Source organism: Phyllobates terribilis, unplaced genomic scaffold (assembly GCF_046119375.1).
Source record: "Phyllobates terribilis strain yellow unplaced genomic scaffold, ASM4611937v1 Scaffold_11__3_contigs__length_659146591, whole genome shotgun sequence".
In the NCBI taxonomy this organism is placed as follows: Eukaryota; Metazoa; Chordata; class Amphibia; order Anura; family Dendrobatidae; genus Phyllobates; species Phyllobates terribilis.
Window position 1 is genome coordinate 395,688,629 of NW_027362771.1, and position 72,089 is coordinate 395,760,717.

The 72,089-nt window shown below is 45.4% G+C and overlaps 1 long non-coding RNA gene across 1 annotated transcript; it reads left to right on the plus strand.

The window, feature by feature from the left end:
- Window positions 1-23,145: 23,145 nt before the first annotated feature.
- LOC141165198 (uncharacterized) lies at window positions 23,146-51,617 on the plus strand. Its single transcript, XR_012251088.1, has 3 exons — window positions 23,146-23,226; window positions 26,995-27,090; window positions 50,867-51,617. It is a non-coding gene; the product is annotated as an uncharacterized lncRNA (long non-coding RNA).
- Window positions 51,618-72,089: the final 20,472 nt, after the last annotated feature.

Sequence of the window (72,089 nt, forward strand, 5' to 3'; positions counted from 1 at the left end):
CATGGACCTCATGGGCCCCTTAGTTAAATCAGCTCGGGGCCACCAATATATCCTGGTCATCATGGACTATGCGACTCGGTATCCGGAAGCGGTTCCCTTAAGGAACATGTCCAGTAAAAGTATAGCCCGAGAGCTGGTCCATATTTTTGCTCGGACAGGTCTACCAAAAGAGATTCTGACAGACCAAGGAACCCCCTTCATGAGCAAGGTGGAGGAGGTCACTATTGCAGAGACTCTATCATCGGCCCAGAAGCAACAGTGTCGAGAATTACTACAGCGGAATCGGGAGCTGTTCTCAGAGTTGCCGGGGCATACTCAAGTGGTAGAGCATGATGTGCTGACAGAGCCGCACGTACGAGTGAATCTGAAGCCGTATCGGATTCCGGAAGCACGCTGGGAGGTGATCTCGGCCGAGGTGAAGAGGATGTTAGACCTCGGAGTAATAGAGGAGTCAAAGAGTGGGTGGTCGAGCCCAATCGTCCTCGTGCCGAAACCCAATGGAGAGTGGAGGTTTTGTAATGACTACCGCCGGCTGAATGAGGTATCCAAGTGTGACGCGTACCCGATGCCCCGCGTCGACGAACTCGAGAGGCTTGGACCGGCGAGGTACATCACCACTCTCGATCTGACAAAGGGCTACTGGCAGATCCCCATGTCCCAGATGGCTAAGGAGAAGACGGCTTTCTCAACACCTGATGGGTGTTTTCAATACACGCTTATGCCGTTCGGACTACAGGGGGCCCCAGCCACTTTCCAGAGGGCTATGGATCGGATCCTAGCCCCACATAAGAAGTATGCCGCAGCCTACCTCGACGACATTGTGGTCTTTAGCCCAGACTGGGCTAGTCACCTACCTAAACTACAGGCCGTTCTGGACGCGCTAAGGAAGGCAGGATTTACCATAAATCCAAGAAAGTGTGCCATCGGGAAGGAGGAGGCCAAGTACCTGGGCTATGTTGTTGGGAGAGGCGAAATAAAGACCCAAATCAAGAAAGTGGAGGCAATTCAAACCTGGCCACAACCACTCTCGAAGAAGCAGGTGAGAGCATTCCTAGGAATGGTAGGATACTACCGGCGGTTTATCCCGAATTTCGCCATGATTGCCGCGCCACTAACGGATCTTCTAAAAGGCACCAAATCAACTATGGTGAAATAGACAGAAGAAACGGAGACCGCGTTTCAACAGTTGAAGCTAACATTGTGCAAGCAGCCGGTCCTGGTCGCGCCCGACTTCAAGAAAGAATTTGTGGTCCAGACGGACGCTTCAGAGGTTGGTCTAGGGGCTGTACTCTCCCAAGAGATAAATGGGGAAGAACATCCCATTCTCTATCTAAGCCGAAAGCTGTCCTCCTGCGAGAAGAACTACGCCATAGTAGAGAAAGAGTGTTTAGCCATAAAATGGGCCGTGGATACACTGAAATATTACCTACTAGGCCGAAAGTTTAGATTAGTATCAGACCATGCCCCGTTGAGATGGTTGAGGGAGAAGAGGGGTAAAAATGCCAGGGTAACTAGATGGTTCCTAGGACTTCAAGAGTTTAACTTTCACGTGGAGCATAGGCCCGGGAAGTTACATGGGAATGCAGATGCCCTCTCTAGGATTCCCTGCCTGGTGTCAGAAGGTGCCCAAACCCCCGGCTTTGGGCAGAGGGGGGGAATATGTGACAGTGTCACTGGTTTTATATGTGAGGGGAGGTATGTGTCACTCAGGATGCTCTCCTGTGTGAACTAAGACCTACTTTTTTTTTCTGCCAGCGTGTTATATGCTGGTAGGCTTACTCTGTTAAAGGGTGTGCGGTTTTATGGGAATGGCAAAGAGGGCGGGACGCCATTCCCCCTACCTCCCCTCAGGGTGTGGCTGAGCAATGTGTAAAAGCTCCGTCCCTTTTTTTTTCTCTGGAGTGTGGTCTGGAGAGGGAAGTCTCCAGACAGTATTGTGGAAGCTGCAGAGCTTTTCACATGGACTTTAGCAGTGCAGTTTATGCTACCGAGAGCGGGCGGAACCCGCTCATCTATGGACTGAGTTATACTTTGTTTTGTTTTTTTGCCATTTAACCCAGAGGGGTCATGTTTGCTTTCCTGTGAAACCTGCATGAGTTTATGGCTGATAATAAACCAGCAGAAAGGAAACCTGAGAATGTGTGTCCTGAGTCTGCCTCCAGGAGAGCCGAGTGAGTCGTCTTGCCACAATATATATGTGTATATATATATATATATATATATATATATATATATATATATATATATATGTACAGTACAGACCAAAAGTTTGGACACACCTTCTCATTTAAAGATTTTTCTGTATTTTCATAACTATGAAAATTGTACATTCACACTGAAGGCATCAAAACTATGAATTAACACATGTGGAATTATATACTTAACAAAAAAGTGTGAAACAACTGAAAATATGTCTTATATTCTAGGTTCTTCAAAGTAGCCACCTTTTGCTTTGATGACTGCTTTGCACACTCTTGGCATTCTCTTGATGAGCTTCAAGAGGTAGTCACCGGAAATGGTTTTCACTTCACACGTGTGCCCTGTCAGGTTTAATAAGTGGGATTTCTTGCCTTATAAATGGGGTTGGGATCATCAGTTGTGTTGTGCAGAAGTCTTGTGGATACACAGCTGATAGTCCTACTGAATAGACTGTTAGAATTTGTATTATGGCAAGAAAAAAGCAGCTAAGTAAAGAAAAACAAGTGGACATTATTACTTTAATAAATGAAGGTCAGTCAGTTCGAAAAATTGGGAAAACTTTGAAAGTGTCCCCAAGTGCAGTTGCAAAAACCATCAAGCGCTACAAAGAAACTGGCTCACATGAGGACCGCCCCAGGAAAGGAAGACCAAGAGTCACCTCTGCTTCTGACGATAAGTTTATCCGAGTCACCAGCCTCAGAAATCGCAGGTTAACAGCAGCTCAGATTAGAGACCAGGTCAATGCCACACAGAGTTCTAGCAGCAGACACATCTCTACAACAACTGTTAAGAGGAGACTTTGTGTAGCAGGCCTTCATGGTAAAATAGCTGCTAGGAAACCACTGCTAAGGACTGGCAACAAGCAGAAAAGACTTGTTTGGGCTAAAGAACACAAGGAATGGACATTAGACCAGTGGAACTCTGTGCTTTGGTCTGATGAGTCCAAATTTGAGATCTTTGGTTCCAACCACCGTGTCTTTGTGTGACGCAGAAAAGGTGAACGGATGGACTCTACATGTCTGGTTCCCACCGTGAAGCATGGAGGAGGAGGTGTGATGGTGTGGGGGTGCTTTGCTGGTGACACTGTTGGGGATTTATTCTAATTTAAAGGCATACTGAACCAGCATGGCTACCACAGCATCTTGCAACGGCATGCTATTCCATCCAGTTTGCGTTTAGTTGGACTATCATGAGGGCACTCCGGGCTAGCGCCCGGGGCCCCGAGCCTGCAGGGAGCCCGTGGCTCCGGGCGGGGTGTCTACTGCCGGATTGTCCTCATTATATGTGCGGGCCGCCGCGGCACATACCGGTAGCAGTGGCGGGAGGGGGGGTCCCGGACCGCTCCCCCAGCAGCGGCCGCTGCTACTTCTTCATTGGCCGGGCCAGCACCGCAGCAGTTAACTTCCCTGTGCTGGCCCGGCCGCGTCACTGCTAGGAGACACGGCCCTGTGCGCGGCCGTGTCTCCTAGCTGTGACATCATGCAGTGCGCGCCCGGCCTGCACTGCTGCAATGGAGAAGTCAGAGCAGGCAGGAGGAATGGAGCCGGGGGATGGTGAGTCTGTGTGTGTGTGTATGTGTATGTGTGTGTGTGTGTGTGTGTGTGCAGGCAGATATCATTGTGTGATGTCTGTTTATATGTATTTTTGTGTTTATGCGTGTATGTATATGTCTGTATATGTTTGTGTGTGTGCGTGACAGCATGCGTGACTGCGTGCGGCCTCCTGCTGAGTATAGTTGGCGCCGTGCGGCCTCCTGCTGTCTCTGGGGGGGCGCCATGCTGCCTCCCACTATGTATAGTGGCCCCCTGCTGTGTATAGATGGCGCCGTGCGGCCTCCCACTATGTATAGATGGCGCCGTGCAGCCCCCTGCTGTGTATAGATGGCGCCGTGCGGCCCCCTGCTGTGTATAGATGGCGCCGTGCGGCCCCCTGCTGTGTATAGATGGCGCCGTGCGGCCCCCTGCTGTGTATAAATGGCGCCGTGCGGCCCCCTGCTGTGTATAGATGGCGCCGTGTGGCCCCCTGCTATGTATAGATGGCATCGTGCGGCCCCCTGCTGTGTATAGATGGCGCCGTGTGGCCTCCTGCTGTGTATAGATGGTGCCGTGCGGCCCCTTGCTGTGTATAAATGGCGCCGTGCGGCCTCCTGCTGTGTATAGATGGCGCCATGTGGCCTCCTGCTGTGTATAGATGGCGCCGTGCGGCCTCCTGCTGTGTATAGATGGTGCCGTGCGGCCTCCTGCTGAGTATAGATGGCGCCATGCGGCCTCCTGCTGTCTCTGGGGGTGGCGCCGTGTGGCCTCCTGCTGTGTATAGATGGCGCTGTGCGGCCTCCTGCTGTGTATAGATGGCTACATGCGGCCTCTTGCTGAGTATAGATGGCGCCGTGCGGCCTCCTGCTGTCTCTGGGTGGGCGCCGTGCGGCCTCCCGCTGTGTATAGATGGTACCGTGCGGCCTCCTGCTGTGTATAGATGGCGCCGTGCGGCCTGCTGAGTATAGATGGCGCCATGCGGCCTCCTGCTGCCTCTGGGGGGGGCGCCGTGCGGCCTCCTGCTGAGTATAGATAGCGCCATGCGGCCTCCTGCTGTCTCTGGGGGAGCGCCGTGCGGCCTCCTGCTGTGTATAGATGGCGCCGTGCGGCCTCCTGCTGTGTATAGATGGCTACGTGTGGCCTCCTGCTGAGTATAGATGGCGCCGTGCGGCCTCCTGTTGTCTCGGGGGGGCGCCGTGCGGACTCCCGCTGTGTGTAGATGGCGCCGTGCGGCCTCCTGCTGTGTATAGATGGCGCCGTGCGGCCTACCGTTGTGTATAGATGGCTACGTGCGGCCTCCCGCTGTGTATAGATGGCTACGTGCGGCCTCCCGCTGTGTATAGATGGCACCGTGCAGCCTCCCGCTGTGTATAGATGGCTACATGTGCTCAATATTGAGTCATACAATTAATGTAAGGCTATGTGCTCACGATACAGAAATGTTCCGGATTTTTTTTGAGCGTTTCTGCATCTCTCTGGCAGAAAAAACGCATGCGGATTGTACATGCGGATTGTACATGCGTTTTCCTGCCAGGGACATGCGGATGTGAAGCTTTCTTCACTTGCATTTCGCATGCGGGTTGACAAGCGCTTTCCAAGAGTTTTAGCATCACTTGGAAAGTGCTTGACAACTTGGTTACACTATATAAATCCATGCAACCAGCATGGATTTATATAGTGTGACCGTAAAAGAATGGTAAAAAATAAAAAATATATACTTACCTTCTGATGGCCTGCCGACGTCAGCGGTCGCGTGACCCGTCACATGACTAAATGACATCACGGCAGGTCCTTTTCAGACCATCGCGAGCTGCTGGCAAGCCAGGACGCATCGGATAAAGACACGGGGGGTCATCAGAAGGTAAGTATAATGTTTATTTTTTATTTTATTCTTTTTTTACAGGTTCTATGGTACCCGGGTCCGGAGGAGAGTCTCCTGTCCTCCACACCCGGGTACCATCCGCACATTGAAACGCATGGATTCCGCATCTACAGATGCAGGGATGCGGATTCCATGTGTTCTAATGCAAGTCAATGGCGGCGAAAACTCAGCGCTTCCGCAAAATAATTGGTAATGCTGCAGATTTTTCCGCAATGATAATCCGCAGCGGAAATTTCTGCAGCATGTACACAGCACATGCGGATTATCATTGGGGAACATGGCAGACCTTCTACCAAGCATTTTTTAAGCGTTTCTGCAGCGGAATTGCCACTGCGGAAACGCTTAAAAAACGCATAGTGGGCACACAGCCTAAAAAAAAATATTATAATTAATATTGTGCCAAATTAATTTCACGTGAACTATCACATGATCTATCACAGGGGATCATGTGACATGTCACGTGATAAATCAGATGTGTGTGTGTGTGTGTGTGTGTGGGGGGGGGGGGGGCGCGCCTTCTAAACTGCCCGGGGCCCTTGCTACTCTTAATCCACTCCTGTAGACCATCATTTATTTTTCAACAGGACAATGACCCCAAACACACCTCCAGGCTGTGTAAGGGCTATTTGACCAAGAAGGAGAGTGATGGGGTGCTACGCCAGATGACCTGGCCTCCACAGTAACTAGACCTGAACCCAGTCGAGATGGTTTGGGGTGAGCTGGACTCCACAGTGAAGGCAAAAGGGCCAACAAGTGCTAAGCATCTCTGGGAACTCCTTCAAGATTGTTGGAAGACCATTTCCGGTGACTACCTCTTGAAGCTCATCAAGAGAATGCCAAGAGTGTGCAAAGCAGTCATCAAAGCAAAAGGTGGCTACTTTGAAGAACCTAGAATATAAGACATATTTTCAGTTGTTTCACACTTTTTTTGTTAAGTATATAATTCCACATGTGTTAATTCATAGTTTTGATGCCTTCAATGTGAATGTACAATTTTCATAGTCATGAAAATACAGAAAAATCTTTAAATGAGAAGGTGTGTCCAAACCTTTGGTCTGTACTGTACATATATATATATACATACATGCAGTGCAGTGGTGTGAAAAAGTGTCTGCCCTATTCCTAATTTCTTATTCTTTTGCATGTTTGTCACACTTAAATGTTTCTAACCACAAGACAAATTTAAATATTAGACAAATATAGCACAAGTAAAAAAAATGCAGTTTTTAAATAAAGGTCTTTATTATTAAGGGAAAGAGAAATCCAAACCTACAGGGCCCTGTGTGAACAGTGATTGTCCCCCTCCTCCCCCCAAAAACACCCCATAAATTAACTGGTTTATCACATCTTTTGGGAGCTGAGTTCAATTTCCCTAGCCACGGACAGGTCTGATTACTGCCACACCTGTTCTCAATCAAGAAATCACTTAAGTAGGACCTGCCTGACAAAGTGAAGTAGACCAAAAGATCCTCAAAAGCTAGACATCATGCTGTGATGTAAAGAAATTCAGGAGCAAATGAGAAACAAACTAATTGAGATCTATCAGTCTGGAAAAGGTTATAAAGCCCCACAACATCATCCAAACAACTGCAGGCCTCACTTGCCCCAGTCAAGGTCAGTTTTCATGACTCCATCATAAGAAAGAGACTGGGCATAAAGAACATAAAGGCTCATCTCAGTTTTGGCAGAAAACATCTTGAGGATCACCAAGACTTTTGGGAGAATGCTCTGTGGACTGATGAGACAAAAGTTGAACTTTTTGGAAGGTGTATGTCCCATTACAGCAGGTGTAGAAGTAACATAGAATTTCAGAAAAGGAACATCATACCAACAGTAAAATATGGTGGTTGTAGTCTGTTAGTCTGGGGCTGTTATGCTGCTTCAGGGCCTGGAAGACTTGCTGTGGTAAATGGAACCATGAATTCTGCTCTGTACCAAAAAATCCTGAAAGAGAATGTCCGGCCATCTGTCCGTAACCTCAAGCTGAAGCGTACTTGGGTTGTGCAGCAGGACAATAATCCAAAACACACCAGCAAGTCCACCTCTGAATGGATTAAGAAAAACAGAATTATGACTTTGGAGTGGCCTAGTAAAAGTCCTGACCTTAATCCGATTGAAATGCTGTGGCATGACCTTAAAAAGGCGGTTTATGCTCGAAAACCCTCCAATGTGGCTGAACTACAACAATTTTGCAAAGATTAGTGGACCAAAATTCCTCCAGTGAATTGTAAAAGACTCATTGGCAGTTATCGCAAACGCTTGATTTCACTTGTTGCTGCTAAGGGTGGCCCAACCAGTTATTAGGTATAGGGGGCAATCACCTTTTCACACAGGGCCCTGTAGGCTTGGATTTCTTTTTCCCTTAATAATAAAGACCTTCATTTAAAAACTGCATTTTTTGTTTACTTGTGTTATCTTTGTCTTATATTTACATTTGTTTTGTGATCTGAAACATTTAAGTGTGACAAACATGCAAAAAATAAGAAATCACGAAGAAGGCAAACACTTTTTCACACCACTGTATATATATGAAAAATATAAAGCAGCACAAGCTCCAATGAATAGAGGATGGTGCCAGTCTTTAGATTTCAGCCCAACAACCACACCATGTAGAAATCACCTTCTTCCATATGCCAGCTGTGTTCCCTACATGAAATGTGGAAGAAGGTACTTTGATGAAATGAGACCAAAGAACTTTTTGGGCTGAATGCAAAGTGCTATGTGTGGCAGAAAACTACCACTGTACAACATCTTGAAAACATCATCCCCTCCCTCAAACATGGTGGTGGCAGCATTATGCTGTTGGGTGCTTTTCTTCAACAAGGATAGTGAAGCTGGTCAGAGTTGATGGTAAGATGGATGGAGCTATATACAAGGCAGTCCTGGACAAAAACATGTTAGAAGTTGAAAAAGACTTGAGACTGTAGTGTAGTTTTACTTTCCTAAACATACTGCTAGAGCTATAATGGAATGGTTTAGATCAAAACATATTCATGCGTTTGAATAGCCCAGTCAAAATCCAGACCTAAACCCCATTGAGAATCTGTGGCAAGACGTGAAAATTGCTGTTCACATACACTCTCCTTCCTATCTCACTGAGTTAGATTAAGTTTTCAAAGAAGAATGGGCAAAAATGTTAGCCTCTAGATGTGCAAAGCTGGTAGAGACATACCCCAAAAGACTTGTAGCAGTAATTGCAGAGAAAGGTGGTCCTACAAAGTACTGACTCAGGAGGGCTGAATGCAAATGCATGGCACAATTTTCAGATTTATGTTTTTAAAATATTTAGAAAACCATGTATCATTCCCTTTACACTTCACAAATACTTGCTTCTTCATGTTGGTATATCACATAAAATCCAAATAAATTACATTTAAGTTTGTGGATGTAACGTGAAACCATGTGGAAAAGCTTACGGGGTACGAATACTTTTTCAAGGTACTATATGTTTATGTAAAAGATATATTGTTTTGTTTCCACATTTCAGCTTTATTATTCATTATTGGTATCTCGTATATGATTGTATACATTATTTATAAATGATACCATTAGCGAGACTCTGCTTGTAAACTGATTCCATAATGCTACAGATTGTCTAGGATTTTCAATAAGTTATTTTTGTTGACAGTCTGTTAATTACATTTGCCAGCATATTTTCTGTATGTCAGAAAGTACAATGCATGCCTTTAATTTCTGTACAATGTAAGCTGTCTAGCCCTCATTTGATTCTTTTCAGACTGGAAACAATGTTAATATCCCAAGTGTCTGCTTTCGCTGACTAGGAATTTACAGATCTATTTGAAAGATGACACAACTACACATGTGACATTAATCCCATGTATGCAAAATAGCAGCACTCAATAATTGCCAAGGTGACATAAGGTTAGTGCATGTGAAGTAAGGATGTCATACACTAGGATTAAGACAAAAGGAAATATAAAAGAAAAGACGTACCATTGTATTAATTACTATGTATGATGAATTTGATGTTTAAAACATGAAGGAAACTGAGGTTAAAGGGGTTGTCTTTTAATTTTATAGTTTACCGCTCATTGCCTATGTTACTAACCACCTCTGCAGTGTATCATAGGCTGGGAAACCTTTGTTTGCAATTACAGAGGTCAGACGTTTCTTGTAGTTCTTGACCAAGTTTGCACACAATGCAGCAGGGATCTCCAGATCTTTCAGCTTTCGGGACTGTCGCTGGACAACATTGAGTTTCAGCTCCCTCCAAAGATTTTCTATTCGGTTCAGGTCTGGAGACTGGCTAGGCCACTCCAGGACCTTGAAATGCTTCTTATGGAGCAACTCCTTAGATGCCCTGGCTGTGTGTTTCAGGTCATTGTCATGCTGGAAGACCCAGCCACGACCCATTTTCAATGCTCTTACTGAAGGAAGGAGGTTGTTGACCAAAATCTCACGATATGTGACCCCGTCCACCCTCCCTTCAATACGGTGCAGTCAACCTGTCTCCTTTGCAGAAAAGCACACTCAAAGTATGATGTTTCCCCCACCATGCTTCACGGTTGGGACGATGTTCTTGAGGTTGTACCCATCCTTCTTCTTCCTCCAAACATGTCGAATGGAGTTGATAGCAAAAAGATATATTTTGGTCTCATCTGACCACATGACCTTCTCCCATGCCTCCTCTAGATCATCCAGATAGTCATTGACGAACTTCAAACAGGCCTGAACATGTGCTGGTGTGAGCAGAGGGCCCTTGTGTGCCCTGCAGGATTTTAATCCATGATGGCGTTGTGAGTTACTAACGGTAATGTTTGAGACTGTGGTCCCAGCTCTCTTCAGGTCATTGACCAGGTCCTCCCATATAGTTCTGGGCTGATTCCTGACCTTTCTCAGAATCATCCTTACCCCACAAAGCGAGATCTTGCATGGAGCCCCAACCTGAGGAAGATTGACAGGCATCTTGTGTTTCTTCCATTTTCTAATAATTGTGTCAACAGTTGTTGCCTTCTCACCAAGCTGCTTGCCTATTGCCCTGTAGCCCATCCCAGCCTTGTGCAGGTCTACAGTTTTGTCCCTGGTGTCCTTAGACAGCTCTTTGGTCTTGGCCATGGTGGCGAGATTGGAGTGTGATTGATTGAGTGTGTGGACAGGGGTCTTTTATACATGTAACAAGTTCAAACATGTGTAATTAATACAGGTAATGAGTGCAGAGTAGGAGAGCTTCTTAAAGAAAAACTAACAGATATGTGAGAGCCAGAATTGTTGCTGGTTGGTAGGTGATCAAATACTTATTGCATGCAATAAAATGCAATTGAATTATTTAAAAATTATACAATGTGATTTTCTGGTTTTTATTTTTAGATTTTGTCTCTCATAGTTGAAGTGTAAAATTTACAGATAAAAATTCTTTGTAGGTGGGAAAACTTGCAAAATCGGCAGTGTATCAAATACTTATTTTCCCCACTGTATATGTCCATGACCCAATGTTATAAAATTCTGTGAGGCACATGTGAGTTCAAAATACTCACTACACCCCTAGATTGATTCTAATTTCCTAGAGCAGCGAAGTTTCCAAAATGGGGTAATTTGTGATAGGGGCTCTGTTAAAGAAGCCCTCCCATCAAAATTCATATCCTCTTAGTATATTGCAATCATCATATTATATAGCACGGTATACTTATAATTGCTCATTTTGCCTTCTACCCAGCTAATTCTTCTCTTTTCTCTGCTTTATGTAGAAACAGGAAGTATCTTGTCCCTGCAGAAATCATTTCCTTCTTTAACTCCCGACCCAACTGCTCCGATCCTCCCCACGCCAGGGACTTTTGCAATGACTTATGAGTCATACAGAGAAAATTGACCTCCTGGTTCTACATAGAGCTTAGAGGGAGTCATCTAGTCAGTTTTCAGTCATGTGATGTCATAGACATAATGGAAAACAGAAGAATTAGCTGGCTAAAAGGGCAAAATGAGCAATTATAAGTACACCGTGCTATATAACATGATGATTGCAATATATTAAGAGGATAAAAATTTTGATGGGAGTGCTTCTTTAATGGTGTCCATAATTTATTGAAACACAATCTGCATTATAAAAACCAAATGGTGCTACATATCTTCCAATCACCGCCGTATGCTCCAAAAGTAGCGTATTCAGTGATGTCAGATTTTGACATTACTGAGATAGGAGATGGCAGCTACTACTGAAGAGATTCTGTCGGGGTCGTAGCGACATTCCACTCGTCCTCCAGTCACTCCAAATTAAGGCTATGAGCATGGGTCAACCATTCAAAGAATGAGTCAGACAACAAGCTGGTTCAAACTCAGAGCATGCTCAGAAGGCTACTGGCAAGCCACGATCTCAGCAATGTTCTGCTTTTATTTCCGCATGCACAAACCTAAATACACTACATAATGGGGAGGGGAAAGGGGTTGTTCGGGGCGGGGTAAGCCATAAATGGATTGTTCGGGGCGGGGTAAGCCATAAATGTCTAGTATCCGGCCACTCCTGATTGGTCCACGTCTCCTTAACTCAGTCTCTGGGCAGACAACCGTCAGTTGATGATTCGGTTTCATTTCTCTGAAACAGGTGCTGGCTGATACCGGCGCCATCTTAGCATAAATTTCGATCTAAGTAACACATAGCAAGGAAAGCTTATTGTTATAAGACACAAAATGGTGGTTAGTACATAAACAAAGCGTATAAAAGTATAAAAGTAGAGAAAATATATATTCTTTCTTACCCTGACATTCCCCCCTAAACACTAAGCTTTCCCTTGCTTCGGGGCCTTTGAGACTGTCCATGTGTGGGGAGAGGGGAGGTGGATTTCTTCACCCAATTATCTTAGAAGCTGCCCCCTTATGGGACGCCCCCAAACAATTGAGCCCTACCCTAAATGACACATGGAGTTCTCCCAACTGACCCTAAACTAAATCTCTCAATTGAACTCTGTCATGGGGGGTCTGGTCAGGCTTGTTCAAAGGAGTGTATTTCTCCATATCTTCCTTACTGGTATCATCATGTAACAGAGATGTGGTTTCTTGATTCAAAAAGGTCCCGGAGGTTGGAACAGCATTGTTTATAGCTTTCCTGTATAAGGGGACTATACAGCATAGGACCACCAGGCCCAATACTAGTAGACCTCCCATTACTAGACAAGCTTGTTGGAGGAATCCCTTGAGCCCTCCCAACCAACCTGAGAAGAAGGAGGTATCTACCCCCGCATTCGCCTTCACTTCCTCTGCCAGACTTGTTATCCTTCGAAGAGCTTCCACGGTTTTCCCATTCACTCCAGAGTTCTGGGGAATGTATGTGCAACATTCTTCCCCAATCATCCCACATACTCCACCTTTCTCAGCAAGAATCATATCTATTGCCAATCTATTTTGAAGAGTCATCCTCGTATTGGGCCCTAGTTCCTCAACTATGCCCTGGAAGGCATCTCTGCTGTAATTTATAAATCTCTGTTCAGTGTAATAGACATAGTTTATCCAATCTACATTCCTATTGATCTGTATAGCCGGGATGAGTGAGAGAAATCCAGCAACTACTTGATTCTGGGCCTTGTACTCATCTGGGACCCCCCTAGGGACTCCTATAGAGTTTATATAGACCTTCGGGTCTTCTGCATAGCTCATATGCAGCTGTTCCAGACTTCTCTTTTTCCTGGTCAGTTCAGGAGTTGTTTCCGGGTTCCAGGGCAGGATTCTGAATTGCATGGCTAATTTTACTAGGGTGCACTGTCCGGTCCAGGTGGTGGGAAGCCTGGGTCTGAGTCGTCCATCCCCACAGAGCCAATAACTATCATATATATATCTAGAATGATTGCTTAGTAGATCAGTGTCCACAGTCTCGTTAGTCTGACAGAAACCGTCTTTGAAAATTCCTAAAGAACGACCGGTAGAGTTGTCAGGGGAGTAGCATGTATAATTATCTTTGGTTATTGTTACTTCACCTGGGGTCCGAATTTTTGCCTTGGAGCTAACCAGGGGAATGTATTCAGGACAAGAGCTGTCGTCTAATTTATTTTTCAGCAACTTTAATAAGCAGAGGGTACTATTATGGTCAGCTGGGAAAGCATGGGTGTACAGATGAGTATTGGCGGCTGCACAGGCCACGCAACTTACGGATATGTTCTGGGCTCTAACATTGTACCGTACCCATTCTAGCCATAAATTTTTACGGGGATTTACCTGGGTTTCTATGGAGAAAACTTCTTCCCACCCAAGCCCTGGGATGGGAATGACCTAGTTTAAAATTTTTTGCAGCATAACACCTCCGCTAGATTGACTTGTGTTCAAAGGGGCTGGTGTAGGTTTTGTTTGTATATCTTTTAGTTCTATTATTCCTTGATCAGGGTTTATAGCACCATTGTAGCTACTCAAAACATATTTCCCCAAATCTCCTGTTTGAGGGTTCTCCAGATTCAGATATAAAGGGAAGCAGTCCTTTTCCATGAGCATTTTGGAATACGTGGCCACTGTACCTTATCTATAAATCCAGTGCTCAGGGTCATTCGGGTTAATAGAGATCTCCCTTCTCGGTCCTTCCTGTTTACAGCTTCCTTTGGTTTGTATTCCCAGTCAGTATCTCCCGTATTCCACCCCACATCTGACCAATAATAGCAATTTTCGTTTCCTGGACGGGTTACACAGAGATAAAACGTTCCTCGGGCACAAGCATCATACCACTTCCACGTCATTCCTGCACAATCCACTATGTCACAGTAATCAAATCGATACGTCTGAATTTTTGCGTGAGTATCTACCCAAAATGTGGTAGCTGTCCACCCTGGGACAGACCGTAAGCATATGGAAAGGATATAGAAGAAGGTAGTCATCTTTTATAGGCTCGTTTTGTCTCTCTTGCAGTGGGAGGCGTGAATCCAGGTGCTCTTGCCCTCAAGCTTCAGAGCTGTAGGAGTAGTCAGGATCACAGTGTAGGGGCCCTCAAATCTGGGTTGGAGACAGTCTTTCCGGACAAACTTCTTTACGTACACCAGGTCGCCTGGGGTGAAATCATGTACCGCATCACCTGTGGATTCTGGGAGAGAAGCAGATACTGTAGAGCGGGTGTTAGTCAATTCTTTAGACAGAGCAATCACAAATTTTACTACTCTATCATGTGTTTCAGACAACTCTTGGGGCCTAATTTCTCCTATTTTAGGTGGGGTCCCAAACAAAATTTCATAGGGAGTTAGCCCATGTTTAGCTTGTGGGGTGTGTCTGATATGATACAATACTATAGGGAGTAGGTCAGGCCAGGGGAGGGGATGATCTTGGGTCATTTTCAAGAGCTGGGTCTTGAGTGTGGAATTCATCCTTTCCACTTTGCCTGAACTGGCAGGATGGTATGGAGTGTGGAGGCCCAAATCTGTTCCCAACATGTTCCAAAGTTCTTTGTAGATATTTGCTGTGAAAGCTGGTCCTTGATCCGATTCTATGACTTGGGGAACTCCAAATCTGCAGGCAATTTCAGTGATCAGTTTCTTGGCTGTGACTTTAGCAGTCATGTTGACAACCGGGTAGGCCTCGGGCCAGGCTGAGAACATATCCACGGCTACCAAAACATACTCATATTTTCCTGCTTTAGGCATTTGGATATGGTCGACTTGTATTCTCTGCCAAGGGTAGTCTGGTTTAGCCAGGTGTTGGAGAGGGACCCGTGCCGTACACGTTGGGTTGCAAGTAGCGCAGACAGAGCAGGATTTTGAGTATGCAGTCACAGTGGAAGAGATTCCGGGTGCAAAGTACAGTTTCTTGATACATGCCAAGACTTGATTCTTTCCTCTGTGTGTAGGCCCGTGAGCCCATGCTGCCATGGCTGAGTACATGCGCCTGGGCAAGCAAGGTTTTCCGTCCACTTGATAAAGAGTTGAGTCGACCTTTAAATCTTTGCGACCTGCCAGCACAGCTCCCGCCGCTTTCCATTGCTTGACTTCTTCAGTGGGGGTCTTCCTTTGTTCTTCACACAATTTTTCTTCAGGCATCCTGACCCCCCTGGATTCCACTCGTGTCTCCGCTGGACTTGTATGGTCTTCCGCCGGCTGTTCTTTGGCTCTTGCTCTAGTGAGCGCCACAGCTACGGTTTGCAGGGTCTCCCCCATCTCTTCTTCCTTTTCCTGCCACTTTGATGACACATTCTCCACTGCCGCAGTCTTGGCTGCTTGGTCAGCTAGGTGGTTGCCCCTGGCTTCCCTGGAATCTAGTCTTCCATGAGCCTTGACCTTGATAACAGCAACCTGAATGGGTAGTTCCAGGGCCTTCATTAGGGCCTTAATCCATGAGGCATGTTTCACTGGTGTACCTGCAGCTGTGATGAATCCTCTAGACTTCCACAAGAGTCCAAAATCATTGCAAATTCCATGTCCATACCTAGAATCGGTATATATGTTTGCCGTTGTTCCAGCTGCCAGGTGGCAGGCTTCTGTGAGAGCTACAAGTTCAGCTTCTTGTGCAGACATGTATGGTGGTAGAGCTTCAGCCTTGAGGACTGTTAGGTCTGTTGTGACAGCATATCCCATGTGGAACTTCCCTTGAGGGTCTGCGAAACGGGATCCATCAGTCCATAGGTGCAAGGCAGGGTGTGCGAGCGGATGTGCCACCATATTCTCTGGAGCAGAAGTCTCTTCCTGCAAAATTTTTATACAATCATGGGAATCATGAGGTTCCACCAATGGACCTTCACCCTGATCGTCTTCCCCCCTAGAAGGTGGAAGCAAAGTGGCAGGGTTGATAGTCAGACATCTGGTAAATGTTATATTGGAGGGCAACAATAGGGAACACTGCAGCCGCAGGTGTCTTTGGTTGGTTAGATGTTTCGGAGATGTTTGTTGCAGAACAGCCAAGAGATCATGGCCAGCCTGTATAACTAGATCATGTCCAAGGACGATATCAGCTGACTTGTCAAGGAGGATGTGAGCAGCGTGGACCGCCTTAAGGCACGTGGGGGCAGTTCGGGCGACAGGGTCCAGGCGGGCTGAGTAGTAGCCTAAAGGCCGATACTTATGATCATAGCGTTGTGCTAGAACTCCAGAGGCATGACCTTCCGATTCAGAGACAAAGAGGTGAAATGGCTGAGTATAGTCTGGTAAGCCCAAGGCCGGGGCAGAGACAACAGCCTGTTTAAGGCAGTCAAAGCATAGTCTGCGTTGGTGAGAGATACGTGAATCTTCAGCATGAAACCAGACGGAGCCTTCGTCCTTAAGACAGTCATACAGGGGTTGCATAAGCTTTGAGGCATCCGGGATCCATTGCCTGCAGTAAGTGATGAGACCAAGGAAAGTCTGCATAGCGGAGTAGGTGGTTGGGAAGGTGATATCCATTATGGCTTGTTTTCTTTCTTCAGTCAGATGTCTAGCACCTTGTGATATACAATGTCCAAGGAAAATGACCTTGGGCAGACACCATTGGACTTTGCCTTTCGAGACTTTACAGTTAGCTGAGTGAAGAAACCAGAGAAGGGATGCTGACATCTCTGGCAAATTTTCTTCAGTGCCGCAGAGTAAAAGATCATCCACATATTGTAGAAGAGTGACATGAGGGTTCTCTTGAATCCATGGCTCCAGAATAGACTTCATAGAATGAATGAATTGGTTAGGAGAGTTCTGGGCTCCTTGTGGAGTCCTGGTCCATGTAAGCTGTGCTCCTTGAAAGGTAAAGGCAAAAAGAAACCACGAATCTTCATGCAAGTGTATACTGAAGAAGGCGTTGGCCAGATCTAACACCATAAACAAGGTGGCCGTTGGAGGCACCTGAGACAAGAGGGTGTTTGGGTTGGGTACCACTGGAGTTTCTAAAATGGTAGCTGCATTGACGGCTCTGAGATCCTGAACCAACCGGTATCTTGGAGGCTCTCCCGGAGCGGTTTTCTTTTTTACAGGAAAGAGGGGTGTATTGCATGGAGATACACATCTGACAAGGACTCCTGACTCCAGGAGGGAAGCGATTTGGGTACCCAAGCTTTGTTCTTGTGCCGCCTTGAGGGGGTATTGTGGCAACCGTGGGTACCTGTGTCCAGGCTTGAGGTGTACTTGGACCGGGGGAACCTGCAGGAGGCCAACGTCCTCTGGCCCGCTGGACCACAGAGAGTGAGGGAACTGTGAGGTATCAAGAAGAGTGTGAGGTTGTATGGTCATCATCATGAGAGGGAAGGCTTTGAGAACGCAGCGGTCTTCAGTCCCTTGTTCGGAATGAGGATCTCGCAGAAGAAGCTCCATGCCATGGTTTCCGAAGGTAATAGTTGCCTTCATCCGCTCTAAGAGATCGGCTCCCAACAAATTAACGGGGCAAGTTTCTGAGACCAAGAATCTTGTGAGTACTCCAGTGAATGGTCCTGCAGACACAGGGACTGTGAGTGGAGAGGAAATATGTTGGCCTTCCACCCCAACACAGGTGAGGGTATCCGGTGATAGGGATACCGAGGGAGGGAGCTGTGTGGAAGAAATAACAGATGTGGCCGCCCCAGTGTCCACCAGGAACTTCAATGGTTGACGGTCCACCTGTAAAGTGACAGTCCCACAGGCGGCCATGGGGTGCGTAGCCGGGAAAGTGGACACTGGTTGACCGGGCCGTCATTGGCGTGGGTGAGATGGTTCACGGGAAGGTCCATGATTGTGTGGACCGTCATGAAACGAGCGGTCATGGTACTGTCTGCGGGTTGGACAGTCTCTGAGAATGTGATTAGGGCTACCACATTCCCAACACAGCATGCGTCCTTCAGAATCACGAGATTGTCTCTTGTCTCTAGGTGGCCCCCTGTCATTTCTTCTGTCTTGTTTTCTATATGTGGGAGGAGTATCATCACCTGTGCATTTAACCATTACCCACTTGATTCCATGTTGGTTGCCAGGGGGTGGGTAGCTTTCTTGAGCTTGATATACCATGGCAGGAGCGGCTTTCTTCTTTGGCTTAGTATCCTTTTCCATTTTTAGCATGGCTTTTTGGAAAGCTTTGACAATGTCCACCGCGTCGTTAAAAGAAGAAGACCGAATCTCGGGGCGTACCCTCAGAACCTCATCTCTGAGAGCGTCTTGTAGGCCATCTACTAGGGCCTGAACCAACAGGGCGGCCTGCGTCTTGACGTGAGGACTGTATCCGAGATCCTCAAAATTCATGCTGAGTCTTGCAGCATATCTTTCCACAGATTCATCAGGGTCTTGTTGAACATCTTGTACAGACCCAGCTTGATCTGACAAGCGATCCTGAGCCCAGGCTTTTAACTGTTTCATGTATTCTAGGCCGGATTCATATGTACTAAGAGATCCTGCTTTTGTGGAATCCATGGCCTTTTCGATAGTAGGCAAGAAATATTCCTTGGCCTTCACAGATGTGATACCTGCCAAATCAGCCCAGGTTGCACCATAAATGGCTCTGGTTGTGTCCAAGCGTCTAGCATACTGCATGGGAGATTTATCGGGATCAGGAAGCTTTGAGACCAGAGTGTCTACTTGTACTGGGGTAAAGGGTTGATATTTGATCATCCCTAAAGGTCCAGGAACTTGTTGAGGACCGGGCAGCGTCGCGTGTGCCTTGGTGGTGTTTAGGGTGGCCGCTAGGGAGGATTCTTCAGGCAACAGAACCGCATTAGGTATCGGTGTCGGGGAGGAGGTTGCCACTAGTAGCTTAAGGGCCAAAGGCATAGCAGCATGAACTGCTGGACTACGGACACATACAATGCATATTGAGTCCAATCCATGGGGGAGGGTCTCTATGCCTTCCTTGAGGGCTAGTACGTGTTCCTCCATGCACGGCCCGAGTGGGTAGCCAAAAATTCCAGAAGATATAAGTGGTATCGCTAAAGTGCGTCTGGGCATATCCTGATGACTCAATTTTCCTGCATGGAGGAGTACTGAATGGATGGCAGATGCGAGAGTGGAACATGACTCTTCGGGGTTCTGGGGGTCATAAATAGGACCCACTGCATGTATGATGACATCAGCGGGCAGTCTACCCGCACGGGTGACTAAGGTCTGGCCTTTTGAAAGCTCTCCGTTTTCGGCTAAGTGAGCCTGGCATTCTGCAGCCAGAGTGGAACCAGCAGCAAGGGCAATTTTATGAGCCAATCCTCCAGCATGGCTCATACGGGTGTTTGCAGGGTAGACTATGGCCCCCACCCGATGTGTAAGGATGTCACCATAGCCTATTGACAGAGTGACGGGGCATCCTGATGGGTCTACTAGGTTCCGGGAGCGGCAGGGGTCCCAGACTTCTGAGGGGCTGGGGGGTGGTGCTCTTTCAGCAGTTGCTTGGAGCAAGGGCCGGAGTATGGGTAATGAATGTGGGGTGGAGAATGCCATAGGAGACGTATGGGGTAAAGGGGGGGCGCTGGAGTATCTTGAGCCCATCCCTCATCTGGCTCCGTATCGTCTTGAGTAACAGTATGTTGGCGGAGCGAGAGCAGTCTGGCCTGAAATTCTGGGGAGTTGAGGAGGATATCCCCAGAGTTATGGGCGACCCCCATGGGGAACAGAGGGAGCGCCTCAGCATCGTGGACTGGAGCAGAGGGTATCACATTAGTTTCAGATGGGTGCTCTGGGACTGCGGGCTTTTCCACCCGTGCTGGCGGCTGGTAATAAGCACCGGACGAATCTAGTAGTGGATATAGGCCGGATTGGGGTCTCCCGGGCCGCCCACAACAAGTAAAAGGTGTAGTAAGATGGCCGTTGGAGGGAGGAGTTGGAGTGGGGGTGGGATTGTTCTTGGGGGCAGGGAAAGGTGTAGTAAGATGGCCGTTGGAGGGAGGAGTTGGAGTGGGGGTGGGATTGTTCTTGGAGACAGGCTGGGCATCGTGCCATGGGCGGCCCGCCCCACAGACACAGCAGAACTTCGCCCAGGGCGGGTTTTGCTCTCCGCACATACGACACGTCCATCCTTCCGATGATTTGGCGTCGGCGCCATTATAGGGTGGTGGCTGAGGGCTCGGTGTAGTGACAGGCATCAACGGGGTTACGGCCAATTTAGAGTCACATAACAAATCACATTCTGCAGCTTTCATGTATCCGAACAAAGGCTCGGCATTCTCTGTTCCCCCTGCACCATCTACTTCTTTCCAGCCCTCAACCTTTAAATCATTTGCTACTCTAAGATGTGCCTGAGCCTGGTGCAGGAGTCCTTCGTCACTCAACTTCCCCTTATTTTGTATAATGTATTCTTTCCACACTGAAGGCTGGAGCCTGCCCGTACTGGGTAAGCTTATCATTTTATACAGATTCCTAACATTCTTAACAGCCTTCTTGCCTTCCAGTGACTCTACTAGCTGGATGACGCCCACTGCACCATCCAGCAACTTGTGAGGTCTTTCAGATTTGAACATACGCAACATTTTCTTATAGAATGCAATGATCTGTCGCGACTCAGATCACTGGTGCAGTCCACAGGTCGCCACCGGTCAGTGTAGAGCACACCTCAATACACTGGTGAGACAGAGAGACACCTCATCTATCTCCTTCCCTAACCTTGAATGGCGACTTTACAGTGCGACTCACCACGGCACCCTGAGTACAGGTCGCCACCCGTCAGTGTAGAGCACACCTCAATACACTGGTGAGACAGAGAGACACCTCATCTATCTCCTTTCTTAACCTTGACTTTACAGCAGTCTCTGTGGTAGACGAAGAGCACTCCTCAATTCGTCACAGATTCTTTCTTCCTTACACTTCAATTTAGGGATGGCTTGGAATCGACTATCAGTCACGGGAGGCAACTATCTAAGAAAAGTACAGTGACCGGGGGAGGAGGAGGTGGTGTGCACACGAGCACGCGCAGGCATGCGACGTCACTCGGTCTCACAGTTGCTGGTTCAGGACGTGGCGCGGGACGCCTGAGGTCTCACCACTCGACCGGTCACCCACCCAGATCCAACCTGACAACCCCACAGGAACCGCTGCGGCTGACACACAGGCAAGTGAAACATATAAAATATATCTCGACTTACCGTGTTCGATGGAGGTTGATCAGGCCTCAAATTCAGCCGCCGCGGTCACCACCAGGGAAGTCAACAATATGGGTCCGGGAGGGCGGCGTACCGCTAGCCACGCCCCACGTTGGGCGCCATTTGTCGGGGTCGTAGCGACATTCCACTCGTCCTCCAGTCACTCCAAATTAAGGCTATGAGCATGGGTCAACCATTCAAAGAATGAGTCAGACAACAAGCTGGTTCAAACTCAGAGCATGCTCAGAAGGCTACTGGCAAGCCACGATCTCAGCAATGTTCTGCTTTTATTTCCGCATGCACAAACCTAAATACACTACATAATGGGGAGGGGAAAGGGGTTGTTCGGGGCGGGGTAAGCCATAAATGGATTGTTCGGGGCGGGGTAAGCCATAAATGTCTAGTATCCGGCCACTCCTGATTGGTCCACGTCTCCTTAACTCAGTCTCTGGGCAGACAACCGTCAGTTGATGATTCGGTTTCATTTCTCTGAAACAGGTGCTGGCTGATACCGGCGCCATCTTAGCATAAATTTCGATCTAAGTAACACGTAGCAAGGAAAGCTTATTGTTATAAGACACAAAATGGTGGTTAGTACATAAACAAAGCATATAAAAGTATAAAAGTATAAAAGTAGAGAAAATATATATTCTTTCTTACCCTGACAATTCTATGTAGATGGGAGGGGGAGGAGCTCTGCCTCTAGCTCCTCCCTTCTCCTCACCCCTCCCTTCTAGAAAGAATCTTAACAGCACCAACTGCCATCTCCTATCTCAGTAATGTAACAGTCTGTCGTCACTGAATACCGATTCTACCCAGTAATTGAGAATTTTGAGAATGAATAATCAGTTCAGGAGGAGAAAGAGGCAGATTTCTTTGATAAGATATATTTTTAAGTTTCTTATTTTCATGTGTACTATTGATTTATGAAATAAAAATTGAAACGACAGTTACACTTTAAGATCAAAATTGGCTTTATTACTAAGAAGGTAAAGGTACATAATCAAAGATCAAATGTAAACAACAAAAGCTATATACGTTGCATACAGCATGAGATATTGACAACATACAGCTAAACTTCTACCATTACAGTCCTGTGGGTTGTGTGTTATGTAGAATTATACTTGTGAAAGGGGATTATTGTTCAAACTGCTGATCAAAAAGTCAGTGTGCTGCGTCATCATCGTTATTTGTCATCTTAACGGCTCTTTTTTTTTTTTTTAAATAAATTCTACTCTCAAAGAATTTCCTGCATCGCTCTTCAAACTTGGTTTCTAAGAAGTTACTGAGGGCTGGCCCATAGGTAAAAGGGTCGCCCACTGGAGAATACTGAATAATTCCTGCAGGCTGTGTAAACTTCCTGCATGTTCGATGTTAAAAATAAGTCATCACAGTTTTACAAAATGTGCTTTTCTTTGACTGCTAAAGATGCCTTTCAAGGTTGTAGAAATATATGATTCTTGGAAGTTGAAACACATTTCCATGGTGACTGCTTGAAAAAGTGCAGGAAGGTTAGGAAGGTTCAGTGTGATTTCAAGTTTGAACATCTTGTGTAACTTTTAACCATGGAGCATTTCCCAACCACCGTCTCATTCACTGTGTTCAAAGTACACTTATGAATCATGCTGTAAAATAGATTTCCGTCTGGTAGATCATTAGCCGCCTGCTGTCGGGTGACAGCGGAACACTGACTTTTCTGAGTTCATTGGTTTTACGTAAGCATGTGGTCGTTTGAAGTAATCAGTTTCCTCAGTGTTACGTAATATCCAATATAGATTTTATTACGTGATTATGAAGCACAAACCTGTTTGTAATGTATGAAAGATTGAAGCTTTTAACCCCTTCATAACATGGCCATTATCCGTTTTTTCATTTTCGTTTTTTCCTCCCCTTCTTCCACGAGCCATAACTTTTTTATTTTTCTGTCAATATAGCCATATTAGGGCTTGTTTTTTGGGGGGGATGAGTTTTGAATGACATTTTTCATTCTACCATATAGTGTATTGGAAAACAGGAAAAATCGGTTGAAACTGCAAAAAAGTGTAATTTCAAAATAGTTTTTTGAGTTTTTTTATTTACCATGTACACTATACGGTAAAAATGACCAGGGAATATTATTATCCAGGTCAGTATGAGTACGCCGATACCAAATATGTATCGTTTTTTTTTTATTTATGTGGTGAAAAAATGTAGGTAATATAATTTGTAAGAAAAAAAAAAATTTTTTGTTGCTATTTTCCGAGACCTGTAGCGTTTTCATTTTTTGGGATCTGGGGCTGTGTGAGGGCTTATTTCTTGCGCCCTGAGCTGACATTTTTACTGATACCATTTTGGGGTGTAAGGCGGCGGTGTTCACACCGTGAAGTAACTGAGGCAGTGACCCAAGCAAGACCAACATAAACAGCTTTTATTTCAGCAACTCACGGGTAAACAGAAAGTCCTCCGGTTCGCAGCCGGGTTAACAGAAGTCCATACACAAGGGTTGCCGTGGGCAACGGCCGCGCCGGGACGCTCAGAGCCTGATGGGTGCAGAGCCTTCCCAGGCGTGGGTTCAGCTATACACAGTCCTGCCGAGTTTTCCTGCTATGCTCCTAGCAGGACCCAACACTGAACAACACTAATCCTTAACGCAGAGTTTTTAAAGGACCTGTGGCAAGAGCCACTGGAAAACCCGGGTTGGGGGGAGGAGGCCGCCCCACTGCCTTCCCATAGCCTCCTCCAAGAAATGAAGGCCCTGCCGGGTTTTATTTAATCTGCCTTAGCCAGATAGCCTGACCAGGTCAATGCTCACCTTCGTTCCTGCATTGCAGCCGCAGGTGTGCCTGTGACTGCAATGCACTCTAACGGGTCTAATAGGTCTTTGTACACATTCTGGGGGATATATAGCATCCCTCGTATACGATCCCAGTCACTACCACAGGGGATAGATACAATCTTTTGTTCGCCTTTTATTGCATAAGTAATTCTGGCATTTTGATTTTTTTCTAATTACGCCGCTTACCGATAAGATTAATTTATTTTATATTTTGATAGATCGGATGTTTACGAACACAGTTATACCAAATATATGTTGCTTTCTTTAATTGTTTTATTTTTAATAGGGCTAAAGGGGTGTGATTTGAACTTTTGTGTTTTGTTTTGTTTTTTCATATTTTTAAAAACTTTTTTTTAAAACTTTTTACTGCGTTTAATAGTCCCCTTAGGGGACATGAAGCTGCGATCGTCTGATCGGTTGCTCTGTACATAACAGTGTATTAGCACTGCTATGTAGAGCAGAAATCACAATCTCCTATGAATGCCAGCCATAATGACAGGCACGGGGTGTCATCACAGACCCCCAGCAGTCATGGCAACCCATTGGCACCCCGCAATCACAGACGCGCCAATGGGAGCATGGAATGATGCGCCCCCCCCTACCGATGCATATAAAATGGCACCGTCAGTGATTGACAGTAAGATTTAACAGGTTAACAGCATGTGATGGCTGACTAAATCAGCTGTCATGTGCGGGGAAAGATGTGGGCTTGGCGTGCGAGCCCACATCATAGGCAGGGACACGACATATAATGTAAGTTTACTTCTTATGTCATGAAGGGGTTAAGGCCCCCATACACATGAGATCACAGTTGATGAAAATGAATGATTTAAATCATAATGATAATTTATTGGATAAAATCTTATGAATGAACGATCATTTTAGCGGGCCGATCAATGACGTCGGCCTTGTTTGATATTTTCAGAATAAAGATTGTTTGTTCACAGATCGTCAATGCCATGAACGATCTTTCATTGAAGGATTCTACTCAGAAAAATCATAATTTTTTTTGTCTGTTGTCGCTGAACTTGTATGGACAGATTGTATGACTATAACAACAACATGGACTACAATGTGTATGCCTGTGTCGTCATTATGATTGTTCATTAAATAATCATTCATGAAATGATTGTCCAACCAGCAACATTAATTACATTAATCCAATGTGTATGAGGCCTTTACTTTGACCAACATTTACAATTAGACCTAGATAAAAAAGTCACATGCAGTAAAAAGTATAAGAAAAAATAGCCGACACATTCGGGAGATTTATTAGGCTGAATGTGCCTGAATTTAGGCTCTATTCGCGATGGAAAACTTACCTTGTCACATATTTATGTGTTTTAGACAGTTTCTGCACCTCACTAGAGAGTGTCTAGAAAAGAGGCCTACCACTTCTTAGTAGTCAAAGCCACAAGCTGACAAGCCCACTCCCTTCTCAGTAGTCACAGTCACACCTCTCCTTTTAGACCACCCCTCCTCATTATTCACAGTTAGACCTCTCCGAGCCCCTCTACTCACCTCTTGTGTCCTGCAGCGGTGCCCCCTCTGCTGGCAGGAAAATACAGCCGTGGTCTTTTTAGTCTCCATGAAATTCTGGATTTTTAAAGCCACCTATATATTCCAATTTAAATGCAATAAATGAAGATTTACATTATGAGGCTCCAGGGCTAAAGAAAATGTACCATTTAGATGATAGATATTTATCTGGAAGTTGTCATAAATTACTTTATAGAGAAAATGCTAATTTTATTGGTAAACCAAAAGAAATGAACTAGAGTCAAGTTTGTATGCATGCAAAATAGGAGCATGTTCGCACTGGATGAAAAACAGACAAAACCCAAGACAGAAACAAAATAAATAAAATAAATTAATACCATGCTGTAAGTAAATAAGCAAAAGCAATAATGCATATAAATAACATTGGGTACTTAGTAAACACCGTTTTTGATCAAAAAAAGTATAAGCCATCCCACCAACATCAAAGGGGGATTCAATTTCGGGATGGTCCTAACATAATCTTAAAACCTTACCCTGCATCATAGTAAGGTTTTATTACCTTTAATTTTGTTATTAAGTGACAAAGATAAGAAAATACATTTGCAGCACCCTAGTCCAGCAGCCGTATCAGTAGTCCATTGGTGCCATATGGGAGCCCTCCTTCTACCTGCTGGGATCCCCGATGAGGGTCTAATTTGTAGGCATGGCACAACATCATAATTGAGACCTATTACATGTAAGTTGTCACGCCCGGGATGCTGTTTACAGTTCGCCGATCCATTGGCCACCGACTATTGATGTGGCTGCTGGACCAGGGTCCTGCGAATCGATTTGCTCCTCTCTAGTAAATAATAACTAGTTGACTAATATAATAATAGTGTTTTTTTACTATAACATATCACAATGATTCAGGGATCTAACGTGACCTCCTTGGTAGCCTGCAGCTTGCTTATTGTTATGCCATTGATTTTCATTCGGCATTCCGTGTCCATTTATGCTGGCTGCTAGCATGTAGAACTTGGAATGCTAAGGTCTGGATAACAGATGTGAAGATTGGAACAGTATGGCTTTTCTCATGAAAATACCCCTTGGCATTGAGTTCATTGATTTATCACTGTAATATGGTAATGACAAAAAAAAATATTAATTAAAATATTCTTCATTACAGTGGAAGCTTTTGATCCATCCTTGTCTCATGAATTCTGAATAGAGCATCATTAAGGGAAGGCGGATCTCTTTGTTCAAAGCATGAATTTTCCTAAGGGTATGTTCACACAGATTTTTTTTCATGCAGATTATGTCACAAATTCCATGCCATAATTGCTTAAAATGTTCTTGCAACAAGGTTCTCATTCTTTTGAATGAGAAAATGAACCTTTAAATGTCTTAGAGGCTCGAATCTAAAAAAGCAGAACATAAGAGGGAACAATGTGCCTAAATGTAAGTTCACAAGGTGATTTTTAAAGGACTTTTGCAGCAGATTCTGCACCAAAAATCCCATAAAATATGCTCCGGCTACAGTTCTTAACCATTTAAACGCACGTCCTGCCTCCCGTCGGCATCCCACAATGCAATCGCAGAGCACCACTGTAGCGTCGGCGTCCCTGCCTCCTGCTAGGCAGGGACGCCGTTCCCCTCACCTCTCCGCTCCGTGCCCGGCGGCTTCCTCCCGCTCTGCTGGCAGCGCGCGCTGCTTCCTGGCCTCTGTGCTTAGGGCGCGCGCGCTTCCCCTCTCTTAAAGGGGCCGCGCGCGCCGGCCTAAGGAGTCTCCGGCCAATGGCCGGAGGACCTCACCATATATAAGGCACCTCCTCCAAAATGGAGGTGCCCGAGCAATGTTGTTGCAAAGCCTCTCAACTCTGCTTCAGCCCTCAGGTCCCGTTACCAGTTACCTGCCAGTCACCTGCCAGATTCCTGCTTGATACCTGCCTGATACCTGCCTGATATCTGCTTACCTGCCTGCTATCCTGTGGTCCGACAGTCTGCCTACCAGCACCTGCCAGTCTGTCTATGGATCAGTCCGCCTGCGGACCAGGAAGTACCTGCCAGATACCTGCCTGATACCTGCCTGCCTGTCCAGAGACTCTTACTCACTCACCTGGGAGCGCTTACCTGCTACCTACCTGCTAGCCTACCTGGAGGATTAGCCGTCACTTGCTGTGACCACCTGCCTGTCCAGAGACTCTTGCTGCTCACCTGGGAGCGCTCACCTGCTACCTGCCTGCTAGCCTACCTGGAGGCTTAGCCGTCACTTGCAGTGACCACCTGCCTGTCCAGAGACTCTTGCCCGCTCACCTGGGAGCGCTCACCTGCTACCTGCCTGCTAGCCTACCTGGAGGCTCTGCCGTCACTTGCCGTGACCACCTGCCTGTCCAGAGACTCTTGCCCGCTCACCTGGGAGCGCTCACCTGCTACCTGCCTGCTAGCCTACCTGGAGGCTCTGCCGTCACTTGCCGTGACCACCTGCGTGTCCAGAGACTCTTGCCCGCTCACCTGGGAGCGCTCACCTGCTACCTGCCTGCTAGCCTGTCTAGAGACTCTTACCCTGCTGTCACTTGCCATGACCATCCGCCTGTCAAGAGACTGTCCCCGTCACTTGCCGTGACTTCCTGCCCTTCTACCCAGAGACTGTCCCTGTCACTTGCCGTGACTACCTGCCCGCCTTCCCTGGAGCCACCCGCTTCCTTACAAGGACTGCCCCTTTGTATAGTTGCTCAGAGGTTCCACCTCCCAGACCCGTTACAACCATACACAAAAAACTCGAAATCTGCACCAAAAACTTTTACACCAAAGTTTTTTTTCTAAACGTTTTTATGTGGATTTTTCATCTTGAAACTTGACTTAAAAAAAAACTGTGTCAATTTACCACAAATCTGCTCATTTTTACCTGGACGAGGTACCTACAGTGGTGCTTGAAATTCTGTGAATCCTTCAGAGTTTTCCATATTTCGGCACAGATTTGACTTAAAACTACATCAGATTTTCACAAAAGTCCTAAAATTAGACATAGAGAACCAAATCAGACAAATAAGTCAAAATGAAAAAAATGATCCAATATCACATACAGGTGCATCTCACTAAATTAGAATATAATCAAAAAGTTAATTTATTTCAGTTCTTCAATACAAAAAGTGAAACTCATATATTATATAGAGTCATTACAAATAGAGTGATCTATTTCAAGTGTTTATTTCTGTTAATGTTGATAATTCTGGCTTACAGCCAATGAAAACACAAAAGTCATTATCTCAGTAAATTAAATTAATTAACAAAAAACACCTGCAAAGGCATCATAAGCATTTAAAAAGGTCCCTTAGTCTGTTTCAGTAGGCTCCACAATCATGGGGAAGACTGCTGACTTGATAGACGTCCAGAAGGCAGTCATTGACACACTCCATAAGGTCCCAGAATTCCAATTTTCATTTGGAAATCAAGGTCCCAGAGTCTGGAGGAAGAATGGAGAGGCACACAATCCAAGCTGCTTGAGGTCTAGTGTGAAGTTTCCACAATCAGTGATGGTTTGGGGAGCCATGTCATCTGCTGGTGTAGGTCCACTGTGTTTTATCAAGACCAAAGTCAGCGCAGCCGTCTACCAGGAAATCTTAGAGCACTTCATGCTTCCCTCTGCTGACAAACTTTTTGGAGATGGAAATTTCATTCTCCAGCTGGACTTGGCACCTGTCCACACTGCCAAAAGTACCAATACCTGGTTTAAAAACAACAGTATCACTGTGCTTGGGTGACCAGCAAACTCACCTGACCTTAACCCCACAGAGGATCTATGGGGTATTGTCAAGAGGAAGATGAGAGACACCAGACCCAACAATGCAGAAGAGCTGAAGGCTGCTATCAAAGCAACTTGGACTTCCATAACACCTCAGCAGTGCCACAGGCTGATCGCCTCCATGCCATGCCGCATTGATGCAGCAATTGATGCAAAAGGAGCCCCGACCAAGTATTGAGTGTTATGATATGCTACAAGAACTAGGGAAAGATAGTAAAACTGTCCCTACAATAGGACTAAGCTGATTCCCTACGATGCAGCGGGCAACCTGTTCCTTGTGAACATACCCGACTTCGTCCTCAGCTAGTCTGAACGCAGACCTATAGATATAAGGGAGGGTTCCCTAAAAGTACTAAAGACTGGGACAAAATTGGACACCTCCTAGCAGAAGTTGTAGCGGAGCAAAAAGACAAACAGATAAAAAATACTTAGAGGTCCAAGGACCAAGCAAACTATAGAGATAGGTACAAAGCACCTGGCTAGATTAAGAGTCAAAGTAACACTGAAGTCCAGCAAAGCCAGAAGGGCGGAGCTGGAATAAATAGGCAGCAGGTCACGTGACCACAAAATAGAAAAAAACTAACAGGAGGGTTCTAACATTGAGTGCATTTACTGAACATACATTTCAGTAGGCCAACATTTCGGATTTTAAAAACATTTTTCAACCTGTTGTTATAAAGTATTCTAATTTACTGAGATAACGACTTTTGTGTTTTCATTGGCTGTAAGCCATAATCATCAACATTAACAGAAATAAGCACTTGAAATAGATCACTCTGTTTGTAATGACTCTATATAATATATGAGTTTCACTTTTTGTATTGAAGAACTGAAATATATAAACTTTTTGATGATATTCTAATTTAGTGAGATGCACCTGTATCTGTGAGTGGCAAAAGTATATGAAATGTTGCTCTAAGTACCTGGTCTGACCCCCTTGTGCAGCAATAACTGCATCACCTGCCTGGGGGAATTTTAGCCCATTCTTCTCTACAAAACCGCTTCAACTCTGTTATGTTGTTGGTTTTCTCCCAAGAGCTGCTTCCTTTGGCCCTATCCACAATATTTCTATAGGGTTTAGTTCAGTACATTGACTTGGCCATTCCAAAACTTTAACTTTCTTCTTTAACTCATGGACAACTGTCCTGACATCTTACTTTAGAATTTGCTAATAATAATTCAGAATTCATTTTTATATCAATTATGGTAAGCTGTCCTAGCTCAGATGCAGTCCACAAAACATTGTTCCAATACCCTTATGTCTTGTCCGGGTTAACTTTAGCGTTCTGCAGATGTGCAGCAATATTTTCTTTTGGAGAGCAGTGGATTTCTTTTTCCAATCCTGCAAACGGTTGTTGTTCAGTGTCCTAATGATGGACATTAATATTAGCTAATGTGAGGGAGGCCGATGGTTGTTTATTTGTAATTTTTAGTTCCTTTGTAACTCATGGACTATATGCCTTGCTCTTGGAGTGATCTTTCTTGGTCTACCACTTCTGGGGAGGGTAATAATGGTATTGAATTTCCTAAATTTGTAAACAATCTGTCTGACTGTGGATTGGTGCATAATATACAAACAAAAGAGTGCAACAGCACTCTGTAAGCACTAAGATTTATGCATACATTGAATATATAAAATTTTGAATTGCATTATTGCTGTATATAATATACTTAGAAAAATAAAGGTATTTAGCGCATAAATTGGCCAATTTATGAGAGCCCACCAGCTATGACAGGGTGTACCTTTCTTTGATGGCACCTTGACCTAATATTTCTCAAACATGCCTCTCCCAGGCTAAAATTCTACAAATTTAAAGAGCAGGTAGGATATAGCACTAATTAGAAATAGCCGAAGGAGGAGTGCACAGAAAAGGCAGTCACCACCTCAAATTGTATATTCCAAAAACGACCTCCAGAGGCGCTGGTCATTTTTTTGCTTCTTTTTTTTTTTTTTGCAGTAATGCAGTCCAAATTTCATATATTCAATGTTTGCATACATCTTAGCGTTTACAGAATGCTGCTGTATTCTTTCGTTTGTATATTATGTAGTCATAGCATCTTGCACCAATTCACACTTACGTAGGTGCTGGTCAGTGTTTTGTTGATTATTGGAGTCCAAACTCTTTAGCGATGGTTTTGTAACCTTTTCCAACCAACTATCAACAACTGCCGAGCATCAACAACTCTTCATCGGAAGTACTCAGAAATCTTTTGTTATGCGTCCGAGTTCAAACCTTTGAGCCTTTGCTTTGTCGTTGGCTTGTCTGTCCGTCAGTCACAGCAGACAAACCTTTTCTCCAGGTGTTTAGTTTCTGTTACCCTTCCTTTAGTCTTTTTAAGTTAACAGGTGTTTTCATTTACTCATTTGTCTGCCCTATCACCTTTCGGGTGCGACTTTATATACTTTTCCACTGCTGATATTTCCTGCTGGTGATATTCTCATTTGTCCAGCCATACTGCTGTAGTTTAAGCCAGTCAGTGAAAGACCAGCTAGGGTTTATCTGCCTGTTGTTTTTGTTCTTTACCCTGCACCTATCTTCTATTTCTTTTTAGGAAGTAGGCGGCATATTCTCTAACAGTACATACTTAATCCTTTATTTTGTATTCCTTGTTTTTTTTCTCATTCTGGGATCGCTTTCTATTTCAGCACATTTTCCCTTCTGTAGATAATTTGCACTCTGCTCTGCCAGCCAGTTCTATAGGAGGAATGTGAAATGCTCGACGGCCTTTTAGGCAGCATAGGTCCAAGTTGCCATAATCTAGTCTGTGGTGAGGGCTATCTCAGCTCATGCAGGAACCACGAGGGACTGCGGGGTCAGGATCTCTCGTCTGTACAAGAACCGGCAGGGTCAGTTGCAGTTTTTAGTGTGTTAACTTTTTTCCCTAGTGAGTTGCTACATTATCATAACATCTTTTTTGTTCATCCCATGATACACTTCCCCAAACATATGTTGTGAACATCAGACTTTGATAGATATCTGTTCTTTATGTAAAACAGGTCACCCGCTCTCACATGATTATTATCCCATTGCTTGAAAACATCAGACTATAAATTCACCTCCAAATTGTCTGCTAATCCTAAAGGTTTACATACTATTGCCACTCAAAGAGGTGATATTGGTTCACTTTTCTAAGTTAAAAAATGCCAAAGTCCAATATTTTTGACTCATTTTATTTGATTCTGTTTATCTATTTTTAGGACTTGTGTAAAAATCTGATGTAATTTTAGGTAAATTTTTTGCAGAAATGTTGAAGATTCTGAAGGGTTGCGAAACCTTCAAGCATTACTATATAATGAAAAAAAAGAACACATAAAAATGATGTAAAGTAACTAAATTGCACTGACCGAGGCAGCTGCATTGTCAATTATCAGAAACAATAATAATATTTGTTTCATAATCATTTTCATTTGCATTTTCAAAGCAGAAAAAGATCACGGAATTTCAATGAGACCAGAAACCAGAGTAAGAAATTATTATAATAGGTGCAAAATACAGATGAGGTATATCTCTAAACTGTTACTTTGGTTATAAGTTAATAGGTTGGTGCGCCTTCAAACATTCTTAGACACGTCACAAAATAATTCACAATGAGGTCATTAGTGAGAATCCATGGGTTGAGAACTCAACAGTCATTGTACAGTAATGTAGGAACCTTGACACTGTGACTTGCACTGCTATTCCATGGAAACTTTGAGATTGTTGTATCTCTCAGCAAAGCTGATTGCTTTCCCTTGAAAAGTCAATGGATAGTTAATGCTTCTCCCAAGAAAGTCTCAGAATAAGGAGTCAAACACACAAGCACTATTATGGCTCTATATAATCTTTAAAGCGAACCTGACAGTAGATTCATGTTGCCTGAACCATGGACAGCATGAATCACATACTGTCTTCGTTATTGCACCGTGTATGTTTACTCTGAAACACTGCAGCTTTCCAGAGAAAACATAAACTGGTCAGGGACTATGCATCTCAGATACCTAGTGCAAGGCAGGTCCCTGGCAGCTTCCTCTAGACTTATAGGTCTCTCCTTTTACACAAACACTAATGAGACCTGTGAGTGTCAGGTAGCAGGGCAGAGACATGCCTCTTGAATTAGTTATCTGAGACACATAGTGGCTGCTTTTAAACTATGTTTTTTCTGAAACGCTGCAGCATACATAGCTGGAATAACTCAGCCAGTGTCTGGTACATGCTGCTTTTGGTTCGGGGAGCATGAATCTCTTGTTGTGTTCCCTTTAAAAAAGGACCTGTCATATGGTAAAAAAATGGTGTCGTACACCTTTTTAAAGATCCCATGATCCTCTGCTGCTCTTTTCCTTGTTTTGCTGTCACTCCATTGTGCCACATTTGTTTCTTTTGGAGCACTATATGCAAATTTCAGCTTGTAATCCAACTGGGCGTTTCTCCAGAGTCTTTTCTGGGACCGGGTGCTTTTTCTCTCCCAGACGCTGATAATCATAGCTCAACAGCAATCTCACAAGATCAGCCTGTTCTAGCGAGACTGTAAGGAGACAAGCTGGCGTGGACATACACCAGGCACATTGGAGGCAGGCAGCGGCGGGAGAAGATCGTCTTTGGAGCTTGCACAACTGTGACAGGACCGGCTTGAGAAAAGATGTGAGTAATAACATCCCCTTAGCGATGAACATGCCTATTTTGTGCATGTCAGCCCCCTGATAACAAGCATTTTACACCTCATTAGCCCATGTACCTGCATAACAATTAATTGCCCTGGGCAGTGAGCAGCTTAACCCATGCTCCTTTCTTTTGGAGTTGGTGCAGTGTGTCGGCCATTGTTGCTTTGGTTTTGTGCTTGTGGGGCGGCGTGGCCTGGAATCATGGGGACTCGGTCTTGCAGCATGGGTGCTGTGAGGCACCAGGTCGCCCGCCCTGCTGGTGCATTGTCGCTGTGGCGGTGGTTGGCGCACGGCTCCGCTCCCATTCAGGTAGGAAATGTTAGGACCCACTACGAGGTTTGCCGTGACTTGGCAGTGGGCTTCATACAGTCTGATCAGAATGTTAAACTAAGAACCTCATGTTCAGTTATATATATTTTTGCCGAGAGGCATTAGATCAAATGCATGATTTTTGGAGTTGCGGTCCATGCTTCTTTTTTTGCATTGAATATTGCTGGCATTATGTCAGTGCACTCCATTCGCCTGGCCAAAGAGCAGTAGCGGCTGCTCATCTTTGCTGGCATTATGTCAGTGGACCCCATCTCCCTTGACAAAAAGTAATAGCTGCCACACATCATTGATGACATTATGCCAGTAGATGCCCCAGAGCAACAAGCTTCAGTGCCCTTACATCACTGTTGGCATTATGCCTGCAGCCCCCATCCCATGGGTAACGAATAGTAGTGGCCACACATTATTGCTGGCATCGTAGTAGTGGCCATACACCCTTGGTATCAACCTCTATTGTAAATATATTAATATTTGCTTTTTGTTTTTGCCCCAGCATACCTCCATTGTCAATAATGCTAAAAATGATGACGGTACACCATTTTTTTTTAAACTTTAGACTGATAATTTGGTTCTTGTGGAAATGGAAGCAGTATATATTCCACCACCAGTCAGTGCAACCCTTTTAAAAAAAATGATGGTCCTTCTGACACTTAATCTTTATTTTTTATATAGCGCTAACATATTCCGCAGCGCTTTACATACATTATCGTTGCTGTCCCCATTGGGGCTCACAATCTAGATTTCCTATCAGTATGTCTATGGAGTGTGGGAGGAAACCGGAGAACCTGGAGGAAACCCATGCAAACACAGGGAGAACATACAAACTCCTTGCAGATGTTGTCCTTGGTGGGATTTAAACCCAGGACCCCAGCGTTGCAAGGCTGCACTGCTAACCACTGTGCCACCCCTGTACTCCTTTATAGTTTTTTAGACTAATAATTTTTTTCAGCTGGTATGGTTGAAAGTTCACCTACAGTCCAAGTACAGCACTCCAGATGATCCTAAAAAAAGTTTCCTTGACAATCATCTGAATGAAGTTGCGACAGAAGAGTGTTAGGAGGAAACTCTTAAGCCCCTGTCTCACATAGCGAGATCGCTAGCGAGATCCCTACTGTGTCACGGTTTTGGTGACGCAACAGCGACCTCACCAGCGATTTCGCTATGTGTGACACTTTGCAACGATCAGGCCCCTGCTGTGAGGTCGCTGATCGCTGCAAAGTGTCCTGGACCATTTTTTGGTCGTTGCTCTCCCGCTGGTCAGCACACATCGCTGTGTGTGACAAGCGGGAGCAGCGATCAGGCTGGTAACTATGGTAAACATCGGGTTACTAGGGACACGCGCACTTAGTAACCCACTGTTTATCATGGTTACGAGCCTGCTAAAGTGAGCGGTAACCTCCCGCTCACTGTAGCAGAGTGGTAACCATGATAAACAACGGGTTACTAGGAGCGCGTGTGCCCCTAGTAACCCGATGTTTACCATAGTTACCAGCCTGCTCCTGCTTCAGCAGGCTCGTAACCAGGAGCAGGACATCGTGGAAAGATTCTTTCCACAATGTCGCTGCTCCCCTGATCGTTGGTGAGCCTGCCTGTTTGACAGCTCACCAGCGACCACATAGCGACGCAGCAGCGATCCCTGACAGGTCGTATCGTTGTCGGGATCGTTGCAGCATCGCTAAGTGTGACGGGGCCTTAAAGAGCGTTAGATTGAGCAATTCTTCATGGTAATTTTGTGATAATTGTGTCACCATGCTTAACCCAATACAATCAATATGTTGCAGAGAAATTGACAATGTGAATCCATTTACAGATATTATCTGTGATACTACCATGATTATTTCAAACAATTCTGGACCAAGAACATGTACATATTTCAATGCATGTATTCTGAGAAATTTGACACCTTCCTGATAAGGATTTGAATAGGCAATTATATTTATGGAGAATGCAATTTTTATTCTTGCTAATAACCAATGAGTACAAATATGCTTTTTATTCTTTGTTTTTGCATTAAAGTCATATTCATATAAAGTTTTAGTGACAGTTTAGTTACATCATCACATTTAATATAATAAGAATTTAACGTGGCTATGTCGGAAGCATGATCTGCCCATGCAAAGTCTACACTATTGTTTCAAACTTTCTTGTAGTATCCCATTCCTCCCAATCTACCAAAAAAAAACCTTCAAAAGTTTAACATTTTCTAGTTAGTTTACTGAAAACTGTCTCTGTCCCTGCAATGTCAAAGTCACTATTTTCTAGTTGTTGGATGTAATCCCCATTGTGTTAAAAAAATCTTTGGACAAAACATTGTAAAGACTTACAAAATTTTATTTCAGAAGGTACAGTGTGGGTGGTGTCAGTCACTTCAGTAAACTGGTCTACCCATAGTCTTTATTTATTTTACTCGCATATATAGCCGCATTAATTTCCACAGCGCTTTACAGACATCATCATCACTGTACCCGTTGGGGCTTACATTCTATATTTCCTATCAGTATGTCTTTGGTTTGTGGACGGAAACCAGAGAACCCGGAGGAAACCCACACAAACCCAGGACTCCAGTTCTGTAAGGGTACAGTGCTAACCACTGAGCCATGGTGCTGCCCATAATATACATGAAGCTGATTAAGAATGCAAATAAACTGTTAGGGTATGTGCACACGATGCAGAAATGCTCAGGATTTTTTCCTGAGCGTTTCTGCATCTCTCTGGCAGGAAAAAACGCATGCGGATTGTACATGCGGTTTCCTGCCAGGGACATGCGGAAATGAAGCGGTCTTCACTTTCATTTCCGCATGCGGGTTGACAAGCGCTTCCCAAGCGATTTTAGCATCACTTGGAAAGTGCTTGTCAACTTTACACTATATAAATCCATGCAACCGGCATGGATTTATATAGTGTGTGAATGTCAAAAAATAAAAAATAAATATATACTTTACCCTCTGATGGCCCCCGGTGTCCGGCTTCGCTCGGTCCCGGCTGCCGGCAGTGAAGACTTTAGGACCTTCCGACGTCAGCGTCACGTGACCCGTCACATGACTCTGACGTCAGCGAAGGTCCTTCTTCATTCAACTCCGAAGTTCCGCGAACCAAGCAGGAGCGCTGCGCGGGCCGTCAGAAGTAGAGATGAGCGTTGTTCTACTCAAACTGTTCGCCAATCTCAAATTCGAGCTGTTTTGGGCGGTGTTCGAGCCGTTCGGCGAACACGAACAATTTGAGAAAAATTCGGCTGTTCGAGGTTATGTTCGATAACTGTTCGTGCACCAAAATCATAACTGGATTTTTTCTCAGTAATGATGAAAATTAATGTTAATACGCAGTTTGAGTGTACAGCGGGGTGGGGGGAGGGGCAGGGGATGGATCTCTGCAGGAACAATGAAGATCTCCATTTTTTTTTCTCTTTCCCGCATTTACAGTGGGGAGGTGCAATCTGTCAGCCTATCAGCAGCGCACACACGGAGCGAAGTGCTTTATTTCACACAAGCAAGGGCATGTGTCATTGGCAGTGTATGTCACATGTCCTTGCCCTATAAGACCAAGCCATTTTCCCCGTCGCCACCATTTTCTCACTGCTGCAGCTGCGTGCTAGACGGCACCGCTGTTGCTGTGTGCGCTATACCTTGTTAATTTCAAGCCAATTTTCGCACAAATCTACAGATAGCTTGGGAGTAGGGAATGGTTGTGATTGCAGTCCTTTTAAGGACTAGGTTACAGCATTTCCTACGACTTTTATCAGGCAGGTCTGTGCTCTTAAATAGATAGGTTGTGGGAGTAAAGACTAATTGTAATTGGAGTCCTTTTCAGGACTAGGTTACATCAGTTCCTATCAGTTTTTGCCAGGCAGGTCTGTGCCAGTGCTGTGCAAGTTTTTTCACAGCATTTGGCTGAATCTAGCAAAGCTAATCCTTTTTGGCCTATTGCAGAGTGTGTTAGTCAGTGGAGTAGCCTATCTGTGTTGCAAGATATACCACCTGTGTATAGAATACCAATTTTTTTACTGCACCTAGTGAAGTAAAATCTTTTGGGCATAGCATCATTCTATTAGTCCACCTATACTGACCTCCATCAGGTTGCAAACTGAATATAATTTTTTTCTGCATCTAGCTCTGAAAAAATATTGGGCTTCTAGCTGTGTGTGGGTCTTGTTCTATTAATCCATCTATACTGACCTCCATCAGGTTGCAAACTGAATATAATTTTTTTCTGCATCTAGCTCTGAAAAAATATTGGGCTTCTAGCTGTGTGTGGGTCTTGTTCTATTAATCCATCTATACTGACCTCCATCAGGTTGCAAACTGAATATAATTTTTTTCTGCATCTAGCTCTGAAAAAAATATTGGGCTTCTAGCTGTGTGTGGGTCTTGCTCTATTAATCCATCTATACTGACCTCCATCAGGTTGCAAACTGAATAAAAAAATTTTCTGCATCTAGCTCTGAAAAAATATTTGGCCTTCTAGCAGTGTGTGGGACTTGTTCTATTAGTCCACCTATACTGACCTCCATCAGGTTGCAAACTGAATATATTTTTTTCTGCATCTACCTCTGAAAAAATATTGGGCTTCTAGCTGTGTGTGGGACTTGTTGTATTAGTCCATCTATACTGACCTCCATCAGGTTGCAAACTGAATATATTTTTTTCTGCATCTACCTCTGAAAAAATATTGGGCTTCTAGCTGTGTGTGGGTCTTGTTCTATTAATCCATCTATACTGACCTCCATCAGGTTGCAAACTGAATATAATTTTTTTCTGCATCTAGCTCTGAAAAAATATTGGGCTTCTAGCTGTGTGTGGGTCTTGTTCTATTAATCCATCTATACTGACCTCCATCAGGTTGCAAACTGAATATAATTTTTTTCTGCATCTAGCTCTGAAAAAATATTGGGCTTCTAGCTGTGTGTGGGTCTTGTTCTATTAATCCATCTATACTGACCTCCATCAGGTTGCAAACTGAATAAAAAAAATTTCTGCATCTAGCTCTGAAAAAATATTTGGCCTTCTAGCAGTGTGTGGGACTTGTTCTATTAGTCCACCTATACTGACCTCCATCAGGTTGAAAACTGAATATATTTTTTTCTGCATCTACCTCTGATAAAATATTGGGCTTCTAGCTGTGTGTGGGACTTGTTGTATTAGTCCATCTATACTGACCTCCATCAGGTTGCAAACTGAATATATTTTTTTCTGCATCTACCTCTGAAAAAATATTGGGCTTCTAGCTGTGTGTGGGTCTTGTTCTATTAATCCATCTATACTGACCTCCATCAGGTTGCAAACTGAATATAATTTTTTTCTGCATCTAGCTCTGAAAAAATATTGGGCTTCTAGCTGTGTGTGGGTCTTGTTCTATTAATCCATCTATACTGACCTCCATCAGGTTGCAAACTGAATATAATTTTTTTCTGCATCTAGCTCTGAAAAAATATTGGGCTTCTAGCTGTGTGTGGGTCTTGTTCTATTAATCCATCTATACTGACCTCCATCAGGTTGCAAACTGAATATAATTTTTTTCTGCATCTAACTCTGAAAAAATATTGGGCTTCTAGCTGTGTGTGGGACTTGTTGTATTAGTCCATCTATACTGACCTCCATCAGGTTGCAAACTGAATATATTTTTTTCTGCATCTACCTCTGAAAAAATATTGGGCTTCTAGCAGTGTGGGTCTTGTTCTATTAATCCATCTATACTGACCTCCATCAGGTTGCAAACTGAATCTAATTTTTTTCTGCATCTAGCTCTGAAAAAATATTGGGCTTCTAGCTGTGTGTGGGTCTTGTTCTATTAATCCATCTATACTGACCTCCATCAGGTTGCAAACTGAATATAATTTTTTTCTGCATCTAGCTCTGAAAAAATATTGGGCTTCTAGCTGTGTGTGGGTCTTGTTCTATTAATCCATCTATACTGACCTCCATCAGGTTGCAAACTGAATAAAAGCATTTTCTGCATCTAGCTCTGAAAAAATATTTGGCCTTCTAGCAGTGTGTGGGACTTGTTCTATTAGTCCACCTATACTGACCTCCATCAGGTTGCAAACTGAATATATTTTTTTCTGCATCTACCTCTGAAAAAATATTGGGCTTCTAGCTGTGTGTGGGACTTGTTGTATTAGTCCATCTATACTGACCTCCATCAGGTTGCAAACTGAATATATTTTTTTCTGCATCTACCTCTCAAAAAATATTGGGCTTCTAGCTGTGTGTGGGACTTGTTGTATTAGTCCATCTATACTGACCTCCATCAGGTTGCAAATTGAATATAATTTTTTTCTGCATCTAACCCAGCCAATAGTTTTGGCCTAATACCACAGTTTGGCCACTCAGCTCTGCTCGGTTACCATCCATTGTTTTTTTGTGCAAACAACTCCAGAGTTGTGAATTAGTTAACCACCAAAATGAGTGGAAAAAGGCCTGCTGCTGGTGGAAAGGGGAATAGGCGTGTTGGGAAGGGGAAAAAAGGTTGTGTCCGTGGGGTAGGTGTTAAAGCAACAGTAACATCTGCAGAAGAAAGACCATCTTCCAGCCAAACTAAAATGTCTACTTCTTTTAGCGGACAATGTGATAAGATCCCTTTCTTACGGCCACGCCAATCGCTACAAATTCCAGATGAGGCACAAAAACAGCAGGTGCTTCAACGGATATCAAGTGCTCCTTTAAGTGGGCTCTCCTCCACATCAACTTCAACATCACAAATACTCCAGTCCTCAAAGGTGTCACCCAAATCGCACTTGCTTCCTCACAGCTCCCAAATCTCCAGCTGCCCGTCTGAGTATGAGGTAGAACAGATGGTTGAGTCTGCAGAGCTGTTTACTCATACTATAGCCTGGGAATCAGAGGTCGACTCCAGCGCTTCTGTGAATCCAGACGAGGAAATGATCTGCACTGATGCCCAGAATCTTTATGAGTCAGATCCAGGACCAGACGCAGAAGGTTCTGACCATAATGTAGACCCTCATTCCCAAACTGTAACTCCTGTTGGTGGAGACAATGAGGAAGACGATGATAAGACGCAAATACCTGATTGGAGCGACAACTTTAGTTTTTTGTCAGGGCAGGAACAGGTTGGCTCTGAGGACGACGGGTGTGATAACACACAGGGTGATGATGATGAGGTTGGAGATCCCACTTACTGTCAACCCACAGTCAGCCAAGAGATGAGGTCAGCAGAGGAGGTGGAGGAAGATGCTAGTGACGACGAGGTCAGGTTGCGCCTTCCTGGACAGAGACGTAGTACTGGAAGCACGTCAACAACTGCATCCTCAAACACAACTCTGCCTCTCACCACAAGTCGTGGTGTCTCTTCAGGTCGCATGGGTGCTAAGCCTTGCATAGCCTGGGCATTTTTTCAGATCGATAAAGATGACCCAACTCGTGTTATCTGTAACATTTGTCAGCAAAAGCTAAGTAGAGGCCAAAAAATACATAGTTTGAGTACTTCATGCATGAACCGGCACATGGACATGAAGCATAAGTTGCAGTGGGAAGCTCAGTGTGCTACAATGCGGCCTAGCCGGCCGGGCCAACCACCGTCTGCCATATCTTGTGCATCCGCGGCCTCTTCATCCTCTGTGACTGGGGGGACAGCAGTCACACCTGTTTTGGGGCGCAGACCTGCCACCTCTTTACCCGCAACAGCCAGCGTGATTGGCAGGTCATCATTTTCTTTGGAGGTGGTAACACCAGCTGGTGTTGAGCGCTGTCCGACATCGATAGCACCACCTTTGGATCAAGGCAACCTAACATGTCCGCCTGCATCTTCCTCACAGACCGGCAGTTTGCCGGGGACACCCTTATCAACCCCGTCTAAGCACAATAGCCAGCCCTCGGTCCCTCAGATGTGGACAAGTAAAAGACCATTTCCTCCTAGCCATGAGAAAGCTAAGAGGTTGAATTTCACCATCTGCAAGCTCTTGGCTACAGAAATGCTGCCTTTCCGCCTGGTGGACACAGAGGATTTTCGAGACCTTATGTCCGTCGCAGTGCCCCAGTACCAGATGCCCAGTCGGCACTACTTCTCAAAGAAAGGTGTGCCTGCGCTCCACCAGCATGTCGCACACAACATCACCGCTTCTTTGAGAAACTCTGTGTGTGACAGGGTGCATTTCACCACAGACACTTGGACGAGTAGGCATGGACAGGGGCGTTACATGTCGCTGACTGGGCACTGGGTAACTATGGTGACAGCAGGACAAGGGGCTGCTGTCCAAGTCTTGCCGTCCCCACGAGTTGTGCGTCAATCCTCTTTATGTCAAAGTTCCTCCACTGCTTCTGCCTCCTCAACCTCCTCTCGGTCTTCCACCTGCACCCAAAGCCTGTCTGGTCATGCCACAAGCTTTCTAACTGCGCAGAAGGGATCCTGCACACCTCCTTACTATGCTGGCAGTAGGGCTCAACGTCATCAGGCGGTTTTTACATTGAAATGTCTGGGAAATGTGAGTCACACAGCTGAGGAGTTGTGGTCAGCTCTGGAGAACCAATTTCATGAATGGTTGTCTCCACTGGACCTGAAACCAGGGAAGGCCGTGTGCGACAATGCTGCAAACCTGGGTGCGGCCCTTCGCCGGGGCAATGTCACACACGTGCCTTGTATGGCTCACGTGTTGAACCTGGTTGTCCAGCAATTTTTAGCCCACTATCCCAGACTAGATGGCCTTCTGCAGAGGGCACGGTCGCTGTGTGCTCACTTCCGCCGTTCGCATCCCGCAGCTCAGCGACTTACATCTCTACAGAAGTCGTTGGGCCTGCCACTTCACCGGCTAAAATGCGATGTGCCTACCCGGTGGAATTCAACTCTGCACATGTTGCAGCGACTGTGGCAGCACCGACAAGCCCTGGTGCAATACGTTCTGACGTATAGCCTGGGCCAACGAGATTCAGAGGTGGGGCAAATCACGCTGGAGGAGTGGTCTCAGATCAGGGACCTATGCACCCTTCTGCACAGTTTTGAAATGGCGACGAAGATGTTTAGTGCTGACGATGCCATTATCAGCATGACTATTCCGGTGATTTACATGCTGGAGCACATGTTAAACAGAATTCGGAGTCAGGTGGTGGCACAAGAGGAGGTGGAGGAAGTAGAGGAGGAGGAGTTGTATGCGGAAGGGCTAACATCTGCAAGGTCCAGACGGTCGGCAGCACCAAGGCGGCAGGCATGTGAGGGTGGGGGAGATGGTTTTACCAGGGCGCATGGTAGCAGCCAAACTAGTGAGGAAGGTGCAGGAGCCCAGGAAGAAGTGGAGGACGAACTGATAGAAGACTCATCAGATGAGGGAGACCTTGATCACATTTCTGTTGTGCGAGGTTGGGGGGAGAGGACAGAGGAAGGAAGCATGATTGTTACCTCGCCACCAACACAACAGGGACTTGGTGCTCCTGGATGCGCAACACACATGAGTGCCTTCTTGCTGCACTACCTGCAACATGACCCTCGAATTGTGAGAATTAGAAATAATCCTGACTACTGGGTTGCCACACTGTTAGATCCCCGGTACAAAAGTAAATTTGCAGAAATTATTCCTGCCATAGAAAGGGATGCACGCATGCGTGCATATCAGCAGAGACTGTTGCAGAATCTTACATGTGCTTTTCCACAAAATACCAGTGGTGCACGTAGTGAATCTCACAGTTCCAACTTGCCAACCATGGGACCGTCAAGTGTTCAGCACTCAAACCGTAACAGAACCACAGTATCTGCTGGTAACATCAATTTTGCGGAATCATTTCACCACTTTTTTAGCCCATCCTTTGCAAGGCCACAGGAGACAAGAAGTCTGACACATAGTCAACGCCTAGAGACGATGGTACAGGAGTATCTCCAAGTAAACATTGAAGCCACGACTGTGTCACTGGACCCTTGCTCTTTTTGGGCTTCCAATCTGGATAAATGGCCGGAGCTAGCCACTTACGCCTTGGAGATCTTGTCATGCCCCGCAGCCAGCGTTCTGTCTGAACGTGTGTTCAGCGCTGCTGGTGGTGTGCTGACAGATAAGCGCACGCGGCTCTCCAGTGATAATGTAGACAGACTCACGTTCATAAAGATGAACAAATCATGGATCCGAAACGACTTTTCTACCCCTGTGTCATCCTGGGGAGAGTAAAAGCTTGATGATTGGTTAAAATCACCCTACCAACCGTTTTAAGCTTTCAAATTACTAATCATGTTTATCTGTATCTTGACTGGAAAATAATTTGGGCTTTGTAGCAGTGTGAAGCACTGATCCTATTAGGCCATCTATACTAAAGCTTCACCAGATTTAAAATTTAAAATAATTTTTAGCTGCATCTAGCCCGGAAAATAATTTTGGGGCTAGATTTCCTTTTATGACAGAATCACTGACTGGGTGGATCAGGGAAATGCTGTAGATATAGTATATCTTGACTTCAGCAAAGCATTTGACAAAGTATCTCACACCATCCTTATTGAAAAAATGACCAAGTATGCAATGGACCAGGCAACTGTTAGGTGGATTCATAACTGGCTTAGTGATCGGACTCAAAGGGTGGTTGTAAATGGCTTCACATCCAGCTGGATGAATGTCTCAAGTGGGGTACCACAGGGCTCTGTCCTGGGACCTGTATTGTTCAACATCTTTATCAATGATTTAGATGAAGGAATTGAGGGTAAACTGATTAAATTTGCTGATGACACAAAGCTAGGAGGGATAGCTAATACTAGAGAAGAGAGAGAGAGGATTCAAAAAGACCTAAATAAACTGGAGCAGTGGGCAGCAACCAACAGAATGGTTTTTAACAGGGAAAAATGCAAAGTACTACATCTGGGCAATAAAAATGAAAAAAGCATATACAGAATGGGAGGAATAGAGCTAAGCAACAGTACATGTGAAAAAGACTTAGGTATACTAATAGATCATAGACTGAACATGAGTCAACAGTGTGATGCAGCAGCAAAAAAGGCAAATACAATTCTGGGATGTATTAACAGAAGCATACAGTCTAGATCACGTGAAGTCATTATCGGTCTTTACTCCTCTTTGGTCAGACCTCATCTGGAATACTATGTGCAGTTTTGGTCACCACATTTTAAAAAAGACATAGACAAACTGGAGCAAGTTCAGAGAAGAGCGACCAGAATGGTGACTGGTCTGCAAGCCATGTCCTATGAGGAACGGTTGCAGGATTTGGGAATGTTTAGCTTGCAAAAAAGAAGACTGAGAGGAGACTTAATAGCTGTCTACAAATATGTCAAGGGCTGTCACATTGTAGAAGGATCATCTTTATTCTCATTTGCACAAGGAAAGACTAGAAGCAATGGGATGAAACTAAATGGGAGGAGACACAGATTAAATATTAGAAAAAACTTTTTGACAGTTAGGGTGATTAATGAGTGGAACAGGCTGCCACGAGAGGTGGTGAGTTCCCCTTCAATAGACGTCTTCAAACAGAGGCTGGACAGACATCTGTCTGAGATGATCTAGTGAATCCTGCTTTGAGCAGGGGGTTGGACCAGATGACCCAGGAGGTCCCTTCCAACTCTACCATTCTATGATTCTATGATTCTATGGCTCCGAGATGCGCAAGACACATAAGTGCCTTCTTGCTGCACTACCTGCAGCATGACCCTCATATTGTCAGAATTCGAAGTAATCATGACTAATGGGTTGCCACACTCTTAGATCCCCCAAACTTTTCGATCAACCTTTTCATTTTAATAAAGACCAAAAAAATGGTCATTTTTGAAATTATAAGCATTAGCAGGTTGTTAGAAACTGAAATCAAACAGTTTTCAACTCAAAACTTTATTCTAGGTGATGTTACATTTTCACATAGGACCCCTTGTTCGAAAGGAGCTTCTGAACTCTCTCGTCCATTGAATTTGTCAGGTTTTGGATGGTTTCTGCTTCAATTGTTTTGCATGAGGACAGAATACCCTCCCAGAGCTGTTGCTTAGATGTGAACTGCCTCCCGCCATCATAGACACTCCTTTTAATGATGCTCCAAAGGTTCTGAATGGGGTAGAGGTCAGGGGAGCATGGGGGTCACACCATAAGTTTGTCCCCTTTTATGCCCATATCAGCCAGAGATGCAGATGTTTTATGTGCAGCATGAGATGGTGCATTATCATGCAGAAAAATGATCTTGCTGTGAAATACACGGTTCTTCTTCTTGAACCATGGCAGGAAGTGCTGTTTGAGAAAATCCACATACATTATGGAGTTCATCTTTAGCGCCTTCAGGGATCCTAAAGGGGCCGACAATCTCTCTCCCCATGATTCCATCCCAAAACATTACTCCACCTCCTCCTTGTTGGCGCTGTAGCCGTGTTTGCGTGGGGTGTCCATCAACCAGCCATCCTCCACTCCATCCATCTGGACCATCGAGCGCTGCACGGCACTCATCCGTGAACAAAACTGTTTTGAAATCAGTCTTCATGTAATGTTTGGCCCACTGGAGCCGTTTCTGCTTGTGTGAAGTGGATAGAGGAGGTCGACAGGATGGCGTATGCACAGCTGCAAACCTCTGAAGGACCCTGCATCTTGTTGTTCGGGGGACGTTGGAGGCACAAGCAGCTTCAAAAACTTGTCTGCTGCTATGACAAGGCTTTTTGGCCGCTGCTCTTTCAACCTGACGTAATTGCCTGTAGGAAAGAGTCCTCAATTTGCCCTTATCAGCACGCACACGTGTGTACTGTGAATCAGCTACATACTTCTTGATTGCCAAGACACTTCATCCTGATCATCGCACAATGTTGATTGTAGTCATGCCTTGACCTAAACACTCCACAATTTGTTGCTTCTCAGCAGCCGACACATCCTTTTTCTTTCCCATTTTGGCAGAAAATGTAGGCTGCTTAATAATGTGAGAGAGCCTTCTTAAGTAGTCTTGCCTTTCATTGGACACACCTGCCAAACTAATTAGCACAGGTGTCTGCAATTGCTTACAGTGATATAAAGAGCCCTGACACACATCACCATCAATGAGTTTAACTGACAAACAAACAAATTCTTCCCTTATCACTCCTAAACACTTTTTGCATAATAATTTGGAACGCAGTGTACATGTGCTTTTCCACAAAACACCAGCGGTTCACGTAGTGAATCTTACAGTTCTAACTTGCCAACCGTGGTCTGTATGGAGTTGTTCAATAAAGGGCCCAAAATTAAGATAACATAGATGGGAGAGGTCTCTATGAATAGGAATTCCTAAGTATTTGATACCCTGTGAGGGACAGGCAAAGGGAAAGTTGGACTGGATGGAATCCTATATGGATTTGGGGAGGGAGACATCGAGGGCCTCAGACTTCGCTGCATTGATTTTAAAATTTGACCATGTAACAAAGTGATCTATTTCAGCCATAACAGCAGGGATGGATATATGTGATTGAGTGATATATACTAGGACATCATCAGCAAATAGAGAGCACTTGTACTCGGTGCCTCCCACCTCAATCCACCTAATATTGGGGTTATGGCGAATTGATGAGAGCAGGTGCTCCGTCACTAGGATGTATAAGAGAGGGGACAGAGAACATCCCTGCCTTGTCCCATTGGTGATTGTGAAAGGTGATGAAAATGTTCTGACGCGCCCCCTGGGCCTTGGGACACCCGGAGCCGGACCCTTTTTGGTGGATGCTGATGGTTGTAGTCTCCGTGGCGGCAACCCGGTTCCATGGCTCAGGGCGGTCAAACCAGTGGCGGAACTATTTATGTGGTTTTGATGTTTAAATGTCCGACTACGCCGCCCGTGGATTGCGGTCAGAGTGAACCGCCGCTCCAGGGCAGACCGCTGAGGCTGGTGTTGTGGGTGCAGCAGAGCGTAGCATAACTCCCCACGGGAGGAGTATAGCCTCAGGGCAGTGTATGCGGAGGATGGGGGTGATGGTGCAGGGCAGCAGCAGTAACGACACGGAGTCAGTGATGCAGTCCAGGGCCTTTACTCACAGTTCTTATTATCCAGACCACGTCTGCAGGTAACGGCTGCCCACGTCGTACTGTGCTCACCAGGTGAGGGGCTCAGACAACTCCCAGATAACTTTGGAGCACTTCACAGGACCCCCTTTGTGTGTCCTTTGTCTGGCCTTTCTTACCAACACTTCTGTCCGGCTGCCTCGGGCCTCCTCTTGGTAAACTTGGCGCCAGTTTCCCTGACCCTATGTGGTGCCTTCCTAGCGGGTGTAGCGAGGGTCTGCGCCACATAAAATGTCAGAGCCTCCGGTTTCTAGCTGAGGGTCGTTTCCTGCCTCCACTAGTTCGGGGACCGGTCTCCCCCTTTGGCCTGACCCCTCCACGCAGGTGGATTCGGGCGTGCGGTGGCGACTCGCCCATCCGCACCCCTGGGATCCCTTCATTCCTCGTTCCTGGAGCCTTCTCCGCTCCTCTTCCTTCCTTCTCCCTCTTCCAGGCCTGGGCCTCTGTTACTAGGCCCGCCTCCGGAGCAGAGCTCATGCAGAGCCCCTGCTCCCTGCCACTTCTGCTCAGACTTCTCTGCACTGAACTAAGATGGTGCCCACCTTTTATACTCCCTTCTCAATGCACCCAGGAACTGCTTCCTCCCTGCTCCTGCACTACAGGGTTCCCCTTCCTCAGTGTTCCCTCCCCCCACTCCAGCCAGGGACAGGGACTGTCGTGCCCATCTCAGGGGCATATTGGTCGCCCTGCCCCACGGCAATGTGGTGTAATGCATGCAGGTGTCGGGTCCTGATCCACACTCCATTCTTACCTGAGAGTGAGATATCACACCTCTGGGTGAGGTGCAATACGTCTGTAGCAACCGAGCCCTCAGGGTGCTACAGTTCCATTTATCTTCAGCCTAGGTGACGTATTGCGATACAGGGCCGTGATTTTGGCTATAAAAGGGTCCCCTAGACCCCTACCCCAAGCTTTTTAAGAGAATCATATATGGCGTGCCAGGAGACTCTATGGAATGCTTTCTCAGCATCCAACGAGAGTATCTAATTACAAATTTTTAACTGCATCTAGCCCAGGAAATACTTTGTGCCTAGTAGCAGTGTCTGCTAGTCAGCGGATTATCCCGGCTGTTAAGCAAGCTACACCACCTGTAGTTTAGACACTTAATTTTTTCAAAGGAAATGATTCGGGACCATGGGATACTTAGTGAAGAGCATCAGGAGGCACCCCAAGGCATAGGGGCTGGGACTGGCATTAGGATGCCTTGCGGTGGACAGCCGAGCTCGATCCTTATAAAAGCTTTTTAACTGCAGCAGCTTTAGTGGACGCTACTGGAGCTGGAATTACGCGGCTGCTGGCATGAGACTTGCCCTCCAATAGATCCTTGTAAATGGATTTAAAGTGTATTCATTCAAATTAGAGAGACAATTTAAATTAAAAAGCTTAGAGCTGCCTCCACCACAGGGGGGCTCGCTCGACCCACCAGCGGACAGGCACCAGTATTGGGAGAGGGGGGCTGGCCGTCAGGGTTCACCGCGGCTCTGGCACAAACCCGGCGACATGGAGGTGGCACGGGCAGGAGCGGACTGGCCGTGTCGGCTTCTCACTTTTTGGATTTTAGAAGGGCATGACATGCCTATATCTGTGTCTCCCCCTCCTTTTACTCCTCCACCTCTTTTATTTTCGCATGACTATATGTACTTGTCACTTTTCCATGTGTTAGTTATGTCTTCTGAGAAGTTTGTCAGCTTTTGGACACCCTTGAAGGTGTTTTCTATGTGTTTCTATGTGTTTTTGTTTGCCTGCCATTGTTTTTAACGGTGTTCGAAGGTGTTCGACGAACAGTTCGACGAACAGTTCGGCGAACACACGGGTGTTCGACGAACCGAACCGAACTCGAACACTACGGGGGTGGCTCAACACTAGTCAGAAGGTGAGAATATATATATTTTTTATTTTATTCTTTTTTTTTTAATGGTACCTGGGTCTGGATGAGAGTCCTCTCATCCACACCCGGGTACCATCCGCACATTAGACAGCATGAAAAGCGCATCAACATATACAGTGATGCGGATTCCATGCGGTCTAATGCAAGTCAATGGCGGCAAAAGAGCAGCATTTCCGCAAAATTAATTGACATGCTGCGGATTTTTGACCGCAGCGTTTACGCTGCGGAAAAATCCGCATCATGGGCGCAGCACATGCGGATTTCAATTGGGGAACATTGCTTCCCTTCTACCATGCGTTTTTCATGCGTTTCCGCGGCGTTTACGCAACTGCAAAAACGCCGCGGAAACGCATTAAATACGCATCGTGTGAACTCAGCCTTAATGATCCATGTAATGAACTTTTTGTGCTTGCGATACATAACTGAAACCAAAAGCTGTTCTAAAATTAATTATTACATATGTTTCTTTCAGACTTCTGCAAAAAAGAGCCTACCATGATTTTAAAGCCTGGATCCAAGGATGCCTGGGGAAAATAAACTGGAGGTCAATACCCTCATGGGTTGTAAAAATTATCCGGACGGTTTTACCTGGCCTAGATAAAGAATATTGTGGTTTTCTAATGTTTCAGGAGGAACCAACTGAATATTTAGAATGATTAATTTTGAAGACTCCCACGATAATTTATTTAGTAGCTTTTGGATGCTAATGGATAACATTTTACCATCAGATATTCAAAGGATGTTTGGTCTAAGGTGCTAAAACTAGTTGTGTGTTCTGTAAGATGGCTAATGGTCGTGTAGTCGATTGGAGGTATGTATCATAGAGATGGCTGGTGTTTGTGATGTAAACCGGAGTATTTTCTCTAGTGCATGCACTAAGGGGTCTAATTGGTGCACCTGGGAGACGGGTTACGGGTTGCAGGGAGAGAATGTGCGGGTCCAGCAACCCACATACTTCACCTCTGGGTGTGGTTACCAGCCTATATAATGGAGGCTATTGTTTGGCACATCTTCTGTGTTTGGAGGGAGAAGGCCTCCTGTGTGTTGTCTCCAGACTGAGTTGCGTGCTGGCGCTTACCAGCCTGTGTGTCCACAGGTCCGCTTTACCAGAGACTTTGCTAAAAGGACTCTTTTGCTTTTGCCTGGAGTAAAGGCTGTTTGTTTGCATTTTTCATTTCACGGTTTATGAAGCCAATAAACCACTATGGACATTTAAAGAAACATGCCTCCTTTTTGCCTCTCATCGCACCTGAGTGAGTACAATCCCTACAGTTCATTTATTTGAATGAATACATTTTGTACTTTGCCTTGGGCGCAGATTATTACAGCATTTGATGTTTTGAAAGATTGTATTGTCTTGGCTATAAAATAAAATTAAAAATACTTTTTTTTTTGTGTGTACATACATACATATAAAAACTATTAAAAGTGCAACATCAAGAAGGAAAACTCATGTAATTATGAAAATCATAGGATCAATAGACATGTTAATGGTATGCAAATGTAAAAATGGAAGTAAAATATTCAAAACATCTCAATTTATTTAGTATTGTGTATGAAATACACATATCTTACAAGCCTTGGCTGCTATCAATTAAGTATTAATGGTTTCTAAAGACTGTTCTGCCATGCTGAAAGCGCTTGGATGTGCTAGATGGGAGACTGCTCCGGAGATGCTGCAGGCCATACTAGCACATTTAGACTAGTCAGGCTGCTCACAGTAGCACAAGCAGCATGTGGCCTGAAGTTGTATTGAAAAGCAGCCTATGGGAAATTTTGGAGAAATAGCTGTACCACTGGTTCCACAACCAAATCAATGTAATGCTGAGTTGTTTATGCTCCTAGAATGAAGACTAGAGCGGTACTGCTAGCATACAGTATTCCAGCTGTAACATACCTGGCGGTGTCCTTGCATAGTGGTCCATCTCCCACTGTGCAAGAGCGTGCACTTGATTTCCAGTCCAGACTATCACTTTGGCTTCTTTCCATATGGTCTGCTTTGCTCTGCTCTGTCTGCTTAGGGCAACGCCCGCTGAACTTCCTGTTTCTTGTAGCTGCTGCAGACACACCCCTGATGCTTCCTCAGCCTATTACTGTCTGTCACCTGGTATTTAACCCAGCTCCTCCCTGGAATCCTTGCCTGAGCATCTTGTTCTGTCAGTTGGCGCCTAGTCACTGATGTGCCAGGTCCTGTCTATGCTTCCTGCCTTGCGATATCAGTTCCCGTGTCTGAACTGTGTCCTGTCTGTGTACTCTAGCCAGCTGCCTTTCCTGGAGGCTGTAATTCCAGGCCCGTGTGAACACGCTCTTAGCCTGTTCCTTCCGCCCTCTAGGGGCCGCATACCTAGATCTGTTGTCTGTGTCCTTTCCCAGTGTCTGTTCCTGCCCTAACCATCTTCCAGCCTGTTTCCCGTTTCTCTCTACGCCCATATCTTCCCTTTTTCTGCAGAGTCTGAACTCGTACCTAATTCCTGCTCGTTGTCACTGTACTTCCGTTTGTGAGTTTGTGGTCCACTCGCTACTTCACTGCAAGTACCCTGTGGGTATCTGGTTCTGCCTTTCCCTTCCTGTCTGTTTCGTTTGAACAGAGCCCTGTCCCCTCTGCTCTGCCTTGCTCGCCGCTCCGGCGGTTCTTGCCAGCTCTGCCTTGCTCACCGCTCCGGCGGTTCTTGCCTGCTCTGCCTTTGCTCACCGCTCCAGATGGTCTCGCTCTGCTCTGCCTTTGCTCACTGCTCCAGGCGGTCTCGCTCTGCTCTGACCCTTTCCTCGCTGCTCCGGCAGTCTCGCTCTGCTCTGACCCTTTCCTCGCTGCTCCGGCAGTCTTGCTCTGCTCTGACCCTTTGCTCGCTGCTCCGGCAGTCTCGCTCTGCTCTGACCCTTTGCTCGCTGCTCCGGCAGTCTCGCTCTGCTCTGACCCTTTGCTCGCTGCTCCGGCAGTCTCGCTCTGCTCTGACCCTTTGCTCGCTGCTCCGGCAGTCTCGCTCTGCTCTGACCCTTTGCTCGCTGCTCCGGCAGTCTCGCTCTGCTCTGACCCTTTGCTCGCTGCTCCGGCAGTCTCGCTTTGCTCTGACCCTTTGCTCGCTGCTCCGGCAGTCTCGCTCTGCTCTGACCCTTTGCTCGCTGCTCCGGAAGTCTCGCTCTGCTCTGACCCTTTGCTCGCTGCTCCGGCAGTCTCGCTCTGTTCTGACCCTTTGCTCACCGCTCCGGGCGGTCTCGTCTTGCTCTGCTCTTGCTCGCCGCTCCGGGCGGCCTCACTCTGCTGTGTTTGTCCACCGCATCTGCGGTTCTGTTCCTGAGTCCCAGTCTGTACTGGGTCCTATCCACTCTGTGCTCCAACCTGTCGTACCTGCCAGTACCTCCCTGCCTGCATACCAGTCGTGCTTACCAACATCCACCTGCCTGCATACCGGCCGTACCTGCCAGTACCTCCCTGTTTGCATACCAGTCGTGCTTGCCAGCATCCACCCGTCTGCATACCTGCCGTGTCTGCCTGTACCCACCAGTCTGTGTATTAGCCTAACCTGCCTGTTCCTGTATTTCCCGGTGTGGGTCAACAGCCGTGTCCGGGGTCTGACCTGGAGTAGCACCTGGTCCCTCTGCTCGGTCCCTCCTTGGTGCACTGGCGTCGTATGCCGTCGTGCGACCTTGGTCGGATCGGGTGGTTACTTAGTTACGCCCCTCCAGGCATTGACTCTCCGGTACGGTCCAGTGGAATCACTACATATACACGCACACGCCAGTCAGTCCGGGCGTGTGCATTACACCAGCCCACCCCATAATCTCAGGAATAGGATCGGTGTGAGATTCAATCACGAAGGCCTCTTCCTGACGTTGCCACATTGTCTCCTGACCAATTTCTGGCTATCGCTGCATCCAAGACAAAAGTGCCACTTTTTAATGACGAGGATAGACCTCTTTTCCAGCTTCCATTGCTATCTTGCTTTGCACCATGATAACTTTTGAGAGCAGGAGCGTTAGTTCAATGAAGAGGCCTTCAAAAAGGAACATCACACAGTCCTAGCCTAAGGCATTTATATAAGTGGGCCAATAGAAGGGGGCTTGACACTTAATTCTTTATGCTCTAAGGGACACTGTGGCCCACACTCACCAGCTGAGGGGTGAGGGTTGAGGGAAAGCAATGCCACACCACATTGAATCGCCATACAGGAATATAGAGCATGATGTGGGTGATAAAAGACAGCAGAAGGGGAGAAGGAAACCGTCTTGCCCAAACTCATTAGGTCCTGTAACAAGAGCTCTGCCCTTAAGTGGATGCATTGCTTTATTTTTGTTATTATCATAATAAAACATAAATCAAAAAGTATATGTTTTTGATGAGGAAGATTTCATTGTATAATTTTTTATAACTCAATTCTCATAAAGGATAAAAAAAGTAAAAAAAGTCTCCTCCAAATCCCCTCACAGCCTTTAATCTGTCCTTGCACTACAATGTAACTTTTCCATGAACAAAAAAATAAAAATTAATTAGTTCATCATTTTTATTATGTGGATAAAGTCACGCAATTAGTTGTCACCATAAATTGTTTCCATAAATAAGTAATTTATTTACCGGCATAACTGCCAATGTTCCTGAGAAAGTGCACCTTCTTTCAATTTTTTTTTTTCTTCAAATCACCTTCTTTCAATTTTGAAACTCCAGTCTTGAAACTAAAGTTTCCTTGGTCCTTTGTCTTTTTGTGGATTGCGCATCTTGATTAATAGCAATATAGTTGAAGACAATGAAAAGGAGGCCATCTTTCAGAAACCGCTCACCTTCTGTCTTTGAAATGATCACAAAAGTTATCAGGCTTCTCGCCAGTGGCATAATCAGAGTCCGGTGGGCCCCGATGCAAGATTTGCCCCCCCCCCATCCTGGTATACATTAATGATGAGAGAGCGTGCTCACTGCTCGAGATGCTCAGCGCTCACCGAGTATTTCCGGGGTTGCTGGGCGGGAGCTCAGGTCTCCTCCCTGCATGTTTGGCGCTCTTTACAGAGACAATGAACATGCAGGGATTGCCTGCCACTCACTGTAATGCCGTAGCCATGTTGGTTGTGGCATTACAGTGATTGGCTGGCCGCATAGCGTCATCGGGTCTATATCAAACCTGGCGCCGCCATGCTCGTCACAGTCACTCCGGAATCAGACAGTGTAGGGAGAGGTGCCTCTACGTCAGGGAGAGATTTGCTGGTGTATTAGGTAGTGTAGGGAGAAAAACCATACATTACACATATCCATCTTAACAAACAGTCCTTTTGAGGACTAACTAATCCATCTGCAGAGATATCAGGCAGGCAGTGTATATAGGCAGGCAGGGTATATAGCAGACTGCAGTGCATATAGCACAAGAGGCTCCATTCCAATTCTGCCTTCTGCTGTTAGATATTTCTATACAAAGGCCCAGGTCTCAGGGGCCAGGAATACTTTTCTTTGGATCTTAATCCTCATTATTTGCTTAAAAAGCAATCCAGAGAACACCGTTTTTCTGCACCATTTGCTTGTTGGCACTGCAGAAAACAGCCAGGTCCTTAACATATTACAGCGCTAGAAATCCAGCTATCTAAAACTGTGTTTTCTCCGTCAAACGGATCACATATACTTTGTCAGAAAATACTGCCATTTCTGGCCTCCATTAAAGCTTTCTTTCAGTGTGTCAGTGAAGCAATTCACACCAGTTTGCTGTTCAAACTACTTACCTACAGGCCAGGTATTTAAAACTCTGTTTTCTCCGTAACACGGATCACATATACGTTGTCAGAAAATACTGCCATTTCTGGCCTCCATTAAAACTTTCTTTCAGTGTGTCAGTGAAGCAATTCCCACCAGTTTGCTGTTCAAACTACTTACCTACAGGCCAGCTATTTGAAACTCTGTTTTCTCCGTCACACAGATCACATATAAGTTCGCTCCAAACTCAGTCATTTGTAGTTAGCGTGGAAGATACTGTCCTCCATTTAAAAAGGGCAAGGCACGTGGCAAGGGACTGGGAATTGGACGTGATGCTAATGGTGCATGCAGAGGCCGAGTACAAGGCCGTGGGCAAGCTGAAATTGTGCCACAACAAACACCCACATCTTTTCGCCTGACTTTCCTGTCCCAATTTCTAGGAGACCGCAGCACACCACTATTGAACCCAGAGCAGTGTCAAAAGGTTGTTGGTTGGATAGCGGATAATGCTTCCAGTCACTTAGCCACCACCACCACCACCACCACCCTGTCTTCCACATGATCAAGTCTCAGTAGTCGTGAGTCTGGACCGCATATTCCTCACCCTGATCCTCCTTCCTCCCACCATGCCGAGTACCCAGAGACAACTGATCCCACACTTGGACACTCTGAAGAGCTGTTCACTTTTCCATTTATAGATTCGGGTCTCTCGCCCAGTCCACTTGAAGCAGGGCAAGAGGTGTAGCGATGCCCAAATATTTGAGCAGCCACAGCCACACGAAGGCGACTGTGGGAAAGTATCACAAGAGTTGGACGATGATGAGACACAATTGCCAGAAAGTCAGGAGGAGGTCAAGGGTGTGGAAGTGGAAGACGAGGTGGTGGATGATATAGTAACTGACCCAACCTGGCAGGAGGAGATGCAGAGCGAGAATTGCAGCACACAGGGGGAGGGAGGCAGAGCACCCCAACAGGCAGGAAGAAGCAGTGTGATGGCCACAGACAGAAGGCAGGCAACCTTTCCCCGTAACACCAACACGAAGGAAGTTGCCAGTACAACTGTTAGGTCTTCCCGAGTCTGGTTGTTTTTTAAAGACTCTGCCGATAACCCCAAAAAGGCCATTTGCACCACCTGCCAGGCCAGCATCAGCAGGGGTGGCAAAACGACCAGCCTGACCACCACCAGCATGATCAGGCACATGGCAGCAAAGCACCCGACTTTGTGGGCCGAACCCCAGGGTCCAGGATCAGTGTCTGCGGGTGGCACCATTGCTTCTTCCGCTGTTGTGCATGCAAGCCAATCCCCTGTCCATGGTGCATGCGAAGATGCCTCCTGCCCTGCACCTGTCGTTGCACACTCTCAAGTAGCAGCATCAGGAAGCACGTCCTTGTCCCAGCGCAGCGTTCAGTTGTCCATACCCCAGTCCTTGGAACGCAAGCGCAAATATGCAGCCAACGCTCCACAGGCCACACTACTAAATTCTCACATTTCACGACTGCTTGCGCTCGAAATGTTGCCTTTTAGGCTCGTGGAGACGGAAGCATTCCGCAGCCTGATGGCGGCGGCCGTCCCTCGGAACTCGGTCCCCAGCCGCCACTATTTCTCCCGGTGTGCCGTCCCCGCATTACACAAGCACGTGTCCCAAAACATTAGCCGTGCCCTCAACAACGCAATTACCGGGAAAGTCCACCTAACCACGGACACGTGGACAAGTGCTTGTGGGCAGGGACGGTACATCTCGCTGACGGCACACTGGGTTAACATAGTGGAAGCCAGGACCCAGTTGGACCTTGGGACGGAACACGTCCTCCCGACGCCAAGGATTGCGGGCCCTAGGTCAATCAGGGTTGCCCCCACGGTTTACAGCTCCTGCACCTCATCCTCCTCAGCCTCCGCCTCCTCTTCAGCCTCCATCTCCGAAATGACCACATCAGTGACAAGCTGGAAGCACTGCAGCACTGCCTCGGCCAAGCGGCAACAGGCTGTGCTGAAGCTAATATGCTTAGGTGACAAACCGCACAATGCTGAAGAGTTGTGGACAGCTCTGAAAGAGCAGGCAGATCTGTGGCTCACACCGCTGAACCTACAGCCAGGCATGGTTGTGTGTGACAATGGCTGGAACCTGGTGGCAGCACTGAGGCGAGGCGAGCTCACACACGTACCATGCCTGGCCCATGTGCTTAACCTCGTGGTTCAGCAGTTTTTCAAATCCTACCCGGAGCTGCCGGATCTGCTTGTTAAAGTACGCCGCCTGTGTGCCCATTTTAGAAAGTCAGCTACAGCTTCCGCTGCCCTTGCCGTGTTTCAGCAGCGTTTGCAGCTTATGGCTCACAGACTGGTGTGTGATGTCCCCACACGTTGGAACTCTACACTGCAGATGTTGGGAAGGATTTGTGAGCAGAAGAGGGCAGTTGTTGAGTACCAGCATCAATAAGGCCGTCAGTATTCAGTTCAGACTCCACACATAAGACCTCAGGAGTTGACATGAATGTCAGACATATGTACCATCCTCCAAAACTTTGAGGACTCCATCAAGATGGTGAGCGGCGATGACGCTATAATTACCGTCACCATCCCATTTCTCTGTCTTCTGAAACGCTCTCTGCTCACAATCAAAGAGGATGCATTGCAGGCAGAGCATGATGAGATGGAGCAAGTAACCATACAGGGTGATTACACACAGCCAAGCCTCATCTCATCCCAATGTGGATTGGGTGACAATGAGGAACAGGAGGAGGAAGAGGAGGAGGAAGGACAGGAGCTAGTTTCTTGCACTATAGAGGGTACTACCTGCACAGCTGTCATACCGTCTGTTCAGCGTGGATGGCCAGAGGACAGAGAGGAGGAGGAGAGCATGGTCAGTGATCTTCTTGGTGAGGACATGGAAGTCTTGCCTGTTAGTAGTCTGGCATGCATGGCTGAGTTTATGTTACGCTGCCTTTCCCATGACCCTCGCGTTCTCAAAATTTTGGGTGACAGTCATTACTGGTGACACTTCTAGACCCACACTACAAGGAGAACTTTATAACTCTTATTCCTGAGGCGGACAGGTCTACAAAAATGGGGCTGTACCAGAAGGCCCTTGTTGCGTAACTATTAAAAAAATTCCCATCTGAAAACGCTGGCGGCAGAAGGCACACTTCGTTGGACAACCAAGGAGCACAGGCGAGAGAGACACAACTTAAATCCAGCAGAGGCAGGGGAACACTGTCAAAGTTCTGGGAGAGTTTTCTCAGACCCTCCCATCGCACAGGCCCTGAGGCGCGAGGTACTCTCACAAGGAGTGCAAAGTTTTGGAAGATGCTGAGGAAGAACCTTGCCGACCGTACCAACGTCCTCCGTGATTCGTCTGTGCCTTATAATTATTGGGTATCCAAGCTGGATACATGGAATGAACTGGCTCTCTATGCCTTGGAGGTCCTGGCCTGCCCTGCCACCAGCGGTTTTTAGTGCCGCTGGTGGAATTATAACTGATAAGCGCATCCGCCTGTCAACTGAAAATGCTGACAGGCTGACTCTTATAAAAATGAACAAGGGCTGGATTGGGCCAGACTTCTCAACACCACCGAATGATAGCAACGTAACAAACTCAAATCCAGTGTCTTTTCTTGGGAGGTTGATGCACCTTTTCACACCCACACATGGGTATACGCTTCCTGATATTGGCTAATTGCTCTTGTCCTCCTCCTTCTCCTCATCTTCCACCACCATATCACCAGGGTGACCGTGGTCTGTGATGCAACACCCACATAATTTTTTTAAAGGGTGTTTATGATGGCCGTAAAAAAAATTTTTTATACAGTATGTTCATGTATACCCCCCAGGGGTAAATGTTTGTCAGCCAATACACATAGTGCATTGACATTACAAGTATAGGAGGCCCGCTCCTTTCTAATGGGAACATTTTTTTATATGGCCCTCCTCCACGTCTCTTCCAAGCGGCATTGAAGTGCCTCCAAATTTTTGGCAGCCCTTGTATTCACTGCATAGGCCAATACTATGGGAGACTCTATCCTTTCTAATGGGAATTTGTCATTACTGTGGCCCTGCTCTGTGTGTCTTTAAATTCTTAGTGGGGTTTTTCGGAAAAAAATTGGTCAGCCGTTGGACTCACTGCATACCCTATAACTGTATAGCAGACTCTCTCCTTTCTAATGGGAACATGTCGTACTTGTTACTGTGGCCCTACTCTGTGTGTCTTTAAATTCTTAGTGGGGTTTTTCCTAAAATTGGTCAGCCTTTGGACTCACTGCATACCCTATAACTGTATAGCAGACTCTCTCCTTTCTGATGGGAATTTGTCGTTAGTGTGGCCCTGCTCTATGTGACTTTAAATTCTTAGTGGGGTTTTTCCTAAAATTGGTCAGCCGTTGGACTCACTGCATACCCTATAACTGTATAGCAGACCCTCTGCTTTCTAATGGGAACATGTCGTACTTGTTACTGTGGCCCTGCTCTGTGTGTCTTTAAATTCTTAGTGGGATTTTTCCTAAAATTGGTCAGCCTTTGGACTCACTGCATACCCTATAACTGTATAGCAGACTCTCTCCTTTCTAATGGGCATTTGTCATTACTGTGGCCCTGCTGTTTGTGTCTTTAAATTCTTAGTGGGGTTTTTCCTAAAATTGGTCAGCCGTTGGACTCACTGCATACCATATAACTGTATAGCAGACTCTCTACTTTCTAATGGGAATTTGTCGTTACTGTGGCACGGCTCTATGTGTCTTTAAATTCTTAGTGGGGTTTTTCCCAAATTTTGGCAGCCCTTGCAGTCACAGCATGGGCATTACCACTATAGGAGACCCGCTCCTTTATAATGGGAACTTTTTTTTTACTGAGACTCTCCTCTATGTCTCTTCAAAGGGGTATTGGGTTACGTGCAAATTTTTGGAAGCCCTTGCAGTCACTGGATACGCAATAACAGTATAGGAGACCCTCTTGTTAATAATGGGAACAACAAAGCATAGCCGGCTGATGGCTCTCTAACAATAGCGAGGGCCAACTGCTGGCCTTTTAAGAATAGTAAAGGCCGTCTGATGGCCCTATAAAAATAGGCTTTATGACTTTCAGAGTCCCTCCATCATAAATAAAACAGGATGTGTCTGATGATGTGTAACACACCACATTGCCAGATAAGGTTGTAAAATGTTAAAATGACATTTCCCGGTGAATGCATTGGTCTTAAAAAGTAACGTTAAAAAACAAAACCATAGGATCTTTCTTTAGTATAAAAAACAGCGTCACCAATTTAACCTCAATGTAATCACACTGTTCAGCTCCTGCACCTCCTCCTCGATCTCAGAAATGACCACATCAGTCACAAGCTGACAGCACTGCAGCACTGCCTTGGCCAAGCGGCAACAGGCTGTGCTGAAGATAACATGCTTTATGCTTAATTGACAAACCGCCCAGCGCTGCAGTAACACAGCAGCCTGATCTGTGGCTCTCACCGCTGAACATACAGCCAGGCATGGTCATGTGTGACAATGGGCGGAACCTTGTGACGGAGAAATGACACCCAGAGTAGATACGGTTTCCCTCTATGCCAGTCCTTTCACCGAGCTAAATACAACTCTCATCAAAAAAAGCTGTAGACTGGCTCCGTACCGTCCCTGGCCACATTCACCTGTCCACGTGTTTGTGGTTAGGCGGTCCTTCCCAGTAAGTGCACTGGGGAGGGCATGGGTAATGTTGTGGGACCCGTTCTTGTGGAAGGCGGAGATGACACCGGGAGAAATAGTGGCGGCTGGGGACTGAGTATGGACAGCTGGCCGCCGCCGGCATGAGGTTGTGAAAAGCTTCCGCCTCCACGAGCCTAAAAGGCCATATTTCAAGGGCAAGCAGCTGCCCAGAAATCTGGCAGTTTAGTGTTGCGGCCTGTGGGTGGGTGGCTGGCTGCATACTTGCGCTTGCATTCCAAGTAACAGAAAACTAAGCAGATGATGGCCTCTATCATCATCATGGCCTCACCTCGGCACTATGAACTCTCCTGAAGGAGAAGCCAGGGGCCACCGGAGGAGTCTCCGGTTCTCTGGTGGGCCCATCCAACCCTACCAAACAGCAGCCCTGGCTAAGAAAAGTGTGGGGGAAGGTTCCCGGACACTCTATGGCTGCTTTTTTAATGTGGATCGGACATGCTTATGCATGTTATTTCTTAAACCGTATTGCAGATCAGGCCATTGTCCAACTCTATATTCATGAAATTAAATGCGCAAAGAAAGATGTTTGTGTGTCAAAGCACCACCGACAAGTGCGAGTTGATGATGGACGGGCTGCCATTGCTTCTGCAACAAGCTGCATTAGAGGACTTCCTGGGAGAAATGACACCATGGGTAGATACGGTTTCCCTTTATGCCAGTCTTTTCAATGAGCTAAAAACAAGTCTCATCAAAAAAAGCTGTCGACTGGCTCCGTACCGTCCCTGGCCACATTCACCTGTCCACGTGTTTGTGGTTAGGCGGTCCTTCCCATTAAGTGCACTGGGGAGGGCACGAGTAATGTTGTGGGACCCGTGCTTGTGGAAGGCGGAGACGATACCGGGAGAAATAGTGGCGGCTGGGGACCAAGTATGACCACCCGGCCGCCGCCGGCATGAGGTTATGAAAAGCTTCTGCCTCCACGAGCCTAAAAGGCCACATTTCAAGTGAAAGCAGCTTTAGAGGACTTCCTGGGAGAAATAACTGCTGGGTAAATATGATTTCCCAAGTTCTTTCACCAAGCTAAAGAATATGGCTGTGGTGAAATACAACTCATCAAAGAAAGCTGTGGACTGGCTCCGTACCGTCCCTGGCCACATTCACCTGTCCACGTGTTTGTGGTTAGGCGGTCCTTCCCAGTAAGTGCACTGGGGAGGGCACGGGTAATGTTGTGGGACCCCTGCTTGTGGAAGGCAGAGACAACACCGGGAGAAAGAGTGGCTGCTGGGGACCGAGTATGGACACCCGACCGCCGCCAGCATGAGGTTATGAAAAGCTTCCACCTCCACGAGCCTAAAAGGCCACATTTCAAGTGCAAGCAGCTGTCAAAAAATTGGCAGCATAGTATTGCAGCCTGTGGGTGGGTGGCTGGCTGCATACTTGCGCGCGCTTGCATTCCAAGAAATTGGGTAGGGACAACTGAACACTGCACTGGGACAAGGACATGGACGGTGATTGTTGCAAGTCTGCAACGACAGGTGCATGGCGGGAGGCATCTTCGCATGCGCCAAGGATCACTTATGATGGGCACATTTTTAGGCAGTGACCTGGGAGTCAGAATTGCTTCTAGAGATCTTCCCCATGCTGTTCCCATGTCTTTTCAGCACTGTATGCATGTGTCTGATGATGTGTCACACACCACATGGCCAGATAAGGTTGTAAAATGTTAAAATGACATTTCCCAGTGAATACATTTGTCTTTGTTGAAAGCAATGCAAAAGTGCAAAAACACATTAAAAACACTACGTGTGAATATAGCCCAAGGTGCGGAGGAGTATTTTTGGTTTTGGTTATTTATTTTGACTTATATACAAGTCATTACCCTGGAAAGGATGTTCCTTAATATATTTCCCAGGGAAATCCATTTTGGTTTTGTTTTTGTATGTTTTATTGTGAGTCCGTAAAAGTGGCGTAATACTCTGACAACGTTGTTGACAGCAGTGACCTGGGAGTCAGAAATGCTTCCAGGGGTCTTCCCCATGCTGTTCCCATGTCATTTGAGAACTGTTCCCATCGATTTGGGCAATTTTTAGGCCCTCTGCAGACCGCCGGGGGGAGCCGCCTGAAAAATGCTCGAGTTTCCCATAGACTTACATTGGGCTCGTTGCTTGGGTCGAGCACCCGAGTATTCCAATTTGTTTGACCCGAGCAACGAGTACCCGAGCAATTTAGTGCTCGCTCATCACTAGTATATACAGTGCCTACAAGTAGTATTCAACCCCCTGCAGATTTAGCTGGTTTGATAAGATGCAAATAAGTTAGAGCCTTCAAACTGCAAACGAGAGTAGGTTTTATGAACAGAAGCATAAATCTTACAAACCAAAAAGTTATGTTGCTCAGTTGAATTTTATTAAATTTTAAACATAAAAGTGTGGGTCAATTATTATACAACCCCTATGTTTAATATTTTGTGGAATAACCCTTGTTTGCAATTACAGCTTATAATCGTCTTTTATAAGACCTGATCAGGCCGGCACAGGTCTGTGGAGTTATCTTGGCCCACTCCTTCATGCAGATCTTCTCCAAGTTATCTAGGTTCTTTGGGTGTCTCATGTGGACTTTATTCTTGAGCTCCTTCCACAAGTTTTCAATTGGGTTAAGGTCAGGAGACTGACTAGGCCACTCCAACACCTTGACTTTTTCCCTCTTGAACCAGGCCTTGGTTTTCTTGGCTGTGTGCTTTGGGTCGTTGTCTTGTTGGAAGATGAAATTACGACCCATCTTAAGATCCTTGATGGAGGAGTGGAGGTTCTTGGCCAAAATCTCCAGGTAGGCCGTGCTATCCATCTTCTCATGGATGCGGACCAGATGGCCAGGCCCCTTGGCAGAGAAACAGCCCCACAGCATGATGCTGCCACCACCATGCTTGACTGTAGGGATGGTATTCTTGGGGTCGTATGCAGTGCCATCCAGTCTCCAAACTTCACGTGTGTGGTTGGCACCAAAGATCTCGATCTTGGTCTCATCAGACCATAGAACCTTGAACCAGTCTGTCTCAGAGTCCTCCAAGTGATCATGAGCAAACTGTAGACGAGCCTTGACATGACGCTTTGAAAGTAAAGGTACCTTATGGGCTCGTCTGGAACGGAGACCATTGCGGTGGAGTACGTTACTTATGGTATTGACTGAAACCAATGTCCCCACTGCCATGAGATCTTCCCGGAGCTCCTTCCTTGTTGTCCTTGGGTTAGCCTTGACTCTTCGGACAAGCCTGGCCTCGACACGGGAGGACACTTTCAAAGGCTGTCCTGGCCGTGGAAGGCTAACAGTAGTTCCATAAGCCTTCCACTTACGGATGATGCTCCCAACAGTGGAGACAGGTAGGCCCAACTCCTGGGAAAGGGTTTTGTACCCTTTGCCAGCCTTGTGACCCTCCACGATCTTGTCTCTGATGGCCTTGGAATGCTCCTTTGTCTTTCCCATGTTGACCATGTCTGAGTGCTGTTCACAAGTTTGGAGAGGGTCTTAAATAGTCAGAAAAGGCTGGCAAAAGAGATCTTTAATCCACACATGTGAAGCTCATTATTCTTGGTGCCTGAACTACTTCTTAATACTTTAGGGGGACCAAACAGAATTCTTGTGGTTTGAGGGGTTGAATAATAAATGACACTCTGAATTAACTTTTAACTTTTTAAAAAAAAAAAAAAAAAATTTGCTGCAGTGCATTTCCCACTTCCAGGCTGATCTACAGTACAAATGTCACAATGCCAAGTTAATTCCGCATGTGTCAACCAGCTAAATCTGCAGGGGGTTGAATACTACTTGTAGGCACTGTATATATGTCCCTCATCCTGGTATATTTAAGCCCTCCATCCTGATATATATTTCCCTCATCCTGGCCCCATCCTGGTATATACAGTTAAAACCAGACGTTTATATAAACTATATAAAAAGACACATATGCATGTTTACATACACTCTATAAAAAGTCACATGTGCATGTTTTTCTCAATATCTGATATGAAATCAGAATAAATCTTTCCCGTTTTAGGTCAATTAAGATTACCATAATTTTTGATATTTGCCAAATGCCAGAATAATGAGAGAGGGAGAATTGTTTTAAGGCATTTTTATTACTTACAAAAGTTTACATACATTTCATTAGTATTTGGTACCATTGCCCTTAAACTGAATGACTAGGGTCAAACGTTTGGGACATCCTTCCACGAGCTTCTCACAATAGTTTGTCGGAATTTGGGCCCATTCCTCCTGACAAAACTGGTGTAACTGATCCAGGTTTGTAGGTCACCTTGCTCACACCTGCCTTTTCAGCTTAGCCCATAAATTTTCAATTGGATTGAGATCAGGCCTTGTGATGGCCACTCCAAAACATTGACTTTGTTATCCTTAAGCCACTTTGCTACCATTTTGGCACTATGCTTTGGGTCATTGTCTATTTGAAAGACCCATTTCCGCCCAAGCTTTAACTTCCTGGTTGATGTCTTGAGATGTTGCTTCAGTATTGCCACGTAATCTTCTTTTCTCATGATGCCATCTATTCAATGAAGTGCAACAGTCCCTCCTGCAGCAAAACAGCAAAACAACTGCACAACATGATGCCGCCACCCCCATGTTTCACAGTTGGGATGGTGTTCTTAGGCTTCCAAGCTTCTCCCTTTTTCCTCCAAACGTAACGATGGTCATTATGCCCAAAAAGTTCCGTTTTAGTTTCATCAGACTACAGGACATGTCTCCAAAAATTGAGGTCTTTACACCTATGTGCAAACATGAATCTGTCTTTTTATGTTTCTTTTGGAGTAATGGCTTCTTCCTGGCAGAGTGGCCTTTCAGCCCATGTTAATATAGTACTCGTTTCACTGTGGTTATTGACACAATCTTACCAGGTTCCGCCATCATCTTCACAAGGTCTTTTTTTTTTGTCCTTGGGTTGATATGCGCGTGTCGGACCAAAGCACGTTCATCTCTGGGACACAGAACCCTTCTCATTCCTGAGTGGTATGATGGCTGGACATTCCCATCTTGTTTGTACTTGCGTATAATTGTTTGTACAGATGAACGAGGGACCTTCAGGTATCTTGAAATTGTAGCCAAGGAAGATCCAGACTTGTGCAAGTCCACAATTCTCTTCCTGATATCTGGGCTGATTTCTTTAGACTTTCCCATGATGCTTCACAAAGAAGCAGTGTGTTTCAGGTGTGCATTAAAATACATCCACAGGTGTGTCTCTAATTAACTCAGATGTTGCCAAAAAAACTATCAGAAGCTTCGAAACACATGACATCATCATATGGGCAGTCCAGAATTGTTTAAAGGCATAGTAATCTTAGTGTATGTAAACTTTTGACTTTTCAGTAAGTAATAAAAATTCCTTAAACATTCTCTCTCTCATTATTCTGGCATTTGGCAAATATTAAAAATTATGATATTCCTAATTGACCTAAAACGGAAAAGGTTTATTCTGATTTCATGTCAGATATTGAGAAAAACATGCACATGTGACTTTTTATAGAGTGTATGTAAACTTTTGGTTTCAACTGTATATATATATATACATACATACAGTACAGACCAAAAGTTTGGACACACCTTCTCATTTAAAGATTTTTCTCTATTTTCATGACTTTGAAAATTGTACATTCACACTGAAGGCATCAAAACTATGAATTAACACATGTGGAATTATATACTTAACAAAAAAGTGTGAAACAACTGAAAATATGTCTTATATTCTAGGTTCTTCAAAGTAGCCACCTTTTGCTTTGATGACTGCTTTGCACACTCTTGGCATTCTCTTGATGAGCTTCAAGAGGTAGTCACCGGAAATGGTTTTCACTTCACAGGTGTGCCCTGTCAGGTTTAATAAGTGGGATTTCTTGCCTTATAAATGGGGTTGGGACCATCAGTTGTGTTGTGCAGAAGTCAGGTGGATACACAGATGATAGTCCTACTGAATAGACTGTTAGAATTTGTATTATGGCACGAAAAATGCAGCTAAGTAAAGAAAAATGAGTGGCCATCATTACTTTAAGAAATGAAGGTCAGTCAGTCCGAAAAATTGGGCAAACTTTGAATGTGTCCCCAAGTACAGTTGCAAAAACCATCAAGCGCTACAAAGAAACTGGCTCACATGAGGAAGGAAAGGAAAGACCAAGAGTCACCTCTGCTTCTGAGGATAAGTTTATCCGAGTCACCAGCCTCAGAAATTGTACGTTAACAGCAGCTCAGATTAGAGACCAGGGCAATGCCACACAGAGTTCTAGCAGCAGACGCATCTCTTCAACAAAATCATGTAAATACAGAAAAATCTTTAAATGAGAAGGTGTGTCCAAACTTTTGGTCTGTAATGTATATATATATACTATATATATATATATACAGTACAGACCAAAATTGTACATTCACACTGAAGGCATCAAAGCTATGAATTAACACATGTGGAATTATATACTTAACAAAAAAGTGTGAAACAACTGAAAATGTCTTATATTCTAGGTTCTTCAAAGTAGCCACCTTTTGCTTTGATGACTGCTTTGCACACTCTTGGCATTCTCTTGATGAGCTTCAAGAGGTAGTCACCGGAAATGGTCTTCCAACAATCTTGAAGCCCTTTTACAACAATCTTTAGCCCTTTTGCCGTCACTCTGCGATCCAGCTCACCCCAAACCATCACGATTGGGTTCAGGTCTGGTGACTGTGGAGGCCAGGTCATCTGGCGTAGCACCCCATAACTCTCCTTCTCGGTCAAATAGCCCTTACGCAGCCAGGAGGTGTGTTTGGGGTCATTGTCCTGTTGAAAAATAAATGATGGTCTAACTAAACACAAACAGGATGGAATAGCATGCCGCTGAAAGAAGCTGTGGTAGCCATGCTGGTTCAGTATGCCTTCAATTTTGAATAAATCCCCAACAGTGTCACCAGCAAAGCACCCCCACACCATCACACCTCCTCCTCCATGCTTCACGGTGGGAACCAGGCATGTAGAGTCCATCTACCTTTTCTGCGTCGCACAAAGACACGGTAGTTGGAACCAAAGATCTCAAATTTGGACTCATCAGACCAAAGCACATATTTCCACTGGTCTAATGTCCATTCCTTGTGTTCTTTAGCCCAAACTAGTCTCTTCTGCTTGTTTCCTGTCCTTAGCAGTGATTTCCTAGCAGCTATTTTACCATGAAGGCCTGCTGCACAAAGTCTCCTCTTAACAGTTGTTGTAGAGATGTGTCTGCTGCTAGAACTCTGTGTGGCATAGCCCTGGTCTCTTTGAAGAACCTAGAATATAAGACATATTTTCAGTTGTTTCACACTTTTTTGTTAAGTATATAATTCCATATGTGTTAATTCATAGCTTTGATGCCTTCAGTGTGAATGTACAATTTTCAAAGTCATGAAAATACGGAAAAATCTTTAAATGAGAAGGTGTGTCCAAACTTTTGGTCTGTACTCTATATTTATATATATATATATATATATATATATATATATTATGCCCTCCATACTGGTATATATGTTCCCCTTCCTGGCCCATCCTAGTATATAGATCCCCATCCTGGTATATATGTCCCTTATCCTGGTAAATATATCCCCCTTCCTGGTATATATTTCACTTACCCTGGTATATATCCCCCATCCTGGTATATATGTCCCTGTTCCTGTGCCCCATCCTGGTATATATATCCCCCTTCCTGGTATATGTCCGTTATCCTAGGCCCCACTCTGATATATACATATATCCCCCATCCTGGTATATGTCCCTTGTTTTGGGGCCCATCCTGGTTTGTATGTTACCCATCTTGGTATATGTTCCCCGTTCTGGCGCTCTGCTTTAATGCATAGAAAAAAATAAACCATTACACTCACATCCCATCCGCTCCCTCGCTGTGCGGTGTCCTCTTCTGAAGCCAACACCTGACTTCAGCTTGCAAGCTACAAGATTGCATGACGTCACTTTCATGCGCCACCAGTCACGTGCACGCCGACGTGAGCTGCTGGCCTCTGATTGGCCGCTAGTTTCTATTGCCACGCACAGACCTGATGGGTCACTGTGCCGCAATACACTTCAGCTGAATGTACATCCGAGAGCGCTCATCCAGCTGAAATTTGTTCAGGTGTCAGTGGGTCTCTCACCCTCACGGGCCTGGTCGCTACCTCTGCGATCGCGGTTGTTATGCTCTCTCTTTTCACCCTACTATCTACACCACTGACCCTATTCCTTATCACCTCCTCAAGTCCGTCTCCTCGGAGTTGTGTTAGGGTTAGTGTTAGGGTTGTGGTTAGGGTTGTGTTGGGGTTGGGATTTTTTCAAAAGTAAAGAAAAAAAATGCTGATGATATGGCGACTAGCGTTGAGCGCAAGTGTTCACTATTTGAGTTTGCATCGGGTGCTCGAGTATGCACCGAGTATCGCGGGTGCTCAAGTGACATTTTCGAGTCTCTGCCCCATATGTTTCGTGGCTGTTATACAGCCAAAAAAAACACGCGGGGATTGCCTGCCATGCACGGGCAATCCCCGCATGTTTTTTTTTTTTGGGTGTCTAACAACCGTGAAACATGTGGGGCGGGGACTTGAGCATGTCACTTGAGCACCTGCGATACTATGTACATACCCAAGTATCCGATGTAAACTCAAGGAGCGAGCACTTACACTCAAGACTAATGACAACTTATTCAATATGATGACCTAATGTTATCAAATTCTGTGTCGTACTTCTGGGTTCAAAATGTTCACTATAACCCTTGATAAAATCCTTGGGGGGTCTAGTTTCTAAAATGGTGTCACTTGTGGGGGTTTCCACTGTTTAGGCGTATCAGGGACTCTCCAAACGTGATATGGAGTTCGCTCTCGATTCCAGCCAATTTTGAGTTCTTAAAGTCACACAGTGCTCCAGCTGTGCGACCAAACAGTGTTTTTTCCCCACATATTGGGTATGGGCGTACTCAGGAGAAATTGCAAAACAAATATTGGGGTCTAAATTTAAATTTTTGTAAAAAAATATTAGATGCTCATTGCTTTCTTCCACATTCCAAAAATTCCTGTGAAGCACCTGATGGGTTAATAAACTTCTTGAATGTGGTTTTGAGCACCTTGAGGGGTGCAGTTTTTAGAATGGCGTTACTTTTGGGTATTTTCTATCACAAAGGCCCCTTAAAGTCACTTCAAATATGATGTGGTCCCTAAAAAAATGGTTTTGTAAATTTTGTTGGAAAAATGAGAAATCGCTGGTCAACTTTTGACCCTTATAACTTCCTAACAAAAAAAATTTTGGTTCCAAAATTGTGCTTATATAAAGTAGACATGTGGGAAATGTTATTTATTAACTATTTTGTGTGACATATCTCTTTGATTTAAGGGCATGAAAATTCAAAATGTGAAAATTGCTAAATTTTTGCCAAATTTCCGATGTTTTCACAAAGTAACACAAGTGATATCGAAGAAATTTTACCACTGTCATGAAGTAAAATATGTCACGAAAAAATATTCTCAGAATCAGGGGGATCCGTTGAAGCGTTCTAGAGTTATTACCTCATAAAGTGACAGTGGTCAGAATTGTAAAAATTGGCCTGGTCATTAACGTGCAAACCACCTTCGGGGGTAAAGGGGTTAAAGAAAACGTTTAGCATAACATGATCTTACAGATGACACTGGTCCCATGATCTTATAGGTCACACCTTGGTCACCAAATTGACATCTTTGCAGGGTGTTTTAACACTATAATGTCATAGGCCCTTCAATTTATATATAAGTCTGCAGTCAATGTTACTGTAACTTCTGGCTTAATTTTCCCTTTAAGAAAAAAGTGACATTGTTAAGTTCATCATAAGATTTCCGTGACTTGTGACAGTTGATCTCATGACTAACAAGCAGAATGTGGGGAACCTAGCCAAGAAGGAAAATATTTAGCCAATACATATTTACTCTGATTTTCCCACAGTGACAGTGTAGGAGGCATGTGTCTGAATATTAATGTAACCACACAAGATTGCTCTTGGCTGGAACAATCCTTCTATTGTGTGATTCTGTATTTAGTGACAGATGGATAGATAGATAGATAGATAGATAGATAGATAGATAGATAGATAGATAGATAGATAGATAGACTGAGGTGCCATCCACCATTAGATGCCATATAGATAATTACCTCAGTATTTTGGTGGTGTACACCAGGCAACATTTGCATGAGCCCTAATATTAAAGGGAAACTGTTATTTGTTACAGAACACAATGCTACAACATTCAATGGGAATTTTATCATCTACTTTGTGACAGTAATTTGGCATAAAAATAGCACATTTTGCTACATATCGTATTTGCACTAAAATTATGATTTATTTTTGAACACTGTTAAAAAGAGGAAGAAAAGTGGATTATCCTT